The sequence below is a fragment of the Rhincodon typus genome, chromosome 42 (assembly GCF_021869965.1).
Source record: "Rhincodon typus isolate 14 chromosome 42, sRhiTyp1.1, whole genome shotgun sequence".
NCBI lineage: Eukaryota > Metazoa > Chordata > Chondrichthyes > Orectolobiformes > Rhincodontidae > Rhincodon > Rhincodon typus.
The window spans coordinates 7,396,375-7,468,463 of NC_063373.1; the positions used below are offsets into that span (position 1 = coordinate 7,396,375).

The 72,089-nt window shown below is 43.7% G+C and overlaps 3 protein-coding genes and 1 pseudogene across 7 annotated transcripts; 2 read left to right on the top strand and 2 right to left on the bottom strand.

Annotated features, from left to right (window-relative positions):
• The first annotated feature begins 7,060 nt into the window (after positions 1 to 7,060).
• On the top strand, positions 7,061 to 7,897 carry LOC125487575 (probable G-protein coupled receptor 139). Its single transcript, XM_048619378.1, has one exon. The coding sequence runs from the start codon at positions 7,061 to 7,063 to the stop codon at positions 7,895 to 7,897; it is 837 nt and encodes a 278-aa protein (XP_048475335.1).
• An 8,385-nt stretch (positions 7,898 to 16,282) lies between these two features.
• LOC109920658 (zinc finger protein 229-like) lies at positions 16,283 to 36,362 on the bottom strand. 5 transcript variants are annotated; one of them, XM_048619251.1, is made up of 4 exons: positions 36,290 to 36,362; positions 32,096 to 32,156; positions 30,448 to 30,715; positions 25,972 to 30,016 (listed from the first exon to the last, which is right to left on the bottom strand). In XM_048619251.1, exon 4 carries the CDS (start codon positions 29,613 to 29,615, stop codon positions 28,629 to 28,631), a length of 987 nt encoding a protein of 328 aa, XP_048475208.1. In that variant the 5' UTR covers positions 29,616 to 30,016; positions 30,448 to 30,715; positions 32,096 to 32,156; positions 36,290 to 36,362; the 3' UTR covers positions 25,972 to 28,628. The 5 variants fall into 5 exon arrangements, with proteins under 5 accessions (XP_048475213.1, XP_048475208.1, XP_048475209.1 ...); XM_048619252.1 differs by lacking the exon at positions 36,290 to 36,362 and adding an exon at positions 35,878 to 35,921; XM_048619256.1 differs by lacking the exons at positions 30,448 to 30,715; positions 32,096 to 32,156; positions 36,290 to 36,362 and adding an exon at positions 16,283 to 17,818 and having other exon boundaries at positions 28,952 to 29,074; positions 29,159 to 29,722.
• A 10,482-nt stretch (positions 36,363 to 46,844) lies between these two features.
• On the top strand, positions 46,845 to 50,105 carry LOC125487548 (gastrula zinc finger protein XlCGF8.2DB-like; the record flags this gene model as incomplete). The annotated part of the gene is made up of 1 exon (XM_048619301.1): positions 46,845 to 50,105. A coding segment is annotated over one exon (798 nt), but the record flags the coding sequence as incomplete, so codon positions are not given.
• A 16,198-nt stretch (positions 50,106 to 66,303) lies between these two features.
• Positions 66,304 to 72,089, bottom strand: part of LOC109938508 — a 30,837-nt pseudogene continuing 25,051 nt past the window's right edge.

Sequence of the window (72,089 nt, forward strand, 5' to 3'; positions counted from 1 at the left end):
TCTGTCGGTTAGGCCTCAGCACAAATACGGAGTTCAAATTCAAATACTCAGACACCAACATGTAATAACATACGCTGATCTTTAGTTTTTCAATGCAGCAGATCAAGTGTCAGTGCACACTTAAATGTTCTCACTAAGCAGTAGATGTCTGTACACAGTTAGATTTCCATCACCTCGTGTGACATTTAATATTTACCATATTGTCAACATGAAAGGCAAACATATACTAATTGACCGTGCCACCCTAACCTTCATTAATTTTTTTTTTTGTTTTTGTTCAAAAAAATCTACCCATTTCTATTTCCAAAGTAACCTCTGTTTCTGGACCACAAGTCTCTGTCTCACTTTCTGTCATTCTCTAAATCTCTACAGCAACTTATGCAATGTACAGATATTTGTTTAAACTGTCTATATCAATCCCTGTTTAACCATCTCTGATGTTGTGTTTCCCTCCAGTCTTATGTCTATATCCAGATAAGTCTCGACTTTCCATACGAAAGGTAGGAAATTCACCTTCATACTGCAAGAATCCATTGCTATCCCGTTATGACTAGTAGTTTGTTTTAACTGACTGGTTTGTTTGGACACTTCTGATCGTTGTTCAGATTCAAACATGTCAAGGTGAGATTAGAGTCACACATACACTAGACCATAGGTGGATGGCAAGTTTCTTTTCCAAAAGAACATAGCATTCTCCTTGTTTTTGTTTTTTTTTTAAATTACATGTGCATTAATTCCCTGCGTAGTGGAAGCAAAATCGACTGTACTGAATTGCTTGTTCAGTGATTGCTATTAACATTGCTGATGATGTAACCTCATGTGTTTGTTTAGTAACTGCATCTAATGTAGATGACAAAGTCAGCTGACGTATTATCTCTCAACGATTGTAACTAAAATCAATGGTGAAGCTTTTAATTATGTCTCTGAGGGTTAAACATCAGCTATAAGAATAGTTCTTCTGAATGACAAACAGAGCAAATGTAAATCCTAAACATACATCTCAAACATCTCGAAGAAAATGCATTCACCACCCAGAGGCCTCGTCTATGCCATTTACTACACTTCACTTGCAATTATTTCTGTGCCAGGTATAGTACCGTTGCAAATTATTCATTATCCCATTTGAATCTTTTCTTTCTGAATGGGGATAAAACATTTAAATTCTGGTTAGATGATGGCCCAATCACGGTGTTCAGAACTGAGATCCCCACCTCAACAAGGATTATTAGCTTTGGAAAAGAGTGGTTGGAGGGGTTCAGCATAGATTCACCAGAATGGCACCAGCCTTAGAGAATTCTAGGAATATGTTGGATAATGAGTTCCGTGTAGCTCAGAGGCATTTAGGTTATTAAAAGACCGAGGGTTGATACACGGATTTGTTTTCCACTATATTGAGAGAGTCCAGTGAAAAGAGGAAGACCTTAAAATTAGACTTAACCATTGAGAGGTTGTCAAGAAGCATTGCTTCAGGCAGAGATTAGGGAAAATTGGAATGGTCGCCCTCCCTGAGAGGTGGTTGACTAACAGCATGAATGCACTTTGAAAGAATTTTGTATTTAAAGACTTGAAAGTGTTGAAGCAGGTGAATGGAGGTGAAATGCACATCAGCCAGGAATTAATCAAATGGCATCGCAGGCTCCAGACTACCATGAAAAATTCAGAAATCCGACGCATCATTTCGCCAGAAAAATGACGGGGCTCCAGACAATGTGAATGGAAGATGTTGTTTCCTGCTGTCTTCGAATTGAACACAACCTTGCTTTGCAAATGGTAGGAGGAAAAGGAACACCAATCAATAGTTATAAATGTAGGACTTGAATGCCATTGCTCTTTTCCTGTGTATTGATTCTCTACAGGACTTTGGAAGGAATTTAATGAGCTGGTTTGATTTCAAAATTGGGTCACTTCTGGCCGAACTTTTCAAATGTTTCGATCATGAATTATTTTGGTGACTTTTTTTACGTTCACAGTTGATCAGAGGAAGTAAGCAATGAAATGTAATTGGGATTAAGAACTGGACTGACTGAAGTTAAGTTTTGTCTCAAAGCATCATTGGTCATTCTTGCTAAACAAAAAGAAACAATTATTTCCATTTACCAGAAGATTGGATCAAAGTTCTGATTACATCCCTTCAGTTTGTCTCATGCTGCTGTTTTTTTTTTTGTCTGACTGAATTATCTCTCACAACTCGTAACAGTGGAGAATCTCCCAAGTTCTCTGCTGCGAACTCTCCTCATCCCACACCTTTCAGATCCTGGAAACAATGTTCCTCCTTGATATTTTCCAATTGGACTCTTTTCTACAATCTCACTTGCAGTATGAGATATTCGGTCCAGCTGTTGGATTCGCCATATAATTTCACCTCATTCCTTTCCTCAAGATCAACTCGTTCGCTTTTAATATATCATCCAATCATAAATCGGATTTTGTTCTCTATATACATTCATTTATGGGACAAGAGCATCCCTGCCAGACCAGAATTTATTGCCCATTCGTAATTGCCCTACAGAAGGTGGTGATCTGCCTTCTTGAACCACCCAGTAGAATGCTGGGATGTCCACAATTCTAATCTGTATGTTAACCATACCTGGTCAGAATTATGGTGCCACGCATTTATTTCTTGGTATTTTGAATGCTCTTTGACTTACCCTTTTTTTTTGTTCAAATGATCTCAGTTCTCTTGGCTGACTTCCGCTTTTTCGCTCTAAGAATTATCTGCTGTAAGTATAATTCATCAACTCGTTTAGATTTTACTCGCAGATCTTTAGGGAGTATTGATGGGAAACTGAATTGAGAGACTTGTGGTTCCCCCATGAAGCATAAGCCGATAACTGAGTCAGAATGCACCAATATCGAAATAAGAGGTGAAGTTGGACATTTCACTCTGAAACTCCCTTCGCATTCATTGAGACCTGCATTCATTAGGTATCACAAACGCAGATAATGCTGGAGAAACTCAAGACTGCTGGCAAAATCTTTGTAGAGAGAAGCAGAATTAACATTCTGAGAACTGTTCTGAAGAGTCATGCTGGACTCGAAATATTAATTCTACTTCTCTCTCCAGAGATTCTGCCAGTCATGCTGAGTTCCTCCAGCATTCTCTGCGTTTGTTTTAAATTTCCAGCAGATACATTATTTTGCTTTTAATTTAGCAACCTCTACCTTAAATATACTCAGCAATTCCTATTGCACAGCTATTCGGGGCGGTCAGTCCCAAAGGTGCACATACTTTTGTGAGAGAAAATCGCCCTTACCACAGTCCTAAAGGAACGACTCTTATTCTGACACTGTGATCCTGTGGCTGGGTTTAGCCACCAGATAAAAAGAATCACCACCTACTCTATCAAACACCTAAATAATATTTAGATTTTATTCCCCTCAATCTTCTATACTCCAGTCTACATCGACCTTGCCTACTCATTACTACAGCTAGACTGCTGCGTCATTGCTGCAATCCAACCACTCTTCAGAAAAATTGCATACAGTACTCGAAGTATAGCCTTTGTAATGCTCTGTGCAGCTGAGGTAATTTTTTCTTGACATTTATATTCCAATCCTTCATAGCTAAAGCCAAAATACTTGATGACAGCAATAAAATTAGTTGATAAAGCTGGATGTTTATCTTTGAATTGGGCCAATCGAAGAAAGGCTGATAGATCTCCTACTGTTTGGTCAATATTATTTTATCGCACTTTCTCAGACCTGTTATTGGTCTAACTGTTTTATGTGGACTCTCGATCATTCTGGTTTGCTGCTGAGTTTGTCAATCCAAAGCTGCTCTTTTCTATAGAAAAATATACCCGGAGGTTATAGCAAATAAAGGTCTCAGAATTCTATCTTAACTAGTGCAATATTCACTTGATATTTGTTTTAAGTCGTGTTTTATTTTATCTAAGAAGTATGATATACCTGCTCCCTATGTGAATGAGGAAAAGGACCAAAGGGATAATGAGCAAACTGACTACTGCAGTGTGGTCAGGAGGCCATTCAAGCACGGGGCTGGCAAAAATAAAGGTGGTACTAGTAGGATATTCTATAATTAAGGGTGCAGATAGCATCCTTTCTATGTAGAGTCGAGAGCTCGGCATGGCATTTTGCCTACCAGGTGTCATCTTGAACTAACTTGAAAAGGCATAGGAGTAGAAGGAGGAAAAGCCAGAAGTTGTAGTCCAATTTGGGAGTAACAATATAGGCAAGAGTATGCAAGAGGTTCTGGCTGGAAAATATCAGAAATTACGAAGAAAAATAGAGAACAGAATCTCAAGGGTTATAATTTTTGGATTATTACCCAAGCCATGTGCAACTGGCATAGAGATAAGAAAATTAGCGAAGTAAACATGTGGATAAATCAGAACCATTTCAAAATCAAGTTATGACAAAGAGTAAAGAAACAGCCAGGAATCCTACTTCAGTCAGGGCAGATAATAAAATTTTAAGAAATGTTTTGAATAAACCATAAATAAGAAATCATAACTAGGCGGATAAATCACTGGTGTTGAGGGACAGGTTACAGTGTATGGACAAAATAAGAGTTCTATATACACATGTATGGAGGGTAAGCAATAAATTTAATGAATTGCAGGCACAAATTCAACTTTGTGATTATGATACAGTAACCATTACTGAGACATGGCAACAGATGGTCGAAATTGGAACGAAATATACCAGGTTATAAGGCTTACAGGACGGATACTAGAAACAACAGAGGGTATGGAACAGACTTACTGATAAGAAGCAAAACTACTTCAATGATGAGGGAGGATGAAATGATAGGAAATCATGCAGTGGACACCGTATGAGTGAAACTGAGGAACAGTAAAGGATCTAAAACAGTCACAGATATTGCATACAGACGTTCTGATAGCAGCTCTGAAATGTTAAATTGTATAAATGCAATTGGGAAAGAGTGTAGTAATGCCAGTGTAGTATTAGCGGGAGATTGAACAATAATATAGATCTATAGTATAGGCTAACAAGCACCTGTAAGAAATATACTGACGTTCTGGAGGGTGTTCGAGAGTTTCCCAAAACAGTATGTCCTGGATGCAGAAAGGGGACAAGTAGCGCAGGAGTATGCAATGAGTAATGAGCCAGATTTAATCAGTAACCAAATCGTGCATGGACATTTATCGAATAGTGACCATAACAGGATCGAGTTCAATGTAGCATTTGAGACGGAAAAGCATGAATCAGCTACCAGAGCTTATGGTTTAAGTAGGGCCGACTTTAACAAGATGAGAGAAACAGTCCCCAGTAAACTGGGATAGTCTACTAATGGGTAAAATAACTAAAGAAAGCCAGGGAATTACAGATGAGTTAGCCTGAAATCAGTGAAGAGGGAATTGTTGGATTCTATAATCGAAGAGGTGATAACTGAACACCTTGAAATTTTTCTGTTAATAGGGGAGAACCAGCAAGGATTCCAGACAGGTAAATTATTCATGACAAAGCTCCATTGAATGTTTTGAAGAAGTGACCAACGTAGTGGACAGGGAATGTCTAATAATGTTGTTATAGGGACATCCAGAAGGCATTTAATAAAATCCCACATAAAAGTTTGTTAACTAAGCACAGTAGCCCCCGGAACTGAAGACAAATTACTAATATGACTGGGAAATTGGTGCAGTGGTAAATGATAGAAATAAAACATAATGTGTAATTACTTAAATTGGCTGGATGTGCCCAGTGATGAACCACAAGGATCTGTGATAGTGCCTCAATTATTCGCATTATTCATTAACGAATTGGAAAATTGCCGACAGAGTCATTTATCCAAACTTGTTGACAACACAAAGTTCAACGGCATTGCAGACAGTGTAGACTGTAGTATATTATTATAAGATATATTGACAGACTAAGTGAATGGGCAAAACTGTAACAGTTGGAGTTTAATATAAGCAACTGGGAGGTTATCCGTTTTGAACCAAAAAGGATAGATCAGGATATTTTCCAGATAGCATGAAGTTGAATACAGTAGATGTCTGAAGAGATTTGGGCGTATAGCTGCACAGAGCCTACAAATTACATTAACATGTATGGAAATTAATCAAGAAGGCTAATGGAATGCCGGCATTTATATCAAGAAGGCTAGAGCGCAAGGAGACAGAAGTGATGTTGTAATTATTCAAAACCCTGGTTAGAACTCACATGGAATACTCTGAGCAGATTTGGGCACCATACTTCAGGAAAACTATATTGGCCTTCAAGAGAGTACAATGTACTTTCACAAGAATGATATTTAGACTCAGGAGTTGTGTTATGAGAGGAGATAATTCAAATTAGGCATGCTTTTTTCTAGAATTTAGGAGGTTTAGTGTGATATGAATAAATTCTTCAGATATTAACAGGAAAGGACGGTGTAGATAATGAGAAACTATTTCCACTGGTTGACCTTTCTAGAGCTGGGAGGCATAGTTTGAGAATTGAGGCCAGGCATTTCAGGAGATATGTTAGGAAGCACTTCTACACACAAAGAGAAGTAGATCTTTGAAACACTCTTCCACAAACGGCAGTGGATGCTGGATCAGTTGCTAATTTGAAATCTGAGAATGTTTTTGGCAAAGGTATTAAGGCACATAAACGAAACGTTGGTATGTGCAGATAGACCACAGATCAGCCATGATTTTATTGAACCATAGAGTAGGCTCGAGGAACTGAATGGCCTGGTCTGTTTCTCTGGTATCATACAGTTTGCTGCATTTGATCTTATCATTAGTTCCATGTAATCTCTTCAAATGGTATGTGCTTGCTATTCATCTGTTTTATTCATTATTTGTTGGCATTTGTTAATTTATTCAATGAACTTTGGTACAGTCGGATTTAAATTTTGTGTTTCAGTCATCCGAGGATTTCTGCCCATCTTACTTTTGTCTTGAATGATTATATCAGTTTTCATTGCTTCAAAATATATGCACCACTGCTGAATATACAAAACACTACTGTGTGTTCTTATAAGTGAATGTTATCCTCTCTCTCTCCTACAGTTAATTTAGTGACGATACTGATTCTGACACGAGGAAGATGTGGTCTATCCGGATGTATTACTCGATACCTAGTGTCCATGGCAGTGACAGATCTACTGGTCATTATCACCGCTGTGGTATTAAACAGAATTCCTGGCATTTATTTTCCAGGCAGTTTCCTTTCCATCACTCTGATATGTAGTATCAGTATTGCATTAATTTATGCAGCCAGAGTCAGTTCTGTTTGGTTGACAGTCACTTTCACCTTCGATAGATTTGTGGCAATTTGTTGCCAGAAGCTGAAAACAAAATATTGCACTGAGAAAACAGCGGCAGTGGTCGTAGGATTGGTCTGTGCCCTGGGATGTGTGGCTAACATCCCATGGTATTTTATACATGAACCCATCTACAAAATAGACAACGTGTCTTGGTACTGCAGGCTGAAAAATATTCGTTATACTTCTCCTGCCTGGACAGCTTTTGATTGGATTGATCATCTTTTAACGCCATGCCTCCCGTTCCTTCTGATTATTTTGCTTAATGTGCTGACTGTAAGACACATTTTAGTAGCCAGTAGAGCCCGTAGAAGGCTCCAGGTTCATAACAACAAAGAGACTCATCATGATCCAGAAATGGAAAGCCGGAGAAAGTCCATTGTCTTACTCTTCACCATCTCAGGCAGTTTCATCCTTTTGTGGTTGACATATGTCATACAGTTCTTATATGAGCGACTTACAAATGATTATAAAGTCCAAGGTTTCAGTGACCCCAAATTTATTCTCATAGAAAGTGCAAATATGCTTCAGCTGTTCAGTTGCTGCACAAATACATTTATTTATGCAGTTACTCAAAGTAAATTCAGGGATCAGTTAAAGACTTTGGTGCAATATCCCATGCATTCAATATGGAAATTTGTAAAGCCATTACAAGAATAACTCAGTCACCATGATGGGCCAGAGTTTTCTTACAGTTTTTGAAAATAATGAATACACCTCGCTAAATATTGATTAGTGTGAATTGGAGTCATTTCTCATATTTTTAGCCTACATTTAAAATAACACCAGGGGCATTGTGGCAAAGATGGATCTGTCATTATCTCTTGTCAAACAGTCGAATCATATAAAAATGAAGGGCAATTGGTCGTCCTCATTCAACCATTTGGCATATCTCTGCTCTATAAATGTCAGGTGTTGGAAGTCCTCATATGGTGAGAGGAGCCTCTGTGCATCTATTATATTGATCCTTTTAAACAAATGAATACATAAGTTAAAGGAGACAATTCATTCTGTCCAGAATGTATCAAGATTGCTACAATATGACAAATCTTTATCCAAACTGCATCCAACATTTGACATCTTTCTCCCTTAACAACATTAGACATGAAAATACATCAATTAATTTTCAATTCACCCCAAACTGAAGAGCTTTTGGAGGGAGAGGGCTGAAAAATTCGCCATATTTTGAGTGATGAAATGCTTGAAGACATCATCTCTGAATAGTTTTAGTCCTAATTTATTGTGGTGTTACCTTGCTGCCACAACAGAAGAAATCACTTTTATGTAGCTGCCATATTTGTCCTTTAATCTCTTTAATCACCACAGTTAGATCATTTTTTTTAAGCGTCAGAAGTAAATGAAACTGGTTTTCACAATATAATCTTTCTAGCTCAGGTGTCATTTTGGTTAATATTCACTGCATCACACCCATGACTGTTTTTTTTTTCTTCCAAAGGTGCAATCCAAAGTCGCATACGGTTACTACAGATAAGAGGTTGTTGCTTGTAGCTGCTTATGTCGGCAAATCTACTGTCATATCTGCAGCCCTTGACCTTCTATTTGGTATTAGTAGTGGGTTTGGAAGGTGCTATCCAAAGAGACTTGGTGAATTTCTGCAGGCATCCTAAAAATAGTGCACATTGCTACTAATGAGCAGCAGTGGTGGAGGAAGTGATTGCGTGTGGATGTGGCACCAATCAAACAGCCTGATTTGTCCTAGATGGCTTCAAGTTCCAATTGCTGGAGTTTTACTCATCCAGGCAAGAAGGGAGTATTTCATCACACACCTGACTTTTGTCTTGTAGCTGATGGATTGACTTTGGGGAGTCATTAGCAGATTTAATCACTGCAGTATTCCTAGCGCTCTTGCAGTCTCAATTTTTATGTGGCTAGTCGAGTTCAGTTTCCAGTCCGTGGTAACGCCCAGGGTGTTGATAATGGGAGATATTGATGTAGTTGACTGTCAAAAGATATTGTTAAATTTTCTCATGTTGGAGATCAGAATTGTTTGACTTTTATGTGGTAATAATATTGCTTGCCAGTTGTCAGCCCAAACCTAGATATTCAGCAGGTTTTGTTCATTTGAACATAGACAGCTTCAGAATCTGAGGAATTATGAATGGCAGCAGTCAAGGTTGGGCCATTAAGTATATTCAAGGTTGGGTTAAATTTTTAATCAATAAGAAATCAAGGGTTATAGCGAAAAGGCAGGAAAGTGAAATCGAGGATTATCCAATCACCCCCTTGAACTTATTGGCCTGCTAGGCCATTTCAAAGTGCAGCTAAAGATCAACCACAGGGCTGTAGGCCAGATGAAGCAAGAATCATTGATTTCCATAATGAAAGACTATTAACCAGATGATGAACCAGATGGGTTTTGATAATAATTGAGAATATACTATAGACATTTTTATTATTCCAGTTTATTTATTCCAGAATTTTAAAAACTGAATTTCAATTTTGCCATCTGTTTGGACCCGTATCCACAGTACATAAGTCTCGAAATCTGGATTATTTGACCAGCAATATTGCCACTACACTATTGGCTCTTTCTTTACAACTTTACCCATTTGATTTTCTCTGTGATGTGCTCAAACACCTTGTCTGGTACCTCTATTTACCTCTAGTTGATTCCATGTATTAGAATGTAGGTTGCACGTGTAATATTACATATATTCGATTTTTACTGATCTCACATTGTGTAGTAAAATTTATTGTTTGATCAAAATCACGAAATTGTATACAATTAGTTACATGGATCTCAAATTTTGCCTGTGTTCCAAAACAATCCTATTGGTCCCTAACTAGATTGTAACTTTAATTTTACATGGAATCATAATACACAATGTTCTGTGATTGATGTATGTATATATCTGTGTCACAAAACTTATGTAAAGTAATCCTGTGAAATTGGTTATGATGCAGAAGACAAAAAAAACAGAGTGTTTGATATGTAATCGAGTTGGAATAATGTTACAGCAGGATATCTCAAGAATGAAAGATACCTTCCAAGCTGCTCACACACTTGATTTTGAACTATATAACGCTGTTTTAGAGCAAGACAAATAGTGAGGATGATACACAGAATTGAATTAATAGGCAAAAGGCTGGCAAATAAAATATAATGTGGGAAAACATCGGAATATGCAAGAAGAATACAGTGTCTGAATTCGTCTTAAATGGGGAGATACATCAGAATGCTGCAGAAGAGAGGACTTAAGAGATCTCATCTGTGAATCACAAAAAGTAGCATCCAACTTCTGTGGTAATGGGAAGGCAAATGGAAATGCATTAAAACTGTGTTGACTGGAGTTTAATAAAATGAGGGGTAGCTCACAGAAAACTATAAAATTCTAACAGCACTAAGTAAACGCAGGAAGGATGTTCCTGTTGACTGAGGAGTCCAGAACCTGGGGTCACAGACTAAGGACACAATGTAAGCCATTTAGAACTCAGTTGAGGATAAATTTCTTCAACCAAAAAATGGTAAGCCTGTGAATTCTGTTCTACAGAAAGCAGTTGAATATCAGGGAACAAGGTACTGAGTTGAGTGATCAACCATGATCTATTGAAACAGCAGAGTCAAAGGGCTGAATAGCCTACTTTGGCTTCTATTACCACAGTTTTACGTTTCTGTGACCATAGCTGGAGTACTGTAAACAATTTTGGACAACTAATCTAAGGAAAGATGTATGTGTATTGAAGAAATTTAGAGAATGTTCTCAAGGTTGATAATGGGTATGGAGGGACTGTCTTGAGGAGGTTGAGTATGTACACATTGGAATGTAGGAGAATAAGATGTGACCTAATTGAAACATACAAGATTCTTAGATGACTTGATAGGTTAAACACAGAAATGTTGTTTCATTTCGTAGGAGAGATTGGACCAGAAGTCATATCTCATTTGGTGCTGCACATTTATTCATAAATGCAGAAGAATTTATTCTCTCGGAGAGTAGCATGTCTTTGGAAGCCCTGAAAAGCTGGAACAGTTAGTATATAAAAGGCTGGGATAGACAGATTAACATTCAGTGAGGAAATCAAGGGTTATATGGAGAAGTTAGGAAAGTGGAGTTAAGGAATATCCGATCAGCCATGAACTCATTGAAGACTTCATAGGTAAAATAGTCTACTTATGCTCTACATCTTACAACCCCGAGTCAAATTCCTGGGAATTCCTTCCTTAACAGCATGTAGGTATACCGACAGCAAATTCATAACAAACGTTCAAGAAGGCCACTAGGGATCGGCAATAAATGCTTACCCAGTTAACAAAGCTCACATCACATGAATGAAATAAAAATGACCCAGTTACTAAATAATCTATTGTATTTTTTTCTGTATTAGATTCAGAATTAAAAGATGCATCAAGCATATATCTATTTCATAAAAATAACTTTAATTTATTATAACAAGCCTTATTCAAAAAGATGTAAAGCAAGAAACAGTTTGAAATAACAGTTTGAACTGTACAAATTTAGTTTTCTAAATAGCCCAACCACAAAGGCTCTCTGACACACATCAGTGAAAGAAAAAAATAAGAAAACATTTCCTTCAGCGATTGACTTTGAACAAAAAGCACTTGGGTTGAAACAGTTGCAAATTCTCAGAGAATAAAGCGATAAGATTTCTTTCAGTCTAACATCTCTGCACAAGATCACGGGTATGGAAACAGACGGGTGTCGCCAGACATAAGCAGTTGTCCCTTTAAATCTCTTAAAACGTAGTTTGTTCTGGATGTCTTCTAAAAGCCTTTCAACAAGTATAGCTGTTTCAGTTTCTCAGCTCTCACATCAAATCAACAAGGGGTTTCCTGGAAAGGTGGTAAAGGCTACATTAAGGCCTTTTTACCTTAGGGAATGCACCCAAATGAAGTCCAAACCAACATCAACCACCGCTTCCTGGCGGCAATAAACTCATACATATATTTTCACGTTAGTTCAGGCACTTAGCTGAAGAACATAAAACATAGAATAGAACTTTCCGTCTGTGGCTTTAAACGGAGGGAACACTGTGGGGGCTGCAGTAAACATCTGAACATTTGTTGCCGAAGTGTAGGAACGTGACAAAACAACGCATAAATGATTCAAGAACTGATTGGCTGGAATAACTGGGCCGACAGGATATTAGAAAGGGGGAGTCCTTGGTTTCAGTAAATGAACTGGCAGAAGGGTTAGGGAGCTGGTTAATACCGTCATCATCCAGCACAATTCAAGCTAAAAAAAAGTGATCTCAAATACAATCTCTTGTATTATATGGAAACATGATGTTTTGTCTGAGATTACTAGTGAAGGGAAGGTGATCTGGAAGATAAACATTTTATGTGGTGCCTGGAGCAGGCCTGGTTCTGTCATTGTCATTTTTCCAAAGCCCACAATCATGCTGCGGTTTCACCCTAGTGAAGAATATCCTAACTGCCCCTTTTAAATCACTCAATTGGATTGTTAGAGGATGAGCATCATCTCCTCCTGGAGTGTAATATTTGTATCAGAACTCGCAAGAAACAGCTAACATACACAAAGACATACTCACATACATATCTGGATTGAAGTATGCAGTTTTGATCTCATAATCTCAGGAAAGATATTATTGTCATAGAGGGAGTGCAACAAAGGTTCACCAGACTTGTTCCCAGAATGGCAGGTCGATCCTATGAGAGTTTGGGCAAACGGGACATGTATTTCATAGTTTAGAAGAATCACAGGTGATCTCATTGAAATTTACACAATACTTAAAGGGGTAGACAGAGTAAATGCAGATAAGATGTTTCACCTAGTTTGGGAGTCTAGAACCAGGGGCACAGTTTAAAAACGAAAGGATGCCACTTACATCTGAGATGCAGTCTCTTTTTTTAATTCAGGGGGTTGTGAATCTTTGGAATTCTCTGTCACAAAGAACCTGGAAGCATCATTTTTAATATGTATAAGGTATGAATTGATAGATTTCTGATTATCAAATGTTATGGTTATGGGGATATGGTGGGTAAAAGGCATCGATGGGTTCGATCAGCCATGCTCATATTGAATGGCCAGGCAGGCTTGATGGGCTGAATGGCCTATTCCTGTTCCAAAACTGACAGCTGTATTTACAAACGCAGCATGTGAGAACACACAAATAAGAACAAAATACTATGGATGCTGGAGACCTGAAACAAAAACAGAAAGTGCTGGAGAAACTTAGCTAGTCTGGCCATATCTGTGAAGAGAGAAACAGTTGCTGCTTCCAGTCCAATGGCTCTTCTTCTTCAGAATAAGGACATTGTCCCGCACCAAACAATCTGTCTCATAAATGGGGTAAATTATTACTGTATGTTAGGTCTATCATGTTTGGGGAGTTCAAACAAACATCTTCCAGTCATCTCAAGCACCTTTGATCATACAATTCCACTGTTTTCTCAGCACCTTAAATCATTGTTGAACAACATCTGGGAGAAAATGGTAAGAATAATGCAATACTATTGAGTTTCTATTGCCACTTTGGGTGATCAGTACCCAGAGTAGAGTAGTAAATAATACAGGACATTGTCTTCATATAATTACAGCCTCTACTTTCCTTTTTTGAATTAATTCACAGGACGTGGACATCACTGGCCAGGCTAGTATTTAATTGCCCACTCCTAATTTCCCAGAGGGCAGTTGAGAGTCAGCCACATTGCTGTGTGTGTGGAGTCACATGTAAACCAGACCAGGCAAGGATGGCAGATTTCCTTCCTAAAGGACATCAGCGAAGCAGATGGGATTTTCTGACAATTAGCAATAGTTTTCATGGTCATCACTTGATTCTTAATCCCAGATTGTTTTTAATTTAAATTCCATTGAAATAACTTTACAGAGGCCATAATCCCATCACCAAATCAGCCTTTATTTACATATGAATTGTCATTGATACAGTACTGCCTCATTGAGTCAGGCACCAGAGTGTCAGTATCTCTAATGATTAATCTGGCAGCTAGGGCTCCCTGATTGGGCCAAATTAACAGTCCCACTCAGGGAACTCATTTTCTATGAGGTCCAGCTGGCTAACTGCATTGCCATCACCATCTGCAATGGCAGGATTTGAACCTGGGCCCCACAACATTACCTGAGTTTCTGGATTAATAATCTATTGATAATACCACTAGGCCATCATCTCCCCATGATTTGAAGGCAAGTTACAATGAGAAAGAATATAATGGAAATGTTTGCAATGACCAACAGATGCTTCGAGGCTACAAAATGAAGAATCTTCTTGAGCCTTGAGATAGGGAACACAGACACAAGGCCAGGCAGGAAAAACCCAAATTATTGTAATAGTTTGATTGAATATTTCTCAATAATAAAGACACACATTAAAATTAAGAACGTGCGATAGAAGCAAGTTCTTGGATGTCACATTGAGGGTCAGGTGATGAACTGAATACAAAGACATTATTATTTCTTTCAGACAGGGACAAGATATTCAGTTTCAAAGCATCAGAGAAAACATGACAGTTTCGCGAAGACTCAGCAAACAGTATTGCATAATTTACAAGATGGAATTAATGGGGTGTTTTTTGTTCACTCATGGGATGTAAGTGTCTCTGCTTGGGCCCATCATTTATTGCTCGCTCTTGGTTGCCCTTGAAAAGATGGTAGTGAGCTGTGTTCTTGAACCGCCGCAGTTCATTTGCTGTAGGTACACCCACAATGCTGTTAGGGAGTGAATTCCAAGACTTTGTCCCAGCGCCTGAAGGAACAGTAATATATTTCCAAGTCAGGATGGTGAGTGGCTTTGGAGGTAACTTGTAGGTAACAGTGTCGTCATTCCTCTGCTGCCTTTGTCCTTCTAGATGGAAGTGGTTGTGGGTTTACAAGGCACTTTCTAAGGAGCCTTTGTCAATTTCTGTATTCCATTTTACTGGAAAAAAAAATGTTGATATGATATCATCAAGCTACTAAGACCTTCCTCAAAAGAAAAAGGGTCCATACACAAAAGTCCGTGGCTTTTGATGTGGTCTACATTCAATCAGACTAATCAGATTAGTACAATACCTTCACAGCTCTTTCTGATGAGTCCTCTAGTTAGTATTCTACTTTATCGTTTCCTTACATAGTAGGTTGCAAAGTAAAATAATATTAAAAACTTTAAAGCGACGTGTCATAGTTTCAGAGTTTCTGAGCTTGTTTAAAAGGGTCTGGATACAGATAGTTCTATAAAAATGCCATGTAAATTTTGCATTTACTGGAAAAGGCCCTGCAATAATTTGAAATGAATTCCATGATCTTTCAAAGGCATTGTGCGCATTATCAGCAAATTTGTTCCCACACAGGAAGCAGATAAAAAGCATCTCCCCATTTTGTCTTTACAATTACATTGATGATCAAATCCTTTTCTACTCAGCCACAAACATACACGCAAACGTCATCTGTCATGTGACCTTGTTGACGTGTCAGATGTCTCTCCCCACACTTCAATGAACACTGACCTAATGTGAAAATGCTGGTTAGGCTGGACGGTCTTTCCTCAAATGTGAACAAGTCAGTCATCCATCAGAGTGGCTGATTCCATGAAGCATATAACGTGCATACCAGAAATGACTGGAAGTGAAACAGTACGCCAAATGATTGAGTGAATCCCCTCCCAATTCGGCACAGATGAACGGGTCTCTCTCCACTGTGAACCTGCCCATATGAAACCAGGCTTAGAGAGGGATGAGAGTTCAGAAATGAGTCAAACACACTGCTGTTCCTCTGAAGTCACCTTTGGGCCAGATGAGGTTAGGTAATCCAGTTTCATTTCCTGGAAGATGACAGCAACCCAGTCAGGCTTTTATAACAATGCAGCAGTTTTATGCTCATTTATACCAGCATTTTATTCCTTCCAGATTTATTCAATTAATTGAATTTGAGTTCCCCAACTTCAGTGGTGGGTTTGGAACTCACTTCTGCAGGTTATCAGTCCAGCTTCTCCATTAATAATCCAGTAACAAAAGCACTTAGCTACTGTACCCTTCCTTATGTCAAGATCAAATGTCTACCACGTAAAAATATGAACAGTTAACAGAATCCTCTGAATTCCTCCATCAGCTACTTTAATGCAGGCTTGAATCAATTTATTTTTCAGAAGGTTCACTGGAATGAAAATTAACAGTTTCGAAACAGTAGCTTTAGAACTTACTACAGAAGTACATTAGAATGTTGTAGAATAATTACAGCAGCTGTTTTCAGACTGGAAACCTAAACCTGCCAATTCACTTTCAGGGGAACAGATCCCAATTTGACCTCAATCTTTGATTTGAACAGCACATTTCCATCATTCCCTATTCATCATGCTGACTCTGAATTCAGTTGTAAAAAGCTCTGTGCTCCATGTCTACAAGTTCTGAACCGTGGGATAGAGTAGCTAGGATAATTTTCTTACACACCAAAGGATTGACTCTCAAAGGGACTTTGTTGTCAGAGAGGTTAGAAAGACCTGTGGTGTTTAGCCCCCTCAGTGTGACCCTGGAGGACCATGCACAGGTTGAAATTGTGTTCCTGCTGTATGATTTTCCCCCAAGATTGTCCTTCCTGAGCTCCAGCCAAATGATGATCAACTCTTGGGTGGAAAGTACAGAAACTTACAATGATGTGTTTAAAACAAAGATGATTGATTTCATATTTAACCAGAGTATTAATCATCAACCCAGTTATTTTTTGGACTGTTGTGAAATCCGTACAAGGAACCACAGTCCCAAAAAAACCATAGCATTACTCTCTCATTCATGAGAGAGATCTGACTAGTGGTGGTTTGGCCAGAGGGTCACCATCCTTCAGATGAGGGGCGAGGTACAGGAAGTGGGGCCCTCAAGGTGACATCAACCAGTACGGGAATTGAAACCATGCTGTTAGTGTCACTCTGTATTGCAAGCCAGCCATCCAGCCAACTGAGCCAACCTATGCCCAAACTGGGAACAAACTCAGAATGAATGTACTTAGTATTGCATGTGATTAAAAATGACACTAACAGAATAAAAGCCCTGTTGTTACTTGTGAACTCGCCGGTGTGTGAGCAAGTTGGATGACTGAGTGAACCCCTTCCCACACTCAGAGCAGGTGAATGGTCTCTCCCCAGTGTGCACTCGCTGGTGTGTCTGTAAGTGGGATAAACGGGTGAATCCCTTCCTACACATGGAACAGATAAATGGTCTGTCCCCTGTGTGAACCTGCTGGTGAGTCAGAAGATTTGACGAATTACTGAACCCCTTCCCACACACGGAGCAGGTGAATGGTCTCTCCCCAGTGTGAACCCGTTGGTGTTTCACCAGGGTGGATGAACGTGTAAATCCCTTCCCACACACTGTGCAAGTGAATGGTCTCTCCCCAGTGTGAGTATATTGGTGTGTTATCAGATCCTTTTTGCTTTTGAAGCGCTTCTCACAGTCAGAACAATGAAAAGGTTTGTTATCAGAGTGAACACGCTGGTGTGTCGCAACATGGGAAGAGTGAGTGAATCCCTTCCCACAGACAGAGCAGGTGAACGGTCTCTCCCCAGTGTGAGTGCGCTGATGAATCTCCAGTTCAGATGGGTAATTAAATCCCTTTCCACAGTCCCCACATTTCCAGGGTTTTTCCATGGTGTGCGCTTGTGTCCCTCCAAGTCCTATGATGCCTCATCCAGACACAGAACGATTTCTGCCTGTTGTGAATGCTATTCTTTTCAGGCTTTGTGACTAGTGAAAGGTTTCATCACCAGCCTGTGTGCGTGCCTCAGTGATTTCTCAGTCACACTGATGTTTGAAATTTTTACCCACAGGCAAGTAATTCTCCTTCTACATTCAAAAGTTGATGATATTCAGGTCCTGATGAACCGAGTCATCTGTCCAATCTTGATGTGACGTTTTGGTTTGAGTTTCCCACCCGTGAATCCTCCCCTTCTGAAATGCAGCAAAAAGAGTTTACAGGAGTCATCACTGTTAGAAAAACATGGTACAGAATTAGAACAGGCAATCAGAGTTTCTGAGAAACATCTGGTCCCCCTTGTTTCCCCAAACTTCTTCAGTCAAGCTGAAATAGGCCAAAATCAGCAAAAAAAGCAAGGGGAAATATCCCAGCTAAACCAGAATGTCGGTCTGGTGGGTACGAGCTACAAAGCGCCCTGAAATATTCACTGAATGTGGAAGATATCTAGCCTACAGATGGATACTGCAAGCTTTGTCCCTGAGGACTGTCAAGTATGGACAAGGCCATGATGAGAAAACAACAACCCGAGCAAACCCTCCACACCCATGGATCCACACATCTAGGATGTACAAATTATTGATTTAACAAGGCCCGAAAGCAGGTCCGGGTAAAGATCCTCCATCAACCCATCCCTTTACAAACTGGGCATCCAAATATTGGGAGAATGAGGGTTAATGTATAGCCAAAACCTGAGAATTAGCCCTTCAAGGGCTAGCTGGAGGGACTACAACCTCTCTCACTGAATATACACATGGCCCATGGACTCCTAGACTGCAAACATCACATGCAACCTGCATTCACCACCGGGTGAAGACACTCAAAACCCTATTGTCCCAAATATTCAGAAAACACAAGCAATAAATCAGCAGTCAAAATGTCAAATCTTGAATTCACAGCAACATTTTGGATCAATACTGGGTAGGGCGTCAGAACCCAAAGTTGACTTTCCTGCTCCTTGGATGCTGTCTGACCTGCTGTGCTTTTCCAGCTCCACATTTATTGACTCATTTGTGTGATCTTTCATGTAGCTTAAATCTTGGCATCCAGATCTTATTCAATTAGGACCAGCCACTTCTCCCCTGGTCTCATGCCCAGAACTGAACGCAGGATTCCAGGTTTATCTTTTATTTGACCTTGGGATGTTGGTGCCACTGGCTGGACCAGCATTCCTTGCTAATCCCTGTCTGCCCCTGTACTGAGTGGCTTACTAGGCCAGTGACAGTCAACCTGACTACTCTAGGCCTGGAGACATATGTAGGCCAGACATGGTAAGGATGACAGTTTTTCACATTTAAAAGACATTAGTGAACAAGATGGAATTTTAATGACAATTGACAATGACCATATGGTTCAAGAACAGAAATTGCTGCAAAAACACAGCAGGTCTGACAGCATCTGCAGAGAGAAAACACAGTTAACATTTCAGGTCCAGCCACACTTCTTCAGTTCTGTGTTTTTCCAGCAATTTCTGTTTTTCTTCCTGAGTTCCAGCATCCACAGCTCTTTCAGGTTTTTTGTACGATCATGTGATTGCATTAACCAGCTTTTAATTATATATTTATTAAGTGAATTCAAATTTCACTATCGGCCATGACGCAATTTAAACGTATACCCCCATTAGACCAGGGAGACACCGGGTTGCTCGCCCAGTGATCTTACCACTATGACACCGCCTCCCCCAGCGTGGTCTGTACAGGGTTTGTCTATCGTAACTGGCATCATCTGCAGAGAGAAAAACAAGAGTTAAAATTTTAAGATCAAGATGTCCTTTCTTCAAATCCGGAAGGAATTCTGCAGGGGTTGGAAGGTGGCACCTGAGACAGGTGTAGAACGTCTTTTTTTTGGGACAAGGTGAGGTAACGGACATATGGAGGGAAGGGGCATATGGCAAAACGAGGCGGAATGGGTCATTTCAAGGAAATTAACTGATGGCAAAAGGACTGGGGCGGGTGGCTCACACATTTAAGGCTCTGGGCAAGTGGCGGAGGCCCGAAATGGGAAGAAGAACGTCTTTCCCTGCCCCCTCCACCACAATGGCCCCTCCCACAATGGCCACTCCAATGCTCCCCCGACTTTTATCAAACCACTCTCAAAATGGCCACCAGCAGTATCTCTTGCCACCTTTAAGAACGGTCTCAAAATGGCCGCCGGTGGTCTCCCTCGCCACCTCAAGCAACCGTCTCTCAAAATGGCCGCCGGTGGTCTCCGTCGCCGCCTTTCAGGACTGCCTCAAAATGGCCGCCGGTGATCACCGACCCTCCAGGACTAGCCCCTCTCAAAATGGCGGAGGCGACTGGTTACCCAGGCAACCCCATGTCACAGGGGAGGAAGCTCCACCTCCCATCTTCCACGACTTCCCACTCACAAGATGGCGGTGGGTGATTTCGCCTGTCCATTGCTCTCACCAAACCCCAAACCAGGGCTAAAAAACACGGGGCCCTATGCGCCCGTTTTCTTGTGCCTCAGACCTGCTGCAGGTGTTTCCTAAACTTCCCAGCCCGGCCGCGGTTTCCATTCTCCCCATCCCAAACCACCCACGCCCATCTCTCCGTCTCGATTCCCCGCACCCCGACCTCCTCTTCGGCTCTTCGGCATCTCGCACCATGAGCATGCTCAGACCACGCGCTGGTACGTCCACACGTGTCATTGATAGGGGACTTTCTGACCCGTGCGGTCCTCTGGGTAAATCATCCGCCATTAGCCACTTGGCATATTTCAGCATCCGAACGGAATCCTGTGCAACAACGAGACATTCAAATCGCAACGGAAACGCGAATGTCTAGACCCTCGCCCGATTTGTACTCGATCCTACGTACAGATCCTATGACCACAGAAGCACCATTTTATCCCCAAACAAAAATGGTTTAATCACTGAGAGAACAACCTGTAATTACTGTTTACAAAATTAATAACTGTACATACAGGATAGGAATTCAAACAGATAATTCTAGTTTATAAGAAACATCTGTTCCCCCAAAGCCTTAATTCCTGGTCCCACGCCCTGCCTCCCCACCCCCACCACCTCTGCACAGAAATCGAAGCCCATTGCACTATCTGTAACTACCTTTTCCTCCAGTCCCAGTGTCCTCCCTCTTTTTGCTCTGGCTTGTTTCAGTTCTCCAGTATCCTGTGTGCCAAGTGCAAATAAAGCCAATGTGTCAATTGCTTTCTCTCCTGGTTATTGAAATCCTGAAGTCCTGTCCATTCTCTATTCCCCAACCAAGATGACTGCGCAACTGCTGGTTAACCTTGAATAAAGATGGTGGCTATTAAACTGTTCCTTCCTCTTAAGTAATGAATCCAAAGCTGCAGGTGAGAGTCCTGAAGGTTCTTAATTCAGAGCCTAGTGCCTATGTCAAGTGTTTCTGAAGCTCTCACCTGCTGATACAAAATTAAGCTCCTTAAGTACAGTTACTGCCCTTCCCTGATTCTGATTGTACTCTGTCTTATGCTCACTGGTCTGTGTCTGTGTCTTTCTCTGTTCAGATCTACACATACAGATTCCTTGCTCTCTTTGAAAATGCTGACTCTGGCTTGATTCAGTGTTACCCTCTCCAGTTGCCCGTCTCTCACCATCCTAAATATGCACTGTTTTATAGAATGATAAAAACAAATAGAAATCATTTGACCCACTATGCCTGTGATGGCTCTCAGGTTGCTCCATCCACTTGGTCCCACAGTTCTACTGGCAGTCAGAACAATGCATATCTGGTTGAGTAATGCATGATATTCATGGAAAAAGTAATCCAGTCAGCTATTTCTCACACAATGAGCTCTGTGGAAGATTAACCAACTAAGATACCAAGTAGATATTAAGTTAAAAAAATTTAAGTGATTCATAGTTCCCATCTATATCAATGTTAATACATAGGACAGTCGTGCCAACACCACTATCAGTTCGGTGAACTGCTGCTGCATTCACTTTATGGCAAGTGTATCCTTTCTTAGGTTCAGAGAACAAAGCAACATGTAACAGTCTAGGTATGGTCTCACCAAGGCCCTGTTTAACTGAAGCAAGGCATTCCTATTTCTGAACTCAAATCCTCTCACAATGAAGGCAAATATGCCACTTGTCTTCCATATTGTTTTTCTGCACCTGTCAATATTCATTCACTGGTGCGCAAGGACATCAAGATTCCTTTGTACATCCACATTTCCCAATATTTCACCATTTAAGTATTCCTCGGCCTTTCTGCTTTTCACACCTAAGTATATAACTTCACATTTAGTCATGTTGTAATATATCTGCCATTTGCTTCACCACTCACTCAAAATGTTTAAATCACCTTAAAGTCTCCTTGCATCTCCTCACAACTCTGCCCAATTTTGCGTCATCAGCAAATTTTAAAAAGTTGTATTTGGTTACCTCTTTGAGGTCATGTATAAATATCATGAATAGCTGGGGCCCAAGCAGTGATCCTTGCAGTATCTCCCTAGTCACTGCACAAAACACGGAAAATGACCCATTTATTCTCTTTCTGTTTCCTACCGGTCAACCAATTGTCAATCCATGCCAATACATTACCCTTATCTTGTGTACTTTAATTTTGCACTAACCTTTGATACGCACCTTATCAAATGTCTTCTGAAAATCCAAATACGCCACATCCACTAGTTCTCCCTTATCTATTCTACTAGTTACATTCTCAAAACATTCCAGTAGGTTTGTTAGTAAAATGGTGCATAATCAACTTAAAATCAGTAAAAAGGATGTAAATTAATAATTTCAGGGTGCATAAACTGCACAGCTTTGGAACAAATTAAGTCAAAGGTGAGAAATCAAAGGCACTGAGGAGGTGATCGACTTGTGGTATAAGCAGTGGACTGTTATTCCAGAAACCCAGATAACGTTAATATTTAGAATCCCTACAGTGTGGAAACAGGCCCTTCAGCCCAACCAGTCCATAATGGCCCTCAGAGCATCCCATCAAGATCCATCCCCCTATAACCCACCTAATCTACACATCCCTGAACAATATGGGCTATTTAGCAAGGCCAATCCATCTAGCCTGCACATCTTTGGACTGTGGGAGGAAAGGGGAGCATCCAGAGGAAACTCACGCAGACACAGGGAGAATGTGCAAACTCCACACAGACAGTGCCCTAGGGTGGAATTGAACCTAGGCCCCTGGCGCTGTGAAGCATCAGCCCCTAAGTTCTGGGGACCCGGGTTCAAATCTGGATGAAATTTGAATCAAGAGTCTAATGATAAGCATAAATCCATTCCCGACTGTCAGGAAAAACCCATCTCGTTCACAAATTCCCTTTATGGAAGGAAATTGCCATCCTTACCTGGTCTGGCCTACATGTGACTCCAGACCCGCAGCAATTTGGGTGAGCCTTAACTGCCCTCTGGGCAATTAGGGAGGGGGCAATAAAAGCAAACCTAGCCAGTGACACTCTCATCCTGGGAACAAATTTTAAAAAACAGTATCCTGTAAGTTCACAACTACCAATTATCAAGGATATTGCATGAGAAAGAATCTCCACCTTCCTAACAAAAGAGTGGTTGCTGTTGTTGGAGCTCAGTCAACCCAGACCCAGGACATTCCTGCAGGAATTCCTCATAGTGTCTTAGGTCCAAAGTTCTTAGCTGCTTCATCAATGACTCCATTGTATAAGGTTAGAAGTGAGGACATTCACAGATGATTGCACAATGTTCAGGACCACTTTGTGACTAATATTTTATTTATTTGTTCAAGGAATGTGGACTCAATGGCTAAATCAGCATTTGTTATCCATTCCGAATTGCCCAGAGGATATCAAACAACGTCTTCAGTCATATGTAGATCATACCAGGTAAGGATGGTATATTTCCTTCCCTACAGGAAGTTGGTGAACCTGATGCATTTTTACAACAATTGACAGTGGATTTATAGTCACGTTATGCTAGTTTATTTTATTCCAGTTTTTTTCTCCATTGGTAGTATGTGAAATAATGACTCCAAAACATGAGCCAATTATTTATTGGATTATTAGTCCAGTGATGTTAGCATTGTGCTACCACCTCCAAAGAGACTCCTCAGATACGTGATCATTGAGATCTGGACAACGGTCAGGCTTGCATAGTTAAGTGGCAAGTGACATTTGTGCCAGGCAATGACTATCTCCTACAAGACAACATGTCAATATCTGCTCTTGACATTCAATGACATTACTTCTATTGAATCCTCCACTGTCAACATCTTGGGTTTCCATTGAAGGCAAACTGAGCTGGAACAGCTATAAATTCTATGATAATAAGATCAGGTCAGATGCTAGGAACTAGCAGCGAATAACTCAACTCTTGTCTCCCCATCATCTACACGCCACAAGTCAGATGTTTGATGGAATACTCTCCACTTGCTTTGATGAGTGCAGCTCCAACAACACTCAAGATGTTTGGCACTATCCAGGACAAAGAAGCCCAACTACCAGCACTTTGTCCACCAGCTTGAACATTCACCCCCTTCAGTACCCACAAGACAGTGGCAGCAGTGAGTACCATCCACAAGATGCACTGTCTATTGCTGTAGTCCCAGTATAAATGGGTCACAGCCCATTTCAATTCATAACAGGGCGGCTAATCCAGTTCATGCCTCCCACCTGGGTATCCCTCCGTATTACACGTCTAGACAGCACTTTCCACACTTACAATCATTACCATCTAGGACAGCAGATGCATGGGAACACCATCACCTGCAAGCTCTCCTCCAAGCCACTCAACTACCCTGATTTGGAAATATATCGCCATTACTTCAGTATCACTGGGTCAAAACCCTGGAACAGCATGTGGACTGCAGCAGTGTAAGAAAGCTGCACACTACCATCTATTCAAAGGCAACTAGGGACAGGTAATAAATCGGCAGGTCTGGCAGCATCTGTGAAGAGAAATCAGAGTTAACATTTCGAGTCCAGTGTTGCCAGACCTGCTGAGCTTTTCCAGCAACTTCTGTTTTTGTTTCTGATTTACAGCATCCAAAGTTCTTTCAATTTTTATTTTGACAGGTAATAAATGTTGGCCCATGTCCTACGAGTGAATAATTAAAAAAAAACTCATGACCAGTTTCGCCAGCAGCGCCATCAAACCCGAGCATCCTCACTGCTGCAGGTGGTGGGAAAGATAGGAACTGCCCACCTCATTCCCCACAAGGAAAAACACCCTTTAATCATTGCATTACTTTGTCTCCTACTGAAAAGCAAATGTTAAAACATTGTTCAAAGGGGTGTGGATGCAAGACAGATTGGAACATCCCACAGAATATTTTGGAAAAATTGGAAGAAACAAATCTTAAATCAACGATTGCGAAATGAGGGAAGGAAGCCTGATGTCTGTGTTTTCAGAGAGAGCACTGCAAACTGCTCAAAATGGGGTAGTCAGATAACTAAGTGGAGAATAAACTGGGTTTGATTTTATCCAACAGGAATCATTTTTGGATGGCCATCATACTGTTGGAATCCAGGTTGAAGTACTGTTCCTTCAGTAGTATCCTCCCCACAGAACATCCGTTCTGAGGTCCAACCAATTGATTGTTAAACACTTATTTGGGAAGACAAATATTTACAAAGGCTGTTTAGTTTGGGAAAGTTGGTCGGCATGGATTGGTTAGACCAAAGGGTCTATTTCTGCACTGCATGACTCTATGACTCTATTTGAAATTGATTCTGAATATTAAACTCCAGCTCACTTGGGATGGGGTGGGGGCAAGGGGATGAGTTCAAGGGTGGCAATTAACTTCAGAAACAAACCGTCAGCATAGTTTAGTCCTGAAGGTGATTAACAGCAGCAATTACAACAGAATGCAACCACTGTAATCACTTACTATGACGCTGGTGTCTCAGCAGGCAGGATGACTGTGAAGCCTCTCCTGTTACTTGAAATACTATGAGGTTTCATATCATCAACAAACCTCCTGTCCAGAAAGTTATCAAACTTCTTTTGACTCTGCACTCACACAACATCCCCTCAAACACCAGGATACATGGAGAAACTGATGGTTCAGAGCTGCCTTTAAAAAGTAACAAGCAAACTAAATCCTCAGTTAAAACATTGAATAGAAGCAAACTGACAAAAGATTCAGGTTGAGAAGTTTGGGAGTATTTTAATGCAGCACTGTGATTTTTGAGTCAATTTCAAGATAAACAGCATTGGTGGGAGTAACCCCGTTCGTTTTATACCCATGATCACCCATCATTATTGTTGAGGCATCTTGCCACGTCCTGAGTTGCCTGCCCAGACAGAAGTCAGTTATCAACCTGATATTAAAGCCTTTAATCAGAGCTCTGACAAGCCAACAAGGGATACAAGTCTAGCTGCAGCCTAGACCCAAATAAAAACAAGAACAGTACTCCCTAGACCCCAACATAAAACAGTAAACATTATCCCCCAGATTCCAATATTAAACTGTGAACATTCCCCCCCACCCCTATAGCATGATGAATGTTGATGGATTCAGATTGCAACAATTCCAACGTGTTCATTCCTTGAACTGAAAGATTAAAGGGATGGATTAGGGGAAAACCAGAGGGACCCTTTCCAAACTCGGCTCCTCCCGGTGAGGTGTAGGAATGCCAGGACCAGAGTCACGCCACTACCATGTGTTGTCAGATGAAAAGTCACCAGACTCTGCTTTCTTCCCACAGATGCTGCCAGACCTACTGAGTTTCCCCAGCACTTTGTTTTCACTTTAGATCTCCAGCATCCACTGTTCTTTGTTTTATACAAATGTTGGATATGTTTCAGCATCTGGACTTGGCTGGAGGTGACCTTCAGTGCTCGCCAGCAAGGAACCCAGGGATAATGGTGATGTGCTGGATCCTACAGGAGGAGCAAGGAGAAGACTCAGCTGGTGGGTGAAGCTGCAGAATGTCAGCAGATGGGACAGTGTATGGGTAGAAATGCGAGCGCTTTGAGTTGAGTTACCAGTTCCATATCTCCTTACGCCATCTTCCCCTCCTGGACCACCATCACATCATTGTTCCTAATCTGCTATGCAAAGCAGATTGGTGGAGGTCAGTGTTGTGTTTTAAGTCCACAAACATAGTGTCTGTCATCCATTTAAAGGCAGCAAACAATCTCTCACAGCAAGGCATTGGCCTGCATGGATCTCATTCGGCACTTGAAGTTACACAAAGGCAGTCACTCTCTCCGCGACAATCTCTTGAACCTCATCTGGTCCTATACAGCCCTCCAACAGCCCTGCACTGCTCCAATTGTGACCCTTTCGTATCCCCTACCTACATCATTCCAACATCTGTGGTTGTGCTTTCAGCTACCAAGATATCAAACTCAAGAATTCTCTCCCTAAATTTTTCATTTTCCTAAAATCTACCTCAACAACGCTTACAGTCAACTATAAACCACCTTGGGAGGTTTTCCAACGTGAAAAGCTCTAAGTTGTTGTTATTTATGTACAGTCGGAGAACTAAAATATCACGCAATCATTTTAATTCCTCAGACCGTAATAGCCACATTTTTTTACAGACTAGAAACCTAAATCTACTGTTTCATTTTCAGTCAGGAACAGATCCCATTATGACCCCAATCTCTGCCTTGACAACACATTTCCATCGCTGTCCATTGTTTTTGATGACTCAAAACCCAGTTGTAAAGGAACTTGTGTTCCATGTCTAGGAGCTCTGATACATAGAGGAGAGCAGCTGGGCCACATTTTTTTCCCTATCTCAGCACTGGAGTTGTACAGCATGGAAACAGACTCTTCGGTCCAACTCGTCCGTGCTGAACAAATATCCGAAATTAATCTAGTTCCATTTGCCAGCATTTAGCCCATATCCCTCTAAACCCTTCCTATTCATGTACCCATCCAGATGCCTTCTAAATATTGTTATTGTACAAGCCTCCACCACTTCCTCTAACAGCTCATTCCATACATGCACCACCCTCTGTATGAAAAAGTTACCCCTTAGGTCCCTTTTAAATCTTTCCTCTCTCACCTTAAACCTAAGCCCTCTAGTTTTAGACTTCCCTACCCTGGAGAAAAGACCTTGGCTATTCACCCTATTCATGCCCTTGATGATTTTATAAACCTCTATAAGGTTACCCCTCAGCCTCAGGAACTGCAGGGAAAATAGCCCCAGTCTATTCAGCCTGTCCCTGTAACTCAAACCCTCCAATCCCAGCAACATCCTTGTAAATTTTTTCCGCCCTTTCAAGTTTAACAACATCTTTCCTATAGCAGGGAGACCAGAACTGAACACAGTATTCCAAAAGTGACCTAAACAATGTCCTCAACAGGCGCAACATGTCATCCCAATCCTATACTCAATGCACTGACCAATAAAGGCAAGCATAGCAAATGTCTTCTTCACTATCCTGTCTACCTGAGACTCCAGATTCAAGGAAGTATGAACCTGCACCCCATGATCTCTTTGCTCAGCCACACTCGCCAGGAACCTACCATTAAGTGTAGAAGTCCTGCCCTGATTTCCTTTACCAAAATGCAACACCTCACACTTATCTAAATTAAACTCCACTTGCCACTCCTCCGCCCGTCTGATCAAGTTCTTGCTGTATTCTGAGATAAGCTTCTTCACGGCCCACTACACCACCAATTTTGCTGTCCATCTGCAAACTTATTAATCATTCCACCTATATTCACATCCAAACCATTTACAAAATGACAACATTAACCCCCATGTTCAGCTCTCAATGAGATGAATAGCAGCAGAAATAGAATTCAACCCCTGCGGTCACATGTGAACTCACTGGAGTCTCAGCAGGGGGGAAGAATGAGTGAATTCCTTCCCACACAGGGATCAAGTGGATGGCCTCTTCTTTGAATGAACTCACTACTCTTGCAGCAGAGTGAACACCCAAGTGAGTCCTTTCCGCACTCAGAGTGGATAAGTGGCTTCTCAACAACATGAATTTGCTGATCTTTTAGCAGATTGGGTGAATCAGTGAATCCCTTCCCACAATCACAACAGGAGAACGGACTCTCTCCAGTGTCAGTGCATTGGTGTGTCTGCAAGTCATTGCTGCTTTTAAAGCTCTCCTCACCATCAGAACATTGAAAAGTTCTCAGATCTGTGTGACTACGCTGATGCCTCAGGAGGTTGGATGAATAAGTGAATCTTTTCCCACACTCAAAGCAGGTAAATGGTTTCTCTCCAGTGTGAACTCGCTGGTGTACAGTGAGGTCAGATATCGTTTTGAACCCTGTCCCACAGTGAGAGCACCTGAAGGGTCTCTCATCAGTGTGAGCACGTTGATGGCATGACAGCTCTCTGGAACTTTTATAACATTTTCCACAGTCTGTGCAGATAAAAGGTCTCTCGTCAGTGTGAACTTGCTGATGTTTCAGCAGGGTCGACGAATCAGAGAATCCTTTCCCACACTTGGAGCAGGTGAAAGGCCGCTCCCCAGTGTGAACTCGCTGGTGTGTCAGGAGATTGGAAGAATGGTTGAATCCCTTCCCACACTCGGAGCAGGTGAACGGTCTCTCCCCGGTGTGAACTCGCTGGTGTTTCAGCAGGGTGGATGATCGAGTGAAACCCTTCCTACACTCAGAGCAACTGAATGGCGTCTCCCCAGTGTGAGTTCTCTGATGTGTCTGCAAGCTGGATAACTGAGTGTATCCCTTCCCACACTCAGAGCAGGTGAACGGTCTCTCACCAGTGTGACTGCGTCGATGAATTTCCAGGTCAGATGGGGATCTGAATCCTTTCCCACAGTCCCCACATTTCCATGGTTTCTCCATGGCGCAGTTGTTTGTGTGTCTCCCTAAGTTGGACGATCAGTTGAAGCCTTGTCAACACACAAAACACAAATATGGTTTCTCCCCACTGTGAATGGTGTGATTTTTTTTTGAATAGTGTCACTGGTTAAAGCTCATTCCACAATCAGTTCACTGGAACACTCTTGCTTGGCCTGTGTAATTGATTAAAGCTGTTTCCAGCCAATTCACTCGAACACTTGGGTTTGTGTCTTAGTTTTTCAGTTACACTGACATTTGAAATCTTTTCCCTCAGACAGAACAAAGAAACATTTCTCCTTCCACGCTCAAAGGGTGATGATTTTCAGGTCCTGATGAATCTAGGGACTGTCACATCTTGATGTTTGGTTTGACATTGCTGTCTGCAAATTCTCTCTTTTGACACCCTACAAAGAAACATCACAGAAGTCAGTGTGAATACAGAACAGGGATTCCAAACATACAATTCTACTTTCTAAGGAACAATTTCTCCCTAAAGTTGTAAATCTCTTTCCGACAATCTCCAAGCTGCACGTACTGAAATCCAAATAATCTACTTCTTTCCCTCTCAGTTTTCTCTCTTCCTCTTCTCTGGCTGGGTTCAGTTCTCCAGCTCCTTTGCGCAGACCGAAAATAAAATCAAAGCATAAACTACATTATCTTCCGAGGCCCAGCCAATTTCTATTTCCTCAGCTGGATGGCCATGCACACTCACTGCTTATGGAACAAGTACTTCAAATGGTAGCTGGCTGTCTGGCTAACCTGGCTGACACTGAGAACAGAGCCCTGACTCTCTCATTCTTCAGCCGTCTCTCAGGATCGTGAATGGCTTCCTTACATGATTCTGAAGTAGGTGACAATTGCACGATCTCTAGGTGCTGCCTCATGGGATGGGATGTGCAAGGCATAAAGGGTCGGGTGGGTGTTTTCAGCTTGAGGTGCCTCCACCTTGACTCTTCAGAAACACAACAAAGTATCTTGATGTGCTCCATGCATTCTCAAACCGGCTTTCTCAATTTTAGTCCATCACAAGCTGGACTCTCCCTTGTGTCGGTGGTTATATTCAGTCTCTTCAGGATGGTTTAAGGACATCCTCATGTTAAGTCCTGCAACATAAATATCGAATTGTGGGTAGAAGGAACACAGAAGATCCAAGAACTCATGAACACCAATGACAAGGCAGCGTTTCTTCAGCACTGTGAAGACAATCTATGGGCCAGGCACTCTGGAACCCCACTTAGACAAAAGCACAGAGGGTAAATTCATCAAGGACAGGGAGACAGTCAGAGCTCACTGAACAGAACAAATTGAAGAATTCCTCAACCAAGGTTCTCTTTTCAGAAGAATACCTCAACTCCATTCTACCTAAAACCAGAGTGAAATTGAAAAAGACAAGTTCAGTAGCTCAAAAGCAGATAGTGGCCCAGGCAAACTCTGAAATGTGTTGAGGTTATACTCCTGGCACAGCTGCATTATCTTGTACCACTTATTTAAGAAGAGGAATGATTCCTGAGAATCTCCAGGATTGCCACTATTTTTTTGAATAGAGACAGATTCAATTGTGGTAACTTTCGAGGAGACTCCCTGCTGTCTGCCACAGGGGAGACTTTAGTGCAAAACCTCTGAGATCACCCTCTTCTGGTGGCCAAAGAGCTCCTTTCAGAGTCACAGTGCAGTTTTTCCTTTGTCTAGAGAGACCACTGATCTTCACTGCATAGTTAACATACAAATAAGGAGTAGGCCATTCAGTCCCTCAAGCGTGTTTTGCCATTCAATAAGATCTCGGCCAATCTAACTGTAATCTCAAATCTACATTCCCACCTAAACACAATGACCTTTCACCCCTTTAACAAGAGTCTATCTCCCACTGCCTTAAAAACATTCAAGAACTCTGCTCACAACACATTTTTTAAGTACCAAAGACTCACGACCTTCAGAGAAAACATTTTGCCTCATCTCTGTTTTAAATGTTCTAGATTCTCCCACAAGAGGAGACATTCTCTCTACATCTACCCTGTCAGGGCCCAATCTTATACCATTCAACCAAGCATTTCTTACTCTTTTACACTTCAGTATAGTCTATCCAACTTTTTCTCATAAGACAACTCCCCCAATCACGACATTTATCCAGTATGCCTTCTGTGAAATGTCTTCAATGCATTTACATCCTTCCTTAAATAAGGTGCACAATACTCCAGATGCAGTCTCGCCAATGCCCTGTAACAATTAAGCATAACCTCCCTAATTTTGTATTCACCTTAGCTGGCCTAATTACATTTTATACATACCATATTCACCTTCTGCGATTCATGCACATGGACAGTCAGATCCTTCTGCATCTTTGAGTTCAGAGTAAGAAACAGCACCAACTACAGTAATTGGCCTTTTACTTGCTGCCTCAAATTTAGCTCCCCTCACAAATGAAGTCAACATCCGCCATCTACTCCACAAATACATAAATTTTCATCTGTTAGACTAAACCTTACCTTTAGCAAATGTTCCAGGAGTTTGAGATAGTCTACAGTCCAGACAGAAAATTCAGCCCACCTTCAAAACAAAACTAGATTACTTCAAGCTCAGACATTGAGATTCTGAAATATCTGATCTACAATTTAATCATAGAATCCCTGCAGTGTGGAAGCAGGCCATTTGGCCCATCGAATCCAATGACCCTCTGAAGAACAACCAACTCAGACCTACCCTCCTCCCCTATCCTCGCAACCCTGCATGTCCCATGGCTAATCCACCTAACCTACACATCCCTGGACACTATGGACAATTTAACATGGCCAATCCACCTAACCTGCACATCTTTGGAGGAAAGTAAAGCACCCGGAGGAAACCTACGCAGACACTAGGCGAATGTGCAAACTACACACAGACAGTCACCTGAAGTTGGAATCGAACCCGGGTCTCTGGTGCTGTGAGGCAGCATCTGCCTTGATTCCATAACATTTAAAAACCTCACTTCATAAACATACAGCAATCTCAGTTTTAAATTCTCAGCTGACCTAATCGCAAAGGAATTTCAGATTTTCACTTTATTCGCTGTGAAATAGTTGCTGTTTTTAAAGAAATTATTATTTTTCTTTCATGAAGCTGGAGTGTGTTCAGAAGAGATTTGCCAAGATGCTGCCAGGAATGGAGGGTTTGAGTTATAAGGAGAGGCTGGGTAAGCTGGGAATTTTTCACTGGAGCACAAGAGGTTGAGAGGTGACCTTATAAAGGTTTATAAAATAATGAGAGGTATATATAAGGTGAATGGCCAGTGTCTTTTCCCTCGGGTGGGGATTTCAAGACTAGGGGGCATATTTTTAAGTTGAGAGGAGAAAGATTTAGAAAAGACATGAGGGACAATTTCTTTTTACACAGAGAATGATTTGTGTGTGCAATGAACTTCCAGAGGAAGTGGTGGATGTGGCTACAATTAGGTTTAAAAGACGTTTAAATAAGTACATGAATAAGAAATGTTTGGAAGGACATGGGCCAAGCGCAGGTAGGTGGGGCTCAATTAGTTTGGGATTATGATCAGCATGGACTGTTTGGACACAAGGGTCTGTTTCCGTGTTGTATGACTCTATGAGTTATGGGCATTGTGTTGCGCTTGAACTGAAAGGCTCGTGAGGATCACTCGTTCCAGGATCTGGAATTCGTCAGCTATTTGGCCACAGATTCATGTAGGATGCCACTGACAGTCAATTTTACTTATTATTCTTTGTTGAGATGTGGGCATTACCGAGAAGGCCAGTGCATGAACTAAGTTGCTTGCTAAATAAAAAACAGTTCTGAGGAAGGGTCACCGGATCTGAAATGTTAAACTCTGATCTTTTCTTCACAGATGCTGCCAGACCTGCTGAGACTTTCCAGCAACTTCTGTTTTTGTAAGTGGCTCGCCAGGTCATTTCATATCCATTTCATGGATCCGCAACACCGCTGTGGACCAACAGTCACGCTTAGGTCAGATCGGACAAGGAGGGCAGATTTATTATCCCGAAGGACATCAGGAGGGTCCATATGGCAATCGCTCACAGTTCCAGAGTCACCTTCGCTGGTGACTGGCTTCTTCAAATGTCAGATTTTAATGAAGTCAATTTAAATCACACTAAGTGACCGTGGCAGGATGGTACACCCACTGTCGGTGCTGAACATCAGTGGTGGAGGGAATCGGGATGCCCGGGTGCCAACCAAGTCGGCTGTTTTGTCCTCAATGGCATCCAGCTTTTCAAGCAGCCTGTCAGCGCTGCACTCCTCCAGCCTCGTGTCCAAGTGAGGATTAGGAAATTTGACGCTCCGGGTCGGACATGATGAAGGAGGGTCTGAGGAAGGGTCCCGACCCGAAACGTCAGCTTTCCTGCTCCTCTGATGCTGCCTGACCCTGCTGTGCCCCTCCAGCTCCACACTGTTATCTCTGACTCCAGCATCTGCAGTTCTTGCTATCTCTCTTGTCCGATTGAGTAATTCACCCGGTTTCCCACCCCTCCCCTCTTCTCCTCCCTGCACGCCCTTCCACTTCCAACTAACAGCCCAGTTCCCTGCTGAATTTTCACGTTACTCAGCAGCTAGCCAGCAATTTATTGCCTATCCCTGATCTTGAAACACTGCAGGTGGGCCCCCAAACGCCGCTTTAGGGAGGGAGCTCCAGGATTTTTGACCTGGAGATGCTGAAGAAATGGCCAATAATGTTTCCGAGTCAGGATGGTGCCGGCTGCCCGTGTCCTTAGAGATAGAACTGGTTACGCATTTGGGAGGTACTGTCCAAGGAGCCTCAGTGAATTTCTGAATTTATTCCAGTGTGGAGCTGGAGGAACCAGCAGGTCAGGCAGCATCAGAGGAGCAGGAAAGTTGACGTTTCAGGTCGAGACCCTTCTTCACAAATGGGGGAGGGGTGGAAGGGAGCTCAGAAATAAATAGAGGGGGGTGGGGCTGGGGAAGGTAGGTGGGGTGGTGATAGGTGAGTGCAGGTAGGCAATGGTGGGGGCTGGTCAGTGAGGTGTGAGGAGCAGAGATAACAAGGTGTAGAGCTGAATGAACACAGCAGGCCAAGCAGCATCAGAGAAGCAGGAAAGCTGACGTTTCGGGTCTAGACCCTTCTTCAGAAATGGGGGAGGGGAAGGGGATTCTGAAATAAATAGGGAGAAAGGGGGAGGCGGATAGAAGATGGATAAAGGAGAAGATAGGTGGAGAGGAGACAGACAGGTCAAGGAGGCGGGGTTGGAGCCAGTAAAGGTAAGTTAGGGAGGGGATAAGTCGGTCCAGGGAGGACGGACAGGTCAAGGAGGCGGGATGAGGCTAGTAGGGAGAGATGGGGGTGGGGCTGAAGGTGGGAGGAGTGGTTAGGTGGGAGGCAGGTACGAGCTGGGCTGGTTTTGGAATGCGGTCGGGGGAGGGCAGATTTTGAAGCTTGTGAAGTCCACATTGATACTATTGGGCTGCAGGGTTCCCAAGTGAAATTTGAGATGCTGTTCCTGCAACCTTCGGGTGGCATCGTTGTGGCACCGCAGGTGGCCCAGGATGGACATGTCGTTCAAGGAGTGGGAGGGAGAGTTGAAATGGTTCGTGACTGGGAGGTGCAGTTGTTTGTTGCGAACCAATCATAGGTGTTCCACAAAGGGGTCCCCAAGCCTCCGTTTGGTTTCCCCGATGTAGAGGAGGCCACAACAGGAACAGCAGATACAGTATATACCACATTAGCAGATGTGCAGGTGAACAAAGTCGGACAGGTCAAGGAGGCAGGCATAAGAGGCCACCACGAGAGGCGACGCCACTCGGAAACTGGAGGAGCAGCACCTCATATTCCACCTTGGAACCCTACAACCCAATGGTCTCAATGTGGACTTTACTAGCTTCAAAATCTCCCCTCCACCGACCTCATCCCATGACCAGCTCCCCTCTCATCCCCATCCTCCTTGACCTGTCCATCTTCTCTCCCACCTAACCGCTCCTCCCACCTCACTGACCATTCCCCACCACGACCTACCTGCACTCACCTATCGCCATCCCACCGATCTTCCCCAGCCCAACCCTCCTCTCTATTTATTTCAGAGACCCCTCCCCTCCCGCATTTCTGAGGAAGGGTCTCAACCCGAAACGTTGGTTTTCCTGCTCCTCTGACGCTGCCTGGCCTGCTGTGTTCCTCCAGCTCCACACTGTGTTATCTCATACTCCAGCATCGGCAGTTCTTACTATCTCTGAAGTTATTCTGCTCTTTTTGCAACAAGATTTTCACAAAAAAAACACGGCAGCCCCCGCCCCGTGCCTCAGGCCCTACCTTTCCTGCCGGATGCGAATCTGATGTCGGACAACCCTCAGGGCAGATCCTCTCATAAGATGGCAGCAGCGGACGGGTGGTTGCCCAGGCGACGGACCCCCAGCGGCGAGGAAAAAGCCGCAAAATGGCGGCCAGTTACCAGGGTAACCCGCGTCACTCACCGGCCAAGGAAGCCACGCCCCCCGCCATGCAGCGCTCCCTCAAAATGACGGCCAGTTGCCCGGGAAACCTGCTTCGACCCGCCCATATCCTCCCGCGCCCGAAATGGCGGCCGCTAAGCCACCCACCCTGATAATGGTGGTCTGCGCCTTGGAGACCCGTGCGATTCGGGGTTGAGGAGGCGATCTGAGGCCCTACCCGATGCGTTTCTGAAATTTTCCGAAGGATTTACAGCCCCAAAAGCTAATCTCACCTTGCGGCGGGTTTCCCCTCACCATCTCGCTAATACCGTCCGACTTCTCCGTCAGCTCTGGTGACGGTCGCTGACGCCGAGCGCGCTGACCAGTTCTGCACCTACGCACTGCATTTCCCCTGCCATCGATAGAGGACATTCTGACCTGCTGGGCATTCTGGGTAAACTCACCGCCATCGAGACCTGTTAGCAAAGGCTCAATGAGACAACAAGGTGCAGTGCTGGATGAACACAGCAGGCCAAGCAGCATCATAGGAGCAGAAAGGCTGACGTTTCGGGCCTAGACCCTTCATCAGAAAATTGTTCTAGTGGCAAACCAGAATGTCTGTGGATGAGAGGGACGTTTGACCGGGAGTGCTTCAGCCACTTTTTTCTCTGCCAGAGAATCTCAGCAGATCGGGAAGTATCTGTGAAGAGAAATAGAGTTAACATTTGAGTCCAAAATGAATTGTCTTCTTTTTTTTTTGAACAGTTCCATATTGGAATCAAAACATTAACCGCGTTTTTCTCTCCAGTGCCTTCTGTTTTTATTTAATTTTTCCAGCGTCCACAGTAGTTTGTTTTCATTGCAGTACAAGCATATTGAACTGATTACCTACACACGAGAGTCCAAGCAGTGGTATGGAGCCTCCCTGAAGTCTGCCCTTTTCACAGAACCCTTTCACTTAAAGGATACAGAACATGAAAAATTGCATCATGAAAATTAGCTGTCGCTTTATTCACTTTTCTACAATGTGTCAGAGTTCATACTTGAAGTTTGTGTGACTCCCCAGCATAATTAACCATCCTGACTTGGAAAGACTCACAGAACCAACCAAACTGATGAATCGCTGTCATGCTCTCATGAGGAAAAAGCCATCAATTGATATTAATCCTGAGACTGGAAACAATTCATCTAACCTCTGGACACAGTGGTGAATTTAGATGAGCTGAGATTGTTCACCTGTTTTAAATGTAGAGAGGGATTAACGCAGTTGTTTAAATGTTGGACATATCAGCATGACTACACAGCACAGAGAATGTTCATTTGTGTTTGCAGCTGGTGGAAAACTGGGGCACATGGTGGCTCAATGGTTAAAACTGCTGCTTCACAGCACCACAGACCTGCGTTCAATTCCATCCTCCGGTGACTGTCTATGTGGAGTTTGCACATTCTCCCCATGTCAGCGTGGATTTCCTCCCACAGTCCAAAGATGTGCAGGCTAGGTGGATCAGCTATGCTAAATTGCCCATAGTGTCAAGGGTGTGAAATGCAGGGATAGAATGAGAGGTGGGTATGGGTCTCGGTCTGGGTGTCAGGCTTTTTGGAGGTCCAGTGTGGACTCAATGGGCCAAGTAGCCTGCTTCCACACTGTAGTGCTTATATGATTTGATTATCACAGCTCCAAACACATGAAATACAAAGTTGATAGAAATTATTTAATCTGGAAATAAATTTGCTGATGATTTTCTTCCCAGAAATCATTGGATTCATTTAACTTTTTAATACAGAATGTCTCCCCATTAAAGCTAAATGTACATTTCACTGTTACAGAATTATCTGTATTTAGATACCTCTAAGCATGTTTGGAAACAGGAGACATTTGAGATGTGATTTAAAGTTTAAATTAAAAATTCAGTTATACCTGATACCTTGAAAAGAGATTTTTTTTTAATCATCCTGTTCACAGATGTTATTACAATAATCCAAAACGGTGACAGTTTTCAGGCTCCTGCTCGTCTTCTGCTTTCCATCAACCATCTCTCTTCTTTTTCTTATTTTCTTTCTACCTTTTCTTTACAGTTCTCTTATAGTTTGTTTTTCCCTTGGGGAGCTCAGGTGCCGTGGAACCGGCAGCATCAGCAACAACAGCGACTGTTGACCCAGCAGCAAGAGATGGCACCGGAGCATGACAACTTCAACTTGGTGGGCCTGGTGCAGGAATCAAGTCAGCAGCAGCACCAGCATCAACGTCAGCACTGGTTCAAAGGATTACACTCTTGTATTTGTTCAGGAAGGTTGTGAACTTTGAACAGGTTGATTACTTGGAAGCAGAGATGTTATTACATACCTCCGGAGCAGGTGCACTTGAACATGAGTCTCTGGATCCAGTTACATTTGGAGACCATGAGCTTAAGAATTGCTCATAGAAGACCTCATCAGAAACAATTGTGACCACATCATTCTGGCTTGGTTACTCTGATCGAGGGCACAACAAGCTTAAAAGCCTTGAGACTTTGTGTATTAAACATTTTTTTGAAATAAGCCATCTTGTGGCACAGTGATAGTATCCCTACTGCGGTCCAGAAGGCCTGGGTTCAAGTCCCACCTGCTCCAGAGGTGAGTAATAACATTCCTGAAGAGGTTATTAGTAAAACAGATCAAACATTTTTGATTCTAGTAATATCTTGTGAACATGATGATAACATAGCAACACATTATTTTGTTTGATTAAATGGAATATGCTGATTAATATATCTTGTAAATAATGCAATCTCTTTCATGAATTTTCAGACAGGTCAATGGGCTGAAGAGTAACAGATGGAGTTTAGTTTAGGTAAATGCGAGGTTTTGTGTTTTGGTAAGGCAAACCAGAGCAGGACTTGTACATGGTAGAGCCCTGGGAAGTGTTGCCAAACAGAGACCTAGGGGTGTAGGTGTGTAGTTCCTTGAAAGTGGAGTCTCAGGTAGATAGGGTGTGAAGAAGGCATTTGGCACCCTTGCCTTCATTGGTCAGTGCAGTGACTTTAGGAGTTGTGATGCCCTGTTGTGGCTGTACAGGACATTGTTGAGGCCACTTTCAGAATACTGTGTTCAATTCTGCTCTCCCTGCTATAGGAAAGATGTTGTTAAACTTGAAAGAGTTCAGAAAAGATTTACAAGAATGTTGCTGGGATTGGAAGGTTTGAGTTATAAGGAGAGGCTGAATAGGCTGGGCTACTTTCCCTGAAGCTTCAGTGGCTGGGGGATGATCTTATAGAGGTTTATAAAATCATGAGGGACATGGATGGGGTGAATAGCCAAGGTCTTCTTCCCAGAGTCAGGAAGTCCAAAACTAGAGGGCATAAGTATAACGGGAAAGATTTAAAAAAGGACCTGAGGGTCACCTTTTTCATACAAACCTTGGTACATGTATGGAATGAGTTGCCAGAGGCGAGTACAATTACAACATTTTGAAAGGCGTCTGGATGGGTGCATGAATAGGAAGAGTCTAGAGGGTTATGGGCCAAATGCTGGCAAATGGGACTAGGTTAATTTAGGACATCTGGTTGGTATGGACGAGTTGGACCAAAGTGTCTGTTTCCATGATGTATGACTATGACTGTATAATTATTGCTTTTCTCAATTTGTACCTGGATATTTCATTTATTTCAGACAGAGCTAGTTAATTCCTTGTATCACATTTATCCCCTGACTCTCTGGTCTGGTGCTAAAAACTTGTATTGTCTGTCCTTTCAGAGCATTGGTCTGCTCATAGGTGTGTATACATTCCAATCTTATCTTCAAAATGAGTTCCTGGAAACTACTTCTATTACAGGTTCTTCAGTTTTATGCATGGTTAATGTTATCCACCCAGTGAAACAGAAAATGACACAATATCAGTGTGTAGGTGCACTGTTTGTTTTTGCATTTGTTGAGGAGCAGAAATATTTGTATGCTTTCTGTATGCATCTATGTCTGTCTGTGTGATTGTGAGCGTGTATGCAGTGTGAGACAGTGAGGGAGTAGGGTAAGTAAATCTGTAAGTATGGGTGCCACTTATCAGTACCTGTAGAATTCTTTTTTTAAAAAGAAAATGCTAACAAAAATTCATCTGCTCTCTCTGAGCAGATGCTGTCAATCTGAGAATCCTATAAAGTGAATAGGAGAATTTGGAGTTTCTTCACCTTGGGCAAAACCACAGATTGACCATACACTGTGTAAAATTTGATCACACACAATCAAGTCCCAATTCTTCTGGAACATACAAGCTATATTCTAGTTTACATATCCCTTCAGCTGTCCTCATAATTATGTGCACAAGGAAATATTTTTGACAATCATCCAAAATATATTTGGTCCCACTTTAAATACTTTGCTTGGTCTTATCAACAAATAGCAATGGGATTACTGCTGTAGAATCATAGAAAGGTCACAGCACACAAAAAGATAATTTGGCCCAATATGATTGTACTAGCCATAAAATGAGCCACATAGCCTGAGCTGATTTTCCAGATTTTAGTACATATCTCGGCAGGGTATAACGCTTGAGGTCCAGATCCAGACACGTTTTAATTAAGTTTCTACTTCTACTCCTTCAGGCAGTGAGTTCTAGACTCCCACCATTCTCTGAGTGAAAACACTTTTCCTCATCTCCCCTCGAATCTTCCTAACAATCACTTTAAATCTATGCCTTTTTGTCCGTGATCTCTCTAATAATATAAGTAGATTCTGCCCATCAACTCTATCCAGGGTCCTCTCAATGTTGTACATCTCAATCAAATCTGTCCTCAACATCTTCTCTTCCAAGGAGAATAACCCCAGCCTATTCAATCTTCCCTCATGGCTGCATTTTGCAATCCTAGCAATGCCTTCGTAAAACTTCTCTGCCCCCTCTCTAGTGCATATACCTCTTTTCTGTTCTGAGGAAGGGTCACCAGACCTGAAACATTAGTTCTGTTTTTTCCTTCACAGATGCTGCCAGTCCTGCTGAGCTTTTCCAGCAACTTTGTTTGTGTTCCTGATTTACAGCATCCGCAGTTCTTTCTGGGTTTTTTTATTGCCTTCTTTCTGCAACAAGTTGACCAGAACTGCACACAATGTCCATGTCATCGAATAACTTACACAATTTATGTACAACTACTCTGTTCGTATACTCTATGTCTCCTCTTAACCATCATATCAACCTGACTTGCTATGTTCAGAGATTTGTGGTCATTTATTGAATCACAGAGTTGAAAAGAGGCTCTTGGCCCATTGCATCTCTCTGTCCTCAATCATCTGTCTATTCCATTCCTATTTTTCAGCACTTGAGCTGTGGCCTTCTGTGAGCAATGGCACTTCTAAGTGTTCATCTAAATACTTCTTAAATGTTGTGATGGTCCCGCTACTATCACACTTTTAGGACACAGGGTCCAAGATACCCACCACCCTCTAGGTGAAAAACATTTTCCACAAACCCCCTCTAAACGTCCTGCATCTTACCTTGAAACTGCATCTCCTGATTATTGATCCCCGACTCCACAAGAGAGAATGTTTCTCCTTCCCTACCCTATCTATGTGCCTGAAGACTTTGTACCCTCGATGAGATTCTCACCTCTCTTAGCTTTCCCTGCTGTAATTGAAACAACTCCAGCCTAGTTGTCATAGCTAAATCGCTACAGACCAGGGAACATCTTGGTGCATCTCTCCTGCACAGTCCCTGTTACAATCACATCCTTCCTCTTGTGGAGAACAGAACGGCAGACTCCTCCAGCTCCGACAGCTGTGGTCTCCGTTGCCGCCCCGTCTCTTCCTATTGGTCCAGCTCCAGCGCCACCGCCAATCACCAGCGGGAAGACGTTGAGCGCTGGAGCATGCGCATTTCGGGCGACGCCATGCGGCCTCGGGCAGTCGTGTTGCGGATCGCAGCGATTGAGGGCGCTGTCGGTGAGTCGGGGGAGGGCTGCAGCCAGCAAGGTAGGTAATTTAAAACAGATTTATACCGCTTGGCGTATGACTCAAACCCCGAATCAGAATTTAGCGCATCTTCTTTTGTATTTTGCCGAGCGACAGCCATGGCCTGCCTTCGAGGCCCCAGGTTGATGGCGACCATCTTGAACGGCGATCGTTTGTATGAACTGCGCGTGCGTGATGCCCATCTTTTTCGGGGGCAGTAAGCTGCACCGCGCATGTGCTGACCACATATGGGCTGCCATCTTTTTTGGGGGTTCTGTATTACTGGGTGAGAAAGCCAATGAGAGAGGAAGGTCCGGGCCAGTCTCCTCCACTTGCTGATGCAAGGCCTGTTCCACACAATAATGTATGGTTAAACCCAGTTGTACGAGTTTCCTGTTGATTTGATCGTTCCTCGGAAGTAGGCACTTGGACTGGCCAGCATATTTTTTTGTTTTGCCCATCCCTAATTGCCCTTGAGAAGGTATTAGTGAGTTCCCTTTTCTGCAGAAGATAGTTATTTGGTGAGTGTCTGCTATAAGGTCTGTTCTATTCTTAAGGTTCAACATCGCATAGCAGCTGGAGGGCGGTGTGTAAGTTGAATAAAATATTAAAATATCAACTAAAATAATCAAGTAGTTCTTTAGAATACATTTCGATTGGTAGCGGAGGCAATACGTCACAAATGACAACAGAAAGTGCTGGAGAGACTCAGTGAGTCTGACAGCATCTGCAGACCAAGATATGGAGTTAACACTTGGAGTCCAATATGATTGCGCTGAAGAAAAAGGTCAGACTTGAAACATTACATCGGTTTCGCTCTCCATGGATGTTGACGGACCTGCTGAGTTTCTCCAGCATTCTGTTTCTATTTCAGATTTTCAGCAGTATTTCTATTTTAGGTGAAATGTCACAGTTGCAGCATGTCGGCCTTCTGGATGCAGGTTTGGTCCAGAGGAGATGTGTCTGTGATAATTATTTGAGGTTCAGCAGCTTTGTGTGAAATTTTGAGCTGGAGGCTGAACTACACACACTATGATTGATCAGGGAGGAGAAGAGTTACCTCGATTCTTTGTAGCAGGAGGCTGTCACATCTCTGATTAGGTCATCTGAATTGGACAATAGTAAAAAAAAGATGTGCATGACTGCAGATGAGGCAGGTAAGGGGACCCAGAGGGCAGGATTCTCATCCCTTAGTAATTTCCGAATAGGTTTGAGGTTTTTTTTACCTCATAAAGGGCCACATAACCTGCTTCTGCACCATACTAATTCTGATTTCTGTCGGGATGAGAGTGAGGCTGCAGAGTGACAAGCTATCTGACCGTGACACTATGGTACGGAACTTGTAGTGGAGGAGGATGGGTCCAGTCACAACATCCATGTAGGTACCAAAAACATAGACAGGACAAAGATGGATATTCTGCAGTCAATAAGAAAAGCCAGGCAACAAATTTAGAAGCATAACCCTTGCATTATCTGGGCCACATGGAAATCGGTGTAGGGAAAATCACATTAGAGAAATGTATTGGTGACTCCAGGACTGGTGTGGGAGAAATTGCTTCTTGTTCATGGAGCATCAGCACCAGTACTTGACAAAGTGGAATCTGCACCAGTGGGATAGTTTCCACCTGAACCATGTTGGTACCTTTGTCCTTGCTGACTGCTTAACTCGGGAGGTAGAGAGGATTTTAATAATGGGGGCAAAGATCAAATCTGGGAAGATGTGAATTAAACCGAGTCAAGGCCAATGAGGAAAGTAATAATATGGCAAATAATAAAGAGACTGTAATAGAAAGGCATATGGAGTGAAAATCTAAGAAACAACAAAGACTAGAATTTACAAAGAAATTAAAAAGATAACATTAAAGACTCTATTTGAATGCACGTAGTATTCAAAACAAAACAAATGAACTGACAGTCCAGATCGAAGTGAATAAATATGATCTGGTAGCCATCACAGAGGCATGGCTGTTGGATGACATGGAAAATGACCCAAATCTTGAAGGGTGCATGACATCTAGAAATTTCAGGCATCCAGGAAAACATCTGGGGAGTGTGTTTAAGTTAATGTTGGTGTTAGCACAAAGAAAATGATAACCCTAACCCCAGGAAGCTAAAATGTAGAAAGAGTTTGGTTAGAAATGAGAAATCACAAGAGCAGAAGTCATTTTTGGGTGTGGCAGCTAGTTCTGGAAGACGTCTTCAGTCCTATCACTGGACTGTTATCAGGGCCCATAGCATTTGTATTATCCATTATTTTCGGCTGTTTCTTGACATCACGTAGAGTGCAATGAATTGTCTTAAGACTGGCATCTATAATGCTGGGGACCTTGGGAGGAGGCCATGATGGATCATGTACTCAGCACTTAAGACCATAAGACAGAGGAGCAGAAGTTAGGCCATTCAGCCCATCAAGTCTGCTCTGCCATTCAATCATGGCTGATAAGTTCCTCAACCCCATTCTCCTGCTTTCTCCTCGCAACCCTTGATCCCCTTGATAATCAAGAACCTATCTATCTCAGTCTTAAAAATACTCAATGACCTGGCCTCTACAGCCTTCTGTGGCAGTGAATTCCACAGATTCACCACTCTCTGGCTGAAGAAGTTTCTCCTTATCTCCGTTCTAATAGGTCTTCCATTTACTGTAAGGCTGTGCCCTCAGGTCCTAGTCTCTCCTACCAATGGAAGCATCTTCTCAACATCCACTCTGTGCAGGCCATTCAGTATTCTGTAAGTAGATCCCCCCTCATCCTTCTAAACTCCAATGAGTATAGTCCCAGAGTCCTCAAACGTTCCGTTAAGCTTTTCATTCCTGGCACCATTCTCGTGAACCTCCTCTGTACCTGCTCCAGGGCCAGTACATCCTTCCTGAGATATGGGGACTAAAACTGCACACAATACTCCAAATGTGGCCTAACCAGGGCCTTATGAAGCCTCAGTAACACATCCCTGCTTTTATGTTCAAGTCTTCTCAAAATAAATGCCAATATTGCATTTGCCTTTCCGACTACTGATTCAACCTGCAAGTTTACCTTGAGAGAATCCTGGATTGGAACTCCCAAGTCTGTTTGTACTTCAGACTTCTGAATTTTCTCCCCATTTAGAAAATAGTCCATGCTTTTATTCTTCTCACCAAAGGGCATGACCTCACACTTTCCCATGTTGTACTCCATCTGCCACTTCTTTGCCCACTGTCCTAATCTGTCCAAATCCTTCTGCAGCCTCCCCACCTCCTCAATACTACCTGTACCTCTACCTATCTTTGTATCGTCTGCAAACTTTTGATGAAGATTAAAGAAAAACTTCAGCCGTGTCATTTACAATGATGTGCTGAGCTCCTTCATCATTGAGGGTGGGAATATTTTTGGTGGCCCTGCTCCAATGAGTTGTTTAATTGTCCACTAGCATTTACAACTGGATGCGCAGGACTGTGGAGTTTAAACCTGATCTGAAGGTTGTTGGATCACCTCGCTGTATCACTTGCTGCTTCTGCTGTTTTGCATTCAAATAGTAAATAAAAACCAAAGAACTACAGATGTTGTAAATCAGAAAAACAATAACAGAAATTGCTGGAAAAGCACAGCAGGTCTGGCAGCATCTGTGAAGAGAAATCAAAGTTAACGTTTCGTGTCCGGTAACCCTTCCTCAGAACCCTTCTCAATCAAAATCTGTAACCTCAGGGACCAGTATATCCCACCAGTGTCTCACTGCCATCAAGCCGGGGTGGGGTGTCAACCCTGGTTGAACAAAGAGTGCAGAGGGGGTCACCGAACCCGAAACGTTAACTTTGATTTCCCCTCACAGATGCTGCGAGACCTGCTGAGCTTTTCCAGCAACTTCTGTTATTCTTGCATTTAAGTAGTCTTGGTTGTTGCTTCACCAGATTGATACCTCATTTTTAGGTATACCTGGTGCTGCTCTTTGTATGCCCTTCTGCACTCTCCATTAAACCAGGTTGACCCCCACCTGGCTTGATGGCAATGGCACAGTGATGGGATATGCTCGTCCCTGAGGTTACAGGCTTTGGTTGAGCACAGTTATCATGATTCTCTCACTTGCGTAGCTGTAAGTAGTAATCCAGACGCCCAGTCTAAAGTTCTGTGGATATGGATTCAAATCCTACCACAGCAGCTGATGGAATTCCAATTCAGTTAATAAATCTGGAATTGAAAGTTAATTGGAATCTTGATGCTCATGAAACTGCCATCGATTGCTGTAGAAAGCCCACCTCGTTCACGAATGACCTTTAAGGAAGGAAATCTGCCATTCCTCCTGGTCTGGACAACACGTGACTCCAGATCTACAACAAGGTGCTTGACTCTAAACTGCCAGCTGAAATGGCTGAGCAAGCCACTCAGCAATTAGAAATGGGTAACATTTCAGACCTTGCCAGCAACGCCCACAACTTATGACAGAATAAAGACCCAAGTGCTATTCCCTAACAATGTGATGGGAGGCTGTGCTCAATGTGAAGGCCTAACTTGACCTATTACAAAAACTGTGCGGTGGTCGCTCCTACCAGTACATAGATAAATGCATCTGTGAGAGTTGATTGATGAAAATAAGAGACAACTGTCCAATATTTTATTGAGATTCCGGCCCAGGGGAGTGAGAGTGTGTGGGATAGGATTTTACAGCTTTTGGAGCATCAAGAGAGGAAAATATTCCACAGTCACTGGAATTGCCTGTTCTGAATTTTCATCCTGTACTTTCAGTGATTTTTGTTCACTCTTTTTACAGGGGGGATTAGAGGGGAGAATTTACAAAGGACAAGTCAAAATGAACATCACATCAACCCCTAACAGAGTCACTCAGTTCATCAGGATCCCAATACCATCAGCTTCTGAATGTGCAACTAGAAATGTTTGTCAGTTCTGTCTGATGGGTCAGATTTCAAACAAAAATTTGACAGGAAAAGCTCCAAGACACACATCTGAGTGAGAGTGTTTCGGTGAACTGACTGTGGAAAAAGTTTTAACCAGTTACGCAAACTGGAAAACATTGCACATTGTGTGTGAACTTCAACTGATCGTCAACCTGGAAGGGCAAGAGGACAGCGATGCCACGGAGAAACCGTGGAAGTGTGCGGACTGTGGAAAGGGATTCACGTGTCCATCAAAGCTGGAAACTCATCGACGCACTCACACAGGGGAGAGGCCGTTCACCTGCTCGGTCTGTGGGAAGGAATTCTCTCAGTCCTCCAACCTGGCATTGCACCAGCGGGTTCACACCGGGGAGAAGCCGTACAGCTGCTCTTTGTGCGGGAAGAGATTCACTCAGTCGTACAACCTCGCATTACACCGGCGAGTTCACACCGGGGAGAGGCCATTCACCTGCTCCGTGTGTGGGAAAGGATTCATTAATTCATCCAACCTGGTGTCACACCAACGAGTTCACACCGAGGAGAAACCATTCAGCTGCATCTCTTGCGGAATGAGCTTCAGGCTTTCATCCACTCTGCTGAAACACCAGCGAGTGCACACTGAGGAGAAACCATTCAGCTGTGCTGACTGTGGTAAAAGCTTCAGGCATTCGGGCAGCCTCACTGTACACCAGCGCATTCACACTGGGGAGAGGCCATTCACCTGCTCCGCATGTGGAAAGGGATTCACTGATTCATGCCAATTGTTGAGACACCAGCGGGTTCACACTGGGGAGAGGCCTTTCATCTGCTCAGAGTGTGGGAAGGGATTCATTGATTCATCGCAACTGTTAAAACACCAGCGAGTTCACAAGTGACTGTGTGGATCAGACTCTGCTGTTATCACAGGAATGAACCATGTTTATTCTTACAGTTGGGGTATGTTTCTGCTGATATTAATAATCTCTGGGCTGCAGTTTAATACCCTGAATCTGTAGCTGATGGCATTCTCAGCAATGCAGTGTCCCACTGTCTTTCCCCATAATTCAGGAACTCTCATCAAAAAATTAGTTTGCAACAGGTTTATGAATTATTCCTCTAATCCTACATTGATCTTTGAAACAAGGTTTATAATTCAGTGTCTGAAAGGTTCCACTGATTAAAGGTGTGAATCAATCCTTGCTAACAGTTCTTAACTGACTTGAACATTCCATGCAGTGGCCCCTCCATTGTCCATCATGAAGAAAATTAATGAGAATTTGGGGAACATCAAGACCTTAAATGAAACCCTTAATCTGATACAGAAACCTAGAAATTGGAGACAAGTCCAATCCAAGTAATGGACTGTAAGAAATCAGTCTCTCTTAAATTTATAGGCTTTGAATCTTGTACAAATAGTTCTCTTCCCCTCTCAGCCTCATTCTCATGACAAAAACCTCCACAGCTTCTTTCTGGCTGACAGACACAGGTTATGCCTGTTACCTCTGCCTAGGACTTGTCTCCAACACAGGCTCTGAAACCAGATAGTTTTAACCCTGACTCACTTGGAGTTGATGACCCACATGTAAACTGTGTGAAGGTTAAAGCAGGCTCAAGAGAGGATGGGAAAGAGATTTCAAATTAATCCAGTCTTGCTTCAGCCCAAACCCTACATTAGTTAACAGTTCAGAGGGAACACCAGCAACAGATGCCAGCACTCACTCTGCATCATCCTCGGAGACCAGTAACCAATTCTTGTCTGTGATTCGCTGTAAGCTTTTCCTAACTATTTAGCTCATGCATTGTACTTAAACTATTGCATCTCAATAACATCTTTAATATCAATAATGAGTTTGACACCCGACTGCCCCTTTGCAGTAATTTGGGACTCATGGAATCGTAGTGGCCCAGTTCATAATTTTGAGAAGCAGTGTTCTGCGGTAAATGTGAATGGAGAAGTTCCTAAGTGAAGCCGGGGTATACAATGATGTTGGCATATTAAAGGAAATGGAAAATAACCTGCAGATTGTAGATGGGTGCAATGGGAGTTATGAGTATACACTCAGTAGGGTTTCTAAGGAGTTGAAGAGTCAAAACGAAGGTTTGACTTAGGTCCAGAATCAGTTGATATGTGTTTTGTTTTAAATTTGTTTATTGGATGTGGGGCATCACTGGAAAGACTAACATTTATTGCCCATTCCTAGTTCTCCTGGAGATAGAATCCCTACAGTGTGGAAACCGGCCCTTTGGCCCAACAAGTCCCCACCAACCCTTGGAGCATCCCACCCAGACCCATCCCCCTAATCTACAGACCCCTGAACACAACGGGCAATTTAGTTCAGCCAATCCACCTAACCTGCACATCTTTGGACTGTGGGAGGAAACCGGAGCACCCAGAGGAAACACACGCAGACATGGGGAGAATGTGCAAACTCCACACAGACAGTCGCCTGAGGGTGGAATTGAACCTGGGTCCCTGGTGCTGTGAGGCAGCACTGCTAACCACTGAGTCACCGTGCCGCCAATGGTAGTGGTGAGCTGCCTTCTTGAATAGCTACAGTCCATTTGGTATAGGAACACCCACAATGCCACAAGGAAGAGAGTTTCAGGATTTTGACCCAGCAACACTGAAGGAATAGTGATATGTTTCCAAGTCAGGATGCAGAGTGGCTTGGAGAGAAATTGGTACTTTCCCCAAGTATCTGTTGCCCTTGTCCTTCAAGAAGGCTATGGGTTTAGAAAGTGTTGTCAAAGAAGTTTTCAGTGCATATGTGTGTACATTCAAGCTGGTTTAACAGTGCAAGTTTTTTTGAGGGAACTGGTGGATCAGTTGAAAAATAAAGTGATGTTTGGTAGGAGAGGGTTGTGCAGGACTGCAGTTAATTATACTGGGAATAGGAGGCACAGGATTGGACAGGCCCCAACAAAGGAGAAAATCAGTACTAGCACTGGAACAGAATATTGAGTCAGAGGCAGTAAATACCAGGCTGAGTAAGGAGTTAGAAAGCACCAAGGGAGCTCTGAGGGAGTTTGTTCCACAACAAACTACCTTGAAGCAGACCGGGCTTTTGTTTTGGCAAAATCCATCAGTTTCAGGCACGAACTGCCAGTGGGGCCAGTTGTGGCACTGACTGCAAAATCAGAGCAGTGGACCAAGGACCTTGCTGGAACAATATAGCTCGAAACATCTCCCCTGGCTCTGCTCTGCTTTCAATTTGCTAATGTATTCGTGTCTATTCACAGATTCTGATCCGAACTGCAAAATGACATCCTGGAGTTGCTTGTACTGCAGATTTTTAATTTAATGTATGCATATAAGTGTCTTTATTAAACATTCCTCAATAGTGAAGTCACTGAAATAATTAAGGTCTTCCCTGCATGGCCTCCTACTGTCTCTATTCCTTACCTCGGCTCAAAAAAGATTCTTCCATCTGCATCCTCAAAGCTTATCTCGTGGACAGGATCAACATTACCATATGTCCTTTCGCCTCACAACTTGTCTTAGACTCTCTGACAAAGAAAGTTCTGTGCATGCCAGGGAAATTAGCATCATTTGTAATACAAAGAGGTAATTCAAGGCTGTAGTTATCCAAGTATACTGCTCTGTATTGTAATCTACCTCCCACTGGGGATGGTCACCCACTCTGGACGACAGTACACTGCTCAATTTTAACATTTTGTTGTTGCCTCTGTCCCAGATGTTGTTCAATGTCGATTTACGATTCAGAGAAAGTGCTGGAATTGCTGTGATAACAATTCCTGGAGAGTAAAGTTTACTAGGTCTGTGGCACTATTGACCATCGACACTTTATATTTTGTCATTGAATAGACTGGGACTTTACTCATTAGAATTTAGAAGAATGAGGGGGGATTTTATAGAAACATATAAATTAATGAAGGGAATAGACAAGGTAGAAGTAGGGAGGCTGTTTCCACTGGCGGGTAAAATTAGAACTAAGGGGAGCCTCAAAATAAGCAGGAACAGATTTAGGACTGAGTGGAGGAACTCCTTCACCCAAAGGGTAGTGAATCTGTGGAATTCCCTGCCCAGTGAAGCAGTTGAGGCTACCTCATTGGATGTTTTTAAGGCAAAGATAGATTTTTGAATAGTAAAAGAATTAAGTGTTATGGTAAGGTGCCAGGTAAGTGGAGCCGAGTCCACAACAAGAATGGCAGAGCAGGCTCAAGGGGCCAGATGGCCTACAACTGCTCCTATTTCTTATATTTTTATGTTAATGGTCCAGTAACACTCTGAGAACATTGGTTAAAATCCAAACCACCAAGGCAGTTGGTGGAATTTAAAATTCAAGAAATAAATCTGGAATTACAACTTAGTCTAATTCATAGCGTAACCATGAAAGCATCATCAACTGTCATAAAAACGCATCTGGTTCACAAATGACCTTTGATGGAGGAACTTTGCGGTCCTTACCCAGTCTGGCCTACCTGAGACCCCAGACCCACAGAAATGTGCTTGACTTTTAACTGCCCTCCAAAATGACCATTCATTTTAGGAGTAACTAAGGATGGGCCACAAATGTTGGCATTGCCAAAAAGATACATTGTTTTAGCCACTTGATGGAACAAGGAGTGACCCTGTGTGCGCATGTGTGTGCTGCTTTTCGTTATCTGTAACACAAGCCTGTCTCCAAGCAAATTTTATTGACCCCCACCGCCCCCCCACCCCACCCCTGCACAATCCGGCAACTCAAATGGTACAAGTTGGAAATTGCTCATCATGGGTGAATCCATAGCATGACCCTGTGTGCTATGTAACATCTGACGTTTACACAACCAGGCCTCATTTTTTCTGGAAAATGAAGTGTCTGCTGCTTTCCAGATCCGCTTCCTTCCCCGCACTCTTGTCCTCAGTTCATGAATTCCTTGTGTACATCATTCTTCAGCAGGCCTAAAGTCTCCACTTTAAATACCACCATCCATTTGGTGCTGTAATGGAGTCAGTTCTGAGTGACTTGTCACTCTCATTTTAAGACTTCCTGTAGTAACGCACTGCTCCCGATCTTCCCTCCAATCCATGTCCTCACCTGAATTCCAGATTACAATGTGATTGATTAAAATTCAAGACATAAAATTTCATCCCTTTAAAACATAAACACCTTATTTTAGACAGATGTTAAGTTATTCAACAATGTATGACCTATCTGCCAGTTCATTTATTGAAACCAAGAACTCGTTGTTCTAATGGTGACATTCCCTGACTGCCCAACTCTTCCAGTAAATCTGCCCTTGAATTGTTTGTGCGTTGTTTTTTCATGTTCCCACTGTTCACTAACAGAGATTGAGATGTTTGCTGCAGCTGCACAGAATTTCCTCTGTTTAAAACCACAGACTGAAAGGTCCATTTTTTTTCCTGGAGTTTGCCACAAATCAGGTTCCCACTGAGACAAAGTCTCAGCCAATGCATAGGCTTAAGGTGAAAAGGGAAAGACTTAGAAAGCACCTGAGGGGTAACTTTTTCACGTAAGGGTGGAGGATCTATGGAACAAGCTGCCAAAGGAAGTAGTGGCGGCTAGTGCAATTACAACGTTTAAAAGGTATCTGGATGGGTATCTGAATAGGAATGGTTTAGAAGGATAAGGGCCAAATGCAGGAAAATGGGACAAGGTCAGATGGGGATGTCTGGTCAGCACAAAGGGTCTGTTTCATGCTGTATGACTGAGTGTTATCAAATTCAATACCATGCTCCAGAAGGTGTATTAGGGCAGAAGACCTAGGAGCAGGAGTAGACACGTCAACACCTCGAGCCTGCTCCACCATTCAATATCATCATAGCTAATCTCGGCCTCAACTCCACTTGCCTGCTGCTATCCATAACCCCTCAATCCATTACTAATTATAGATTGTCTCTCTCCTCCTTCCATCCACTCAATATCCTGGCATTCATCACACGCTGGACCTGTGATTTCCACAGGTTCATGACCCTTTTGAGGGAAGTAATTTCTCCACATCTCTGTCTTAAATTTGTTAACCCTTATCCTAAAACGTATACCTCAATGTTCTAGATTGCCTTACATGAACAAACATCCTTTCTACATCTATTTTGTCAATCCCCTTTGGCATCTTACATAACTCAGTCTCCTCCCGTTCTTCTAAACTCTAGAGAGTGTAGGTCTAAACTGTTCAATTTCTCTTGATAAGACAAAACCCAGCCGCCAGAATCAATCTAGTGAATCTCCTCTGAGCTGCCTCCAATGCAGCTACATTTGTCCTCAAGTAAGGGGACCAAAAACTGTGCAAAATATTCCAGGTGACCAAACACTCGGGCAAAGAGTCAGGTTAGAAGGGGGCCTCTGAAAGGAGAGGGTAGAGAACAAGAGTGGGGGAGGAAATTCAGAGCTCAGTATCTAGGCAGCCGAACGCAAGTCTGACTCTGGTGGAGTGAGGAAAATCCGGGAGGCATAGGAGTCCGGATTTGGAGAAGCAGAAAGATTTCCGAGGAATCTCAGGCTAAAGATATTTATAGAGGTTGACCTGGAGTAAAATCTTAACTGGGCCTTTAAGAATAGCAACTGAATGCTCCTTCTGCACACAATGTCAGAATGATTTCAGATCACATGCAATTGGAACTTGATTCCGTAGAGGGTTCCAAAAGCTGCCTCTTACCAGCCATTGTATATAGGCATGTAATTGAAGTCTGTAAATGTCTGCTTAGCTGAGAGTAGACCTATCTTTGTTACATCGTAGCTGTGGTGAACAGTAAGTGACAAGGAGCTCCAGAAATGGAGCCCAGAGACACCACACTGCTAAGGGAGAAAGACCAGGCCAGCCCAGAGATCTAACAGGTGGGATGGGGTGGGGGGTAGCTGGACAGAGACCTAACAGTGACAGAAAGCAGTCTGCAACAGAAGCCCATGCAAATGTTCAAAAAGCAGGTGAGAAGGCCCACAGCAGTGAACACATCAAGCTTCAATGAAACTAATCAGTCACAGTGATTGGAATATTGCAGTGATTGAAGCTCTTTCCAGGAGTGGGCAAGAAAAGAGTACTGAGCAAGTTTGCTGGCAGAAAGTGCACAAAGGAACAAGGTGTGGTCAACGCTATTAAGGAAATTCACCAGTGGGAGTCATATCCAGTCGCTATTACAGAATGTCATACCTTGTCAAAAGAGAAGCTAGTACAGAGCTGAATTGGCAGCACAGGAAAGCAGACCACAATAGTCTGCAAATGTCCAGACATTAGAAGTCACTGAGAAGCGAAATTAATTCCTGACGGAGTCAAAACAAAAAATGTTGTTGGAGAAACTCAGCAGGTCTGGTAGCATCTGTGAAGAGAAAGCAGAGTTAACGTTTCGAGTCCAGTGACCCTTCTTCAATCACTGAACTCAACGTTAACTTTGTTTTCTCTCCACAAATGCTGCTAGATCTGTTTCTCCAGCAATTTCTGATTTTTGTGTCAGATCTTCAGCATCCGCAGTTGGTTGTTTTAATTCTTGAGGGATTTTGCAGACTCACAGGAAGCACTCGATTTCCCCTAATTTCACAGCCCCACAAGATGAAGTTTGTTCTGCTGATATCATGGTTAATGGCAACAAAAGTAATTTATTTGGTACAGCGAAGGTGTATCCATTCTTTCAGATGCTGAATGATGGTTTTACCTCACATGGTGAAATACAAAGATATGAATTAGGAGCAGGAGTAGGCCATGTGATCCTTCAATCCTACTCCACATTCAACATGATCATGGCTGACTGGATTACTCCATATTACTTCCTACCCCTGACAGTCTTTCATCCTTTACTTATCAAGAATCGTTTACCTCTGCATTAAAACTATTCAAAGACACTGCTTCCACCACCGCTCAAGGAAGAAAGTCTGAAAAACTCAAGACTATACAAAAATAAGATCTCATATCTGACTGAAATATTTGACAAATCTTTAAACAGTGACACCAGTTCTAGAATCTCCCATGATTTTCATCATTCACCCTCTGAAGAACACCCTCTAAAGAAGGCAGCATGGTGGCTCAGTGGTTGGTACTGCTGTCTCAGCGCCAGGGACCCAGGTTCAATTCCAGCCTCAGGTGACTGTGCAAACTCCACACAGACATTCTCCCCAAGTCTGTGCGGGTTTCTTCCGGGTGCTCCAGTTTCCTCTCACAGTCCAAAGATCTGGGTGGGTTAGTCATGGGAAATGCAGGGTTACAGGGATTGTGTAGTGTAGTGAGTCTGGGTGGGATCCTCTTTGGAGGGTCAGTGTGGACTCGATGGGGCAAATGGCCTGCTTCCACACTGTTGGGATTGTATGATTCTAACCCCTTCGATCTTAGAACATAGCACAGTACAGGCCCTTTGGCCCAAGTTGTTGTGCCAAACTTTTACCCTAAACCTAAAGTCTATCTAACCTCCACCCCTACCTTATACTATCATCCATATGCCTATCTAATAACTGCTTAAATGTCCCTAATGAGGCCCACGCCACTACCACTCTCTGAGTAAAGAACCTACCTCTGACGTCTCCCCTATATCTACCTCCACTCACTTTAAAACTATGCCCCCTCGTAATAGCTACCTCCACCCTAGGAAAAAGTCTCTGGCTGTCCACTCTATCTATACCTCTGATCATTTTGTACACCTCTATCAAGTCACCATTCTTCCTTCGTCATTCTAAAGAGAAAAGCCCTAGCTCTCTCAACCTTTCCTCGTAAGACCTTCCCTCCATTCCAGGCAACATCCTGGTAAATCTCCTCTGCACCTTTTCCAATGCTTCCACATCTTTCCTGTCATGAGGCGACCAGAACTGGACACAATACTCCAGATGTGGCCGGACCAGGCTTTTGTATAGCTGGAGCATAACTTCACAGCTCTTGAACTCAATCCCTCTATTAATAAAAGCTAACATGCCTTTTTAACAACTCTATCCACCTGGGTGGCAGCTTTCAGGGAACTGTGGACATGAACCCCAAGATCCCTCTGCTCCTCCATACTGCCAAGAATCTTTCCGTTAACCCTGTATTCTGCTTTCAAATTTGTCCTTCCAAAATGAATCACCTCACACTTTTCAGGGTTAAACTCCATCTGCCAATTCTCAGCCCAGCTCTGCATCCTATCAATGTCCCTTTGTAACCTAGAACAGCCCTCCACACTATCCACAACTCGACCCACCTTCATATCGTCCGCGAACTTACTAATCCACCCTTCCACTCCACATCCAAATCATTTACAAAAATCACAAATAGAAGAGGACCCAGAACAGATCCTTGTGGTACACCACTCGTAAGTGAGCACCACGTTGAATATTTTCCATCCACTACCACCCTCGGTCTTCTGAGGGTCAGCCAATTCTGAATCCAGTCTGCCACATTTTCCCCTATCCCATGCCTCCTTAATTTTTGCATGAGCCTACCATGGGGAACTTTATCAAACGCCTTACTTAAATCCATGTATACCACATCACTGCTCTACCTTCATCCACGTGTTTGGTCACCTCTTCAAAGAATTCAATAAGGTTTGTGAGGCATGATCTACCGCTCACAAATCCATGCTGACTATCATGAATCAAACTGTGCCTATCCAAGTGATCATAAATCCTATTTCTCAGAGCCTTTTCCAATAATTTGCCCACGACTGAAGTAAGACTAACTGGCCTGTAATTTCCAGGGTTATCCCTATTCCCTTTTTTGAACAAGGGAATGACGTTTGCCACTCCAGTCTTCCGGCACTATACCCGTGGACGGTGAGGACGGAAAGATCATCACCAAAGACCCTGCAATCTCTTCCCTTGCTTCCCATAGAATCCTTGGATAAATCCCATCAGGCCCGGTCTCTCTTCAAGTTCCTCAAAATTCCTAGTACATCTTCCTTACTAACATCCACCTCCTCCAGCCTACCAGCCTGTTTCACACTGTCCTCCCCTACAACTAGGTCCCTCTCAGTTGTGAATACCGAAGAAAAGTATTCATTCAGGACCTCTCCTAGCTCTTTAGGCTCCATGCACAAATTCTCTTTACAATGCTTGATCGGCCCTACCCTTTCTCTGGTCATTCTCTTATTCCTCACGTATGTGTAAAAAGCGTTGGGGTTTTCCTTGATCCTATCTGCCAAGGTTTTCTCATGCCCCCTTATAGCTCTCTTAAGCCCTTTCTTCAGCTCCTTCCTGGCTAACCTGTATCCCTCTAGAGCCTTTCCAATCCTTGTTTCCTAAACCTTATATAAGCATTCTTCTTCCTCTTAACGAGTCATTCGACCTCTCTTGAGAACCAAGGCTCAACCGCATCTTCCCTGCCTGCTAGGGACAAACATATCGAACACGTGCAGTATGCATTCCTTAAACAATCTCCACATTTCTATAGTGCTCTTCCCTGACAGCACCTGTTCCCATTTTATGCTACCCAGTTCTTGCCTAACAGAATTATAATTACCCTTCCCCCAATCATAAACCTTACCCTGCTGTACGTACCTATCCTTTTCCATGACTATTGTAAAAGTAACAGAGTTATGATCACTACCGCCAAAATGCTATCCTACCAACAGGTCTAACACTTGGCCCATTTCAAGATCTTGTATGTTTTGTGCAAACCATCTCTAACTCATTCAAACCTCAGTGGATACAGGCGTAGCTATGTAATCTTTCCTCAGAAGACAAACTTCCCATATGAGGTATTAGTCTAGTAAAATATTTCTGAACTTCTCCAGTGTATTTAAGTCTTTTCTTAAAGAAGAAGACACAAGATCATTATATAATAAATTGTAATAATATATATTAGATTATTTTGTGAACCTCATTATTATGTAATAATGAGGGGTATAGAGAAGGTGAATGACAGGTGTCTTTTCCCGAGCGAGGGTGGGGGATTTCAAGACCATGGAAATATTTTTAAGGTTAGAGGAGAAAGACTTTAAAAAGATGTGGGGCAATTTTTTTACACAGAGTGGTTCATGTGTGGAATGAACTTCCAGAGGAAGTGCTGGATGCAGGTACAGTTACAATCTTTAAAAGATATTTAGATAAGTACATGTATAAAAAATAGTTGGCAGGATATGGGCCAAGAACAGACAGGTGACTAGTTTGGGATTATGGTCAGCAAGGACTGGTTGGACCAAAGAGTCTGCTTCCATGCTATATGACTGTATGCAGCACTCTAAATGTGGTCTCACCGATGCCCAGTGTAAAGGAAACATAATTTTTTTCTACTTTTGAATTCAACTCGTCTTACAATAAACAATAACATCCTGTTACTCTTCTGAATTACTTGCCTACTAAACTTGTGTTTTCCGCACTAGGACACCCAGATCCCTATGCATCACAGAGCTCTGTAATTTCTCACCACTTAGACAATAGGCTTTTTCATTCTTCAGGTCAAATTAACAATTTCATGTTTTTCCTCATTATACTTCATTTGCCAGATTTTTGCTCACTGAAACTTATCTGTATCCCTTTAAACCCTCTTTTCACAATTTACATTCCCACCTAACTTTGCGTCATCAACTCATTCTGCAACGAGTCCCTTCATGCAAGTCATTTTATATAAGTTGTAAAACCTTGAGGCCCCAGTACTGACCCCTGTGGTACATCACTTGTTACATCTTGTCTACCATAAAAAGACCCATTTTTGCCAAGACTCTGTTTCCTATTATAAGATAACAAGGTGTAGGGCTGGATGAACACAGCAGGCCAAGCAGCATCAGAGGAGCAGAGAGGCTGACGTTTTGGGCCTAGACCCTTCTTCAGAAATGGGGGAGGGGAAGGGGGTTCTGAAATAAATAGGGAGAGAGGGGGAGGCGGATAGAAGATGGTTAGAGGAGAAGATAAGTGAAGAGGAGACAGACAGGTCAAAGAGGCGGGGATGGAGCCAGTAAAGGTGAGTGTAGGTGGGGAGGTAGGGAGGAGACAGGTCAGTCCAGGGCGGAATGAGGTTAGTAGGTAGGAGATGGGGGTGGGGCTTTAGGTGGGAGGAAGAACAGGTTAGGGAGGCGGGGATGAGCTGGGCTGGTTTTGGGATGCAGTAGGGGGAGGGGAGATTTTGAAGCTTGTGAAGTCCACATTGATGCCATTGGGCTGCAGGATTCCCAAGCGGAATATGAGTTGCTGTTCCTGCAACCTTCGGATAGCATCATTGTGGCACTGCAGGAGGCCCAGGATGGACATGTCGTCTGAGGAATGGAAGGGGGAGTTGAAATGGTTCGCAACTGGGAGGTGCAGCTGTTTAGTGTGAACCGAGCGTAGGTGTTCTGCAAAGCAGTCCCCAAGCCTCCGCTTGGTTTCCCCGATGTAGAGGAGGCCACAACAGGAACAGCGCATGCAGTATACCACATTAGCAGATGTGCAGGTGAACATCTGCTTGATGTGGAAAGTATTCTTGGGGCCTGGGATGGAGGAGGTGTAGGGGCAGGTGTAGCACTTCCTGCGGTTGCAGGGAAAAGTGCCGGGTGTGATGGGGTTGGAGGGGAGTGTGGAGCGGACAAGGGAGTTCCGGAGAGAGTGGTCCCTCCGGAAAGCAGATAAGGGTGGGGAGGGAAAAATGTCTTTGGTGGTGGGGTCGGATTGCAGATGGCGGAAGTGTCGGACGATGATGCATTGGATCCAGAGGTTGGTGGGGTGGTACATGAGGACGAGGGGGATTCTGTTTTGGTTGTTATTGCGGGGAGGGGGTGTGAGGGATGAGTTGCGGGAAATGCGGGAGACACGGTCGAGGGCGTTCTCGACCACTGAGGGGGGGAGGTTGCGGTCCTTGAAAAACGAGGACATCTGAGATGTACAGGAGTGGATTGCCTCATCCTGGGAGCAGATGCGGCAGAGGCGAAGGAATTGGGAATAGGGGGTGGCATTTTTGCAGGAAGGTGGGTGGGAGGAGGTGTATTCTCGGTAGCTGTGGGAGTCGGTGGGCTTGAAATGGATATTGGTTTCTAGGATATCTCTGGCAACCACCGAGAAACCGATATCCATTTCAAGCCCACCAACTGCATCTGGTATACTGCATCTGCTGTTCCCGTTGTGGCCTCCTCTACGTCGGGGAAACCAAGCAGAGGCTCGGGGGCCGCTTTGTGGAACACCTACGCTCGGTTCGCACTAAACAGCTGCACCTCCCAGTCACGAACCATTTCAACTCCCCCTCCCATTCCTCAGACGACATGTCCATCCTGGGCCTCCTGCAGTGCCACAGCGATGCTACCCGAAGGTTGCAGGAACAGCAACTCATATTCCGCTTGGGAATCCTGCAGCCCAATGGTATCAATGTGGACTTCACAAGCTTCAAAATCTCCCCTCCCCCTACCGCATCCCAAAACCAGCCCAGCTCGTCCCCGCCTCCCTAACCTGTTCTTCCTCCCACCTATCCCCTCCTCCCACCTCAAGCCCCACCCCCATCTCCTACCTACTAACCTCATCCCGCTCCCTTGACCTGTCCGTCCTCCCTGGACTGACCTATCTCCTCCCTACCTCCCCAACTACACTCACCTTTACTGGCTCCATCCCCGCCTCTTTGACCTGTCTCCTCTGCACCTATCTTCTCCTCTATCCATCTTCTAACCGCATCCCCCTCTCTCCCTATTTATTTCAGAACCCCCTTCCCCTCCCCCATTTCTGAAGAAGGGTCCAGGCCCGAAACGTCAGCCTCCCTGCTCCTCTGATGCTGCTTGGCCTGCTGTGTTCATCCAACTCTACACCTTGTTATCTCAGATTCTCCAGCATCTGCAGTTCCTACTATCTCTGTTTCCTATTAGTTAGCTGATCGATTGGTGCCAATATGTAACCCCCACAACATAAGCTCTTATGATCTATAATCTTCCAATCGTCAACTCCAAGGAAATAGTGCAGATCCTTCATTTCTCTCATAAGTGAATCTGAAATGATGTGTTGAAAGGTGCAAAAGATGAAGGTGAGCAGCCACAAGATAGCATTCTGGACTCTAGTTTGCTCTCTCAAGTGAGGGACAGAGAGGAATCCACCACTCATGCTGTTTGTTTAGCACAGGCATAGAACTTATTGCTTGGATTTGAAAAGCAATGTTTATGAAGTCACAGCTGTCACTTTTGATCAAAATCATCCCTTCCTTCGATGAAGAAAGTTTAAAAAATGACAAAGTTTTCTACTCATTTCACGGAACTCACTCGGGACATGTGCCACCAGCAACAATAACTGAAACTTAAGTTAGATGAACAAATTCCTCCCTATGATGAAAGCCAGAGTACCTCAGGGAAGTGGGAAGAGACCAGCATCCTAAACTCTCAACTGCACCTCCACATCTATCAGATTTGAATAAGAATTTGGCATAGCTGCAGACAATGTAATTGAAGGTAAGGGACTTGCGCCAGCGTTGCAGGCTAGGTTCAATTACGACATATAAATTAGTGACTAAAACAGAAATTACTGGAGAAGCTCAGCAATTCTAGCAGCATCTGTGGAAAGAAATCAGAGTTAACGTTTCAGTTTGAGTGACCCTTCCTCAGATTTCCCTCCACAGATGCTGCCAGACCTGTTGAGCTTTTCCAGCAATTTCTATTTTTGTTTCTGATTTACAGCATCTGCAGTTCTTTCAGTTTTTATTTAAAGGAATAGGTGATGGTCAGCCTAGGAGAATCAATAGCTGCTGATGGGGACCATTTGTAATTGACCATAGTTTGGTCGTGGTAGCAGCCCATATGATGACAAGGTCTGGTCAGTGGGATTTGGGGAAGATGCTCAGGCCTCAAAATTATTGAACTCTAATGAGTCCTGAAGGCTGCAGGATCCCCAGGTAGAAAATGAGATGTTATTCTTCCAGCTTGCACTGAGCTTCACTGGAATACTTCAGCAGGCCTGAGACAGAGATGTTGGCCAGGGAACACGATGGTGTGTTAGAGTGGCAGGCAACCGGAAGTTTGGGGTAATTTGTTGTGGATAGAATGTAGGTGTTCTGCAAACCGGTCGCCCAGTCTGTGTTTCATCTCCACAATGTAGAGGAGAACACTTGTCAGCAGCGAATACAGTGGACTAGATTGAGAGAAGTACAGGTAAGTCGTTCCTTCACCTGGAAGCTGTGTCTGGAACCTCGGATAGTGAGGAGGGACGAAGTAAATGGACAGGTGTTAGACATTCTGCAATTGCATGGGAAGGTGGCATGGGGCTGTGGGAGGCATTGGGAGTAGATGAGGAGTGGAGCAAGGTGTCCAGGAGGGAACAGGCCCTGTGGGAGGCTGACAAGGAATGGGAGGGGAATATGTGCTGGGAGGGGAATATGTGCTGGGGGGTGGCATCCTGCTGGAGGTGGCAGAAATGGCAGCTTATGATTCTTTGGGTGCATATGCTGGTGTCATGGAAAGTGAGGAACAGTGGTCATGGGAAGGAAGAGAAGGCATGAGGGACCTGGCAACTACAGTGGCACGGAATCCTTGGTTGTGGAAAGAAGTTGACATTTCGGAGGCCCCCTTGTGGAAGCTGGTATCATTGTAATAGAGATAACAAGGTGTAGAGCTGGATGAACACAGCAGGCCAAATTTTCTGAAGAAGGGTCTCGACCCGAAACGTCAGTTTTCCTGCTCCTCTGATGCTGCTTGGCCTGCTGTGTTCATCCAGTTCTACACCTTGTTATCTCAGATTCTCCAGCATTAGCAGTTCCTACCATCTCTGTAGCAATCATTGTAATAGATGCAATGTAGACAGGGGAATTGAGATAATGGAATGCAGCCTATACAAGAAACAGGGCGTGAGGATGTATACTCCAGATAACTGTGGAAGTCAGTCAGTTTTTACTGGATGTTGGTCGCCAGCCTGTCCCCCAGAAATGGAAACAGGGATGTCGAGGAAGGGAAGGGAGGAGTCAGAGATGGATCAGATGAAGTTGAGAGCAGGATGGAAATCAGAAGCAAAATTGATTTTTTTTTTCCCGATTTCAGATGAAAGAGGGAAGCAACACCAATGATGTAATCGATGTGCCAGAGAAAGAGTTGCAGGGAGGGACCCAATTAGGACTGGAACAAGTAATGTTCCACTTACCCCATAAAGAGACAGGCATAACTGGGGCCCATGCAGGTACCCATGACTACACCCTGGATCTGAAGAAAATGAGAGAAGTTAATCGAGAAGTTGTTCAAAGTGAGGACAAGCTCAGACAGAGGGTAGCGATGAAGAATTGGGATAGTTCAGGCATGTTTTCCAGGAAGAAGCGGAGAGCCCTGACACAATCTGATGGATTGTCAGGTTAAAGCCTGTAAACAAGAAATTCTGCAGTTGACGTAAAGCATTAGAAGAATCACGGATATAAGTCGGAAGGGACTAAACAAGAAAAAAAAGTCGAATTGAGGTAGGAAGAGATGAGGTCTGTGGGACAGGAGCAGGCAGAAACGATGGGTCTGCATGGCCAGTCCTGTTTATGGACTTTGAGAAGGAGGTAGAAGCCCGTTGTGTGGGGATGGGGGACTAAGAGCTTGAAAGAAGTGGAGGGAGATCACCAGATGAAATATCAGTGATTGTTGTGGACTCAATAGCATGGTGCTCAAAAATGGCATCATGGTCCAGGGTAGATAGGAGGAGGCATCTGAGATTTGACGCTGAACGTCTGCAGAGGTCAATATGCCAGACAACAACAGGACCACCCTTTGTCGGCAGACTTGCTTTACAAAGTCAAGGTTGGTTCTATGAGCACAGACTGCAGGCACTTCAGGGGGAGATAGATTTGAATGGGTGACGGAGAAGAGAAATTAAGGCAACTAATATCATGTCGTTAGTTTTCAATGAACAGGTCAAGTGCAGGTGAAAGGCCAGAGGGAGGGGTCCAGTGAAGGGAGAGTGTTGGCGGTTGGTCAAGAGATCTGAGGGACAGGAAAAGGATTCTTGCCCAAAGAAATGAGCACGAAAAGGCAATGGAAGAAGGGTCATGTCGTGCCCGAAATTCATTGATGTGGGGGTGCAGAGACCTTTGCTGAATAAAGAATGATTAGTATCAGAACGGAATGTCAGAAGGGATAGTGAACACTCAACATGAAGTGGGGTTAGAAGAGGTGACGCAGTCAAAGGGGAACGGGAGGGGAGAAAGGCTCCAGAAGGTTGTGGGCATCTCTGAGTTATAGCATCTTGTGTTCATTCATGCCTGAAAGGAAAAGAGAGTTTCTCGTTAAAACGCTGAATGAGCTGGAGTATGAAGTGGAACTGGTGGCGGGGCCAGCATGAGGCAGTCCTGATGGAGAGACAGAGAGAGAGATCGAGCGTGTGCATATGGCAACAGACGGCACTGAGTCGTCCCCTGGATGCGGCGAAAGCAGCTGTCTGAGGAACGTTGGACAGTACAGAGATACCAGTGATCCTGGGTTCATCCAAAACACGAAGGATGAAACTTCAGTTGGAATCCATGGTGGGGAGTGGGGGTGAGCCTGAGCCAAAGGTATAAATTAGTAGGTGCCCTGACACTTAAAAGGGCTAACAGTTGGAGATTGAGGCTGATCTTTCTTTAAAATAAAGGCTGAGAGATACACAGGAAAGTAAACCAATTTGTCATCCAACATGTGTGTTACAGTGCAATGAAGGTCCTGGTCGAGAAGTCTATTTCCGTTAACAATAACTGCGCACCTACTGTCCAACAAAGTTCTCTGCAGAGGTGCAACTGCATTGTCATTGTTCTGAGTACATCACAGATTTGGGCTTTTACAGCACAGTGGTAGTAATCCTAACTTTCTGCCAGCAGACCTGGGTTCAAGTTCCGGATTTTAATTCTACATTTTTTTAAAAATTGTATTCAAACTTCAACTTCTGCCATAATTGGACTCAAACCCTTGTCCCCAGACCTTTATCCTAGAGTTCTGTATTACTGATACAGTGACATAACTGCTACACCTCCACCTCCCCAGATGGATGCCGAGCAAGAACTTCAGTTCATCAGCTTTCACTCGAAAGAGGCATCATCGATTGAATGCCAGAAGGTTACTCCTTCAATCAATTCTTTTGCCAGGTGTGGTGTTCACCACTGTATTGCCCAAGACGCAGCAGTCCTGTGGAGCTGCCATCCATACTGATGCACGTGGAGAATGTGGAAAATCAAGCCCTGCTATTGACAAAGTCATCACAAAAGTTAAAGATTTTATAAAAGTACGCAGAACTCCTTAAATTACCAAACATTTACACCCAAGTTGGCAGCAAGTACAGACACAGGCCAGGTTTCTGTACTTAACAGTGATCGCTATTTGTTACAAATGAATAGTTTGAAGCTACAGGTAAACAATTATGAACTGTCAGCATATACTCTACTAGTTAAAATACTAACCCTTTTATAAAGCTCCCCCTGCACATACAGACCAACTTACAGAGAATCAAAACATGAGTGTAATGGGCAGAGAGGCAGACTGGAAAAGCAGTTCAATAATCTCTGTCCGCAGGGTTCGCTGAAGTGATTCCCTTAGTTGTCAGGTCCTGCTGCTCCTTGATCTTTCTTCTCTAGGTATTTTCACTGGCTTGCAAGAGGTATGGGATGACCGGTTCACGTTTATAAAGTCTCCAACTCATCAGCTACAGCTTACATTAACTGAGGAGGGTAAGTAAACTGGCTTTCTTCAGGCTTAGGTGTATTTTTTTTTACTGCAGAGAAAAAGACAGCTCCTTTCTTTCAGAGGTCTAATGTCTTCTGCCCAAACATTCACACCCACAAGCTGGTCAACTACCTGGGAGCCAATCACATCGCTGCTATCAGGCAGAAGATCTTTGTCATCAATTACTCGACACCATTCCCAGACCAATCAGATCAACGGCAACTACATTTTCGGTAACTTGCTTTTCAAAAGTGCAGTAATCCTTTCCACAATTTAGTAATAAACAGTTCTTTTCCCAGTTTCAATCAAAATCAGAACTACAGAATTTTTTTTAATAATGGTGTTTATAAATACCAACCCTGAGCTCACCCTCCAAGACAATGAGAAGGAAGCACATACATTTTTAAGGTGTTCCACAGGAACTTTGGAGATCGGTGCCCCAGTTAAAGGAAATGTGTGTGTATGTGTGTGTGAGTGGGGCAGCATGTGAGACGAAAGAGTTAAATGTTTGTTGTTAAATTTAAAGTGGTTACTTGTTAATGATTCAAAGACACACCAGAGAAATGGTGAGCAGAGTTCACTCTATGATATCTAATGTTTGTGTGCAAAGGAGATACAACATGGTGGCATCATATGACAGAGAACTTGAGCTTAAGTCTGTATGGTTCCAAGATTTCGTTTCATTCACTTGTAGGATGTGGGAGTCACTGGCTGCCCACCATTTACTGCCCATCCCTAGTTGCCCTTGAGAAGGTGAATCATCTTCTTGAACCGCTGCAGTTCGACAAACAATGGCCTCAGGTAGGGAATTCCCAGATCCTGACCCAGCAACAGTGAAGGAATGGCAATATATTTCCAAATCAGGATGGTGACTGGCTGGAGGGGAACTTGCAGGTAGTGATGTTCCCATTTATCTACTATGCTTGTCCTTCTAGATGGAAGCGGTCATGGGTTTCGAAGCTGCTATGGATCTTCGGTAAAATTTTTCTACCCATTTAAGGGAAGTCAGCAGCACTAGCTAGACCAGCATTTATTGGCCATCCCTATATGCCCTTAAGCAGGAGATGGTGAGCTGCCTTCTTGACCAGCTGGAGGTCTACCTCTTGTGGTTATACACGCAATACCGTTAGAGAGGGGTTTCTAGGTCTGTGATCCAGTGACGGTGCAAGATCAATGATTGAATTCCAGATCAGGATGGTGAGTGGATTGGAAGGGAACTTGAAGGTGGTGGTGTTCCATGTATCTGCTGCCAATGTCCTTCTAGATGATAGAGATTGTGGATTTGGAAGGTGTTGCCTTGGTGAATTTCTTCAATGCACAGGGTGCAGGGAGAGTGAATGGTTGCATATGTGGTGCTTGTCATGTGGGCTACTTTATTCCAATGGTGCCTTTTTTTTTTGAGTATTGTTGGATTGCTTTATTTTCTTTTGATCCTAAACACTGTGGGAAGGGAATCATTAACAATATCAGTAACAGGGGCAAGCAGTTCAGCGGTGAATACTAACTAGGCATGAAGCAAGAGAAAGATGCACTTTCTAAGCTCGGATAGGGGCAACTTATGTCACAGCTGATCGGAAGGTCTGAATTTTAGTGACAAAGAAACCCAAGAACTCATCAAACCATTTGTTGGAAATGAGGAGGCAGGAGTAAGGGATAGCCCTTCAAAAGGAATTAGATTGTGCTAAGACATAGACAAAAAAAAATTCAACAGTTGGGTGTACATAACACCAAGCTGGTTTATTTTACTTCTATCCACACTATTGACTCCAATAACAGCACTGCAGTTTAGGACCACAGCGCAAGTAGTTCCATCCTGAATGTGGTTCAACAACAAAATTCTCCTAGACTTGCTAATTTCAGAGTCAGGTGGACGAGCAAGAAATAGTCCTTCCCACACTCTGAAAAGGTGTACAGCATCACCCCATTGTGCACTTACTGCTATCTCAGGAAGGGGTATGTCTGATTGAATTTCTTCCAACACACTGAGGTGGAATGGCCTCTCCCCACTGTGAACCCACTGGTGTACAGCGAGGTCAGATAACCATCTGAATCCAACCCCACAGTGAGAGCATCTGAACGGTCTCTCATCCGTGAGAACACGCTGATGGGATGTCAGTTCCCCGCAACTCTAAAAGCACTTCCCGCAATCTGGACATTTAAAAGGTCTCTCATCAGTGTGGACGTGTTGGTGTCTCACCAGGTTGGATGAGTGAGCAAACCCTTTCCCACACTTGGGGCAGGTGAATGGTCTGGCGCCAGTGTGAATTCTTTGGTGAGTCAGCAGATGGACTGAGCGAGTGAATCTCTTCCCACACTCCAAGCAGGTGAAGGGCCTCTCCCCAGTGTGAAGTCGCTGGTGTGTCACCAATTGGGAAGACTGAACAAACTCCTTTCCACACTCGGAGCACGTGAACAGCTTCTCCCCAGTGTGAATACACTGGTGTACAGTGCGTTGAGATGATCGTCTGAACCCTGTCCCACACTGAGAGCAACTGTAGGGTCTCTTGTCGGTGTGAACACGTTGATGGGTCATCAGTTCCTCAGAACTTTTATAGCACTCCCCACAGTCAGAACACTTAAAAGGTCTCTTGTCAGTGTGAACTTGCTGGTGTCTTACCAGGTTGGATGAGTGAGCAAACCCCTTCCCACACTTGGAGCATGTGAACGGCCTCTCTCCAGTGTGAATTCTCTGGTGTGTCAGCAAGTGAGATGACCAGGAGAACCCCTTCACACATTTTAAGCAGGTGAATGGCCTCTCCCCAGTGTGAGTGCGCTGGTGTGTCCTTAGTTGGGAAGACCGAATTCCTCCCCACACTCAGAGCAGATGAACGGCCTCTCCCTGGTGTGCACTCACTGGTGTGTCACCAGGTGGCACGACTGAGTAAATTCCTTCCCACACTCTGAGCAGATGAAGGGTCTCTCTCCAGTGTGAACCCGCTGGTGTGTCAGCAGGTAGGACAACCGAGTGAAGCCCTTCCCACACTTGGAGCAGCAGAATGGCCTCTCCCCAGCGTGAATTCGCTAGCGTACTGTCAGCTAGTATGATCCCGTGAATCCGGTCCCACAGTGAGAACACCTAAATGGTCTCACGTCAGTGTGGACACGTTGATGGGACATCAGTTCTCAGGAACTTTTATAGCACTTCCCACAATCTCGGCATTTAAAAGGTCTCTCGTCAGTGTGAACTCGCTGGTGTCTCACCAGGTTGGATAAGTGAGCAAATCCCTTCCCACACTTGGAGCAGGTGAATGGCTTCTCCCCAGTGTGAACTCGCTGGTGTGTCAGCAGATGGGATGAATAAGTGAATCCCTTACCACACTCAGAGCAGGTGAATGGCCTCTCCCCGGTGTGAACCCGTTGATATGCCATCAGTTGGGATGACTGAGTGAATTCCCTCCCACATTTGGAGCAGGTGAAGGGTCTGTCTCCAGTGTGTATTCGCTGGTGCGTCAGTAGGTGAGATGACTGAGTGAATTCCTTCCCACATTTGGAGCAGATGAATGGCCTCTCCCCGGTGTGAACCCGCTGGTGTGTCAGCAGGTAGGAAGAGGTAGTGAATCCCTTCCCACAGTCGGAGAACATGAACGGTCTCTCCCCAGTGTGACCTCGCTGATGCACAGTAAGTTGATATGATCCTCTGAACCCGATCCCACAGTGAGAGCATCTGAATGGTCTCAAGTCAGTGTGGACACGTTGATGGGACATCAGTTCCCAGGAACTTTTATAGCACTTCCCACAATCTCGGCATTTAAAAGGTCTCTCGTCAGTGTGAACTCGCTGGTGTCTCACCAGGTTGGATAAGTGAGCAAATCCTTTCCCACACCTGGAGCAGGTGAATGGCTTCTCCCCAATGTGAACTCGCTGGTGTGTCAGCAGATGGGATGAATAAGTGAATCCTTTACCACACTCAGAGCAGATGAATGGCCTGTCCCCGGTGTGAACTCGTTGATGTGCCTTCAACTGGGACGACTGAATGAATTCCTTCCCACACTCAGTGCAATTAAACGGTCTCTCCCCGGGGTGAATTCGCTGGTGACTCAGCAGGTGGGATGACTGAGTGAACCCTTTCCCAGATTCGGAGCAGGTGAATGGCCTCTCACCAGTGTGGACCCGCTGGTGCGTCAACAGGTAGGATGACCGACTGAATCCCTTCCCGCACTCGAAGCAGGAGAAAAGCTTCTTCCCCGTGTGAACTCGCTGGTGTAAAGTGAGCTGAGATGATCCTCTGAATCCAGCCCCACAGTGACAGCGCCTGAATGGTGCCTCATCCGTGTGAACACGTTGATGGGATATCAGTTCCCCGGAACTTTTATGGCACTTCCTACAGTCCAGGTATTTAAAAGGGCTCTTGTCCGTGTGAAGTTGCTGGTGTCTCAGCAAGTTGGATGACTGAGCAAATCCTTTCCCACACTCTGAGCAGGTGAACGGCTTCTCCCCAGTGCGAACTCGCTGATGTGTCAAGAGGCGAAGTGAACAAGTAAATCTGTTCAAACACTGGGAGCAGTTGAAGGGTCTCTCCACAGTGTGGACACGCTGGTGTGTCCGTAGTTGGCAGGACTGAGTGAATTCCTTCCCACACTCAGAACAAGTGAACAGCCTCTCCTCAGTGTGAATTCGCCGATGTACATCAAGGTTAGACAATTGTCTGAACCTAGCCCTGCACTGAGAGCACTTGAACAGCCTTTCATCAGTGTGAACGCATTGATGGGATGCCAGTTCTCTGGAACTTACACAGTATTCGCCACAGTCTGGACATTTTAAAGGTCTCTCATCGGAGTGAACTTGCTGGTGTCTCACCAGGTTGGATGAATGAGCGAATCCTACCCCACACACTGAGCAGGTGAAAGGCCTTTCCCCAGTGTGAATTCGCTGGTGTGTCAGCAGATGGGATGAACAAGTGAATCCCTTCCCGCACTGTAAGCAGGTGAAGGGCCTCTCTCCAGTGTGAACTCGCTGGTGCGTCAGCAGCTGGGATGACTGAGTGAATTCTTTACCACACGCAAAGCATGTGAATGGCCTCTCCCCAGTGTGTACATACTGGTGTGTCCGCAAGGTGGATGAACAAGCAAATCCTTTCCCACACTCGGAACAGCTGAACGGCCTCTCCCCGGTGTGAATTCATTGGTGTGTCAGCAATTTGTACGACTGAGTGAATTTCTTCTCACACCCTGAGCAGCTGAACAGTTTTTCTGTGGTGTGAATTCCCTGGTGCGTCAGTAGTTGGGACGACTGAGTGAAGCTCTTCCCACACTCTGAGCAGGTGAACGGTCTCTCCCCAGTGTGTGTGCGTCGATGTGACAGCAAGTGCGATGACTGAGTGAATCCCTTTCTGCACACGGAGCAAGTGAATGGCCTCTCCCCAGTGTGAACCCGCTGATGCGTCAGCAATTGGGATGAGGTGGTGAACCCCTTCCCACACTTGGAGCAGGTGAACGGCATCTCCCCAGTGTGACTGCGTCGATGAATTTCCACCTCTGACGGGTAACCAAATCCCTTTCCACAGTCCCCATTTCCATGGTTTCTCCCCATTGTGACTGCACTTATATTCTGACAGCTCAGACGATTTGCTGAAATCTCATCTACACACAAAACAGATGTACAGTTTCTCCCCACTCTGAATGGTATTGATTTCTTCCATGTTCAAAATCGGATGATATTCAGGATTATGATAAATTGAACAGCTCCCTCAAATCTTGATCTGACATTTGGAGACAGTAAGGACTGCAGATGCTGGAAGCTAAAGTCAATAAATGTGGAGCTGAAAAAGCATAGCAAGTCAGACAGCATCCAACATTTGTTTTCTTTCATGACTGCAAATCCACCTCTTTTCATATCCTGTGAAATCACTATAAAGCAAAGAAAAGTGAATGAAAAAGAATCAAGAAAACACTGAAGAAAGGTTGTGAAATTAAGCTGAATTAATCTGGTAAATTGTTGGGCCAACTCTAGGTAAAAGCATTCATGAAAGCTGTTGATTGTTGTAAAAAGCCAACTAGTTCACTGATGTCCATCAGAAAGGGAACCTGTCAACAGGTCTGGATCAACACAAGAACCAGGCTTCTATGGGTGGAGAGAGAGACAGGTAAGAGATCAATGGGTTCCAGATTGCCACTACCCTCTGTATCTTTTTTCCCCTCAAATCCCCTGTCTTTCACCTTAAAATTACGCCGCCTTCTTATTGACCCTTCACCTAATAGGAACAGTTGCTTTTTAACTACTCTATCCAAGCCCCTCATTACATAGTTTTTGGAGTTATATTTGGGCCACACTAGTTAAGGATAGCAGAGATTTCCTTCCCAGAAGGACATTAGTGAATCAAATGAGGTTTTATGACAACTGACAGTGATTACACAGTCACAATTTGGCTATTGAGCTGGCATTTTATTCCAGATTTCATCATTGCTATAGTGGGGTTCAAACCCGTGAATATTTGCCTCATGTTGTGGATTACTAGTCCAGTGACGTTACCACTAGGCTACTGTTTTCCCCCCACCTCAAGGGTTTTGCCAGACAACCCAACTCCTGAACTCATTTCAGCCTTAATGTAAACAGTTTAAAAAAAATGCTAACTCCACAAGTGAAGTGTGAGTGAATGCCCTTGAGATAAAGGCCAAATATGACATCAATGACACAATTGAGGTCAATGGGAATCAGGAAGAAAACTCTCCTCTTGATGGAGCCACCCCTAGCACAAAGAAATATGGCTGCATATGTTGGATTCACCTCTGCTCTAAGTCATCACTGCAGGGAGTTTGTTGGGCTAATGTCCAAGGCCCAACCCTTCAGCTGCTTCAGCAATGACCTCCCATCATCAAAAGGTCAGAGATGGGATGTTCGCTGGTGATTGCACAATATTCAGTACCAATTGCAACTCTTCTGACACTTGAGGAGCTAG

Bases quoted from the DNA above. Each gene is read 5' to 3' on its own strand.
- LOC125487575 (XM_048619378.1), top strand. From the start codon at position 7,061: ATGGCAGTGACAGATCTACTGGTCATTATCACCGCTGTGGTATTAAAC.
- LOC109920658 (XM_048619256.1), bottom strand. From the start codon at position 29,615: ATGGAGAAACCATGGAAATGTGGGGACTGTGGGAAAGGATTCAGATCC. The intron at 29,075-29,158 runs GTTATAAAAGTT...ACTGTGGGACAG, and splicing joins CTGCACAGACTGTGGAAAAT to GGTTCAAAACGATATCTGAC. The intron at 17,819-28,951 runs GTCACACAGATC...GAGGGACACAAG, and splicing joins CCTCCTGAGGCATCAGCGTA to CGCACACCATGGAAAAACCC.